The 71,462-nt window shown below is 35.1% G+C and overlaps 8 protein-coding genes and 1 long non-coding RNA gene across 9 annotated transcripts in view; 3 read left to right on the top strand and 6 right to left on the bottom strand.

Moving 5' to 3' along the window:
• LOC149398761 (two-pore potassium channel 1-like) overlaps positions 1-206 on the bottom strand; it is a 4,890-nt gene extending 4,684 nt beyond the window's left edge. Inside the window, exon 1 of the mRNA XM_089616103.1 lies at positions 12-206. The gene's annotated coding sequence lies outside the window, so the exon portion shown is untranslated. The remainder of the gene's footprint in view (positions 1-11) is intronic.
• A 13,947-nt stretch (positions 207-14,153) lies between these two features.
• LOC149398760 (receptor-like protein 54) lies at positions 14,154-16,343 on the bottom strand. Its single transcript, XM_089614670.1, has 3 exons — positions 15,708-16,343; positions 14,485-15,664; positions 14,154-14,393 (listed from the first exon to the last, which is right to left on the bottom strand). Exons 1-2 carry the CDS (start codon positions 16,266-16,268, stop codon positions 14,486-14,488), a joined length of 1,740 nt encoding a protein of 579 aa, XP_089470796.1. The 5' UTR covers positions 16,269-16,343; the 3' UTR covers positions 14,154-14,393; position 14,485.
• Positions 16,344-29,366: 13,023 nt separating this feature from the next.
• LOC149398759 (uncharacterized) lies at positions 29,367-36,600 on the top strand. The gene is made up of 8 exons (XM_089614669.1): positions 29,367-29,567; positions 32,403-32,468; positions 32,561-32,636; positions 32,721-33,112; positions 33,220-34,252; positions 34,496-35,077; positions 35,234-35,776; positions 36,227-36,600. The coding sequence occupies exons 1-8, from the start codon at positions 29,367-29,369 to the stop codon at positions 36,598-36,600; spliced, it is 3,267 nt and encodes a 1,088-aa protein (XP_089470795.1).
• Positions 36,601-41,761: 5,161 nt separating this feature from the next.
• Positions 41,762-45,157, bottom strand: LOC149398758 (two-pore potassium channel 1-like). The gene is made up of 3 exons (XM_089616028.1): positions 44,346-45,157; positions 43,302-43,646; positions 41,762-42,361 (listed from the first exon to the last, which is right to left on the bottom strand). The coding sequence occupies exons 1-3, from the start codon at positions 44,900-44,902 to the stop codon at positions 42,196-42,198; spliced, it is 1,068 nt and encodes a 355-aa protein (XP_089472154.1). The 5' UTR covers positions 44,903-45,157; the 3' UTR covers positions 41,762-42,195.
• A 637-nt stretch (positions 45,158-45,794) lies between these two features.
• LOC149398757 (uncharacterized) lies at positions 45,795-46,865 on the top strand. The gene is made up of 4 exons (XM_089614668.1): positions 45,795-45,831; positions 46,190-46,434; positions 46,558-46,689; positions 46,794-46,865. The coding sequence occupies exons 1-4, from the start codon at positions 45,795-45,797 to the stop codon at positions 46,863-46,865; spliced, it is 486 nt and encodes a 161-aa protein (XP_089470794.1).
• A 1,440-nt stretch (positions 46,866-48,305) lies between these two features.
• Positions 48,306-48,927, top strand: LOC149398756 (uncharacterized). The gene is made up of 3 exons (XR_016297035.1): positions 48,306-48,400; positions 48,468-48,567; positions 48,797-48,927. It is a non-coding gene; the product is annotated as an uncharacterized LOC149398756 (long non-coding RNA).
• Positions 48,928-62,381: 13,454 nt separating this feature from the next.
• LOC149398755 (receptor-like protein 7) lies at positions 62,382-65,199 on the bottom strand. Its single transcript, XM_089614014.1, has 2 exons — positions 62,738-65,199; positions 62,382-62,655 (listed from the first exon to the last, which is right to left on the bottom strand). The coding sequence occupies exon 1, from the start codon at positions 64,959-64,961 to the stop codon at positions 62,739-62,741; it is 2,223 nt and encodes a 740-aa protein (XP_089470140.1). The 5' UTR covers positions 64,962-65,199; the 3' UTR covers positions 62,382-62,655; position 62,738.
• Positions 65,200-65,736: 537 nt separating this feature from the next.
• LOC149398754 (receptor-like protein 7) lies at positions 65,737-69,037 on the bottom strand (the record flags this gene model as incomplete). Its single annotated transcript, XM_089614667.1, has 2 exons — positions 65,737-66,957; positions 67,063-69,037. A coding segment is annotated over one exon (1,974 nt), but the record flags the coding sequence as incomplete, so codon positions are not given.
• Positions 69,038-69,050: 13 nt separating this feature from the next.
• LOC149398753 (receptor-like protein 9DC1) lies at positions 69,051-69,749 on the bottom strand (the record flags this gene model as incomplete). The annotated part of the gene is made up of 1 exon (XM_089614664.1): positions 69,051-69,749. A coding segment is annotated over exon 1 (690 nt), but the record flags the coding sequence as incomplete, so codon positions are not given.
• Between the last annotated feature and the right edge of the window lie 1,713 nt (positions 69,750-71,462).

Here is a 71,462-nt window from a genome sequence, read left to right as displayed (position 1 = left end):
AGAAAACTTACCTCTAAAAGCTTTTCTGTTTGGAGAGAGAGAGAGAGAAATACTTTCCGAGAAAATCCAGAAAGATCTTCGAGTTCTTCTCACAGCGCAAAATTCCAAAATAATAAAGAATTATTTGAAAAATTGAATGCTTGAAGTTGATGACTCTGCGAATACGAATCGATACACGCCATAGATCTTGTGTACTGCTGTGGAAATTAATTTAGTAAATCCTTTAAATAATTAAAGCTAAAAGTCAGAATATCGTTTTATCCAGAACTCGATGTGACAGCCACGTGGCACACACGTTGAGGTAGAGTGTGAAACGACTCGGCGTACGCGTCAATCACGCGAAAGAGGGAGGGATGATAATAAAACGGCGTCGTTGAGTGGTAAAAACGATGTCGTTTGTTTCTATTTTTACGACCGTATATACTATAAAGTGGATCGTTTACGAAATTGGTTGAGCTGGAGGAGAAAAATGGCGGGAAAGTATCGGAGGCGAAACTCGAGCCCTAGCGATTTGCTTAAGAGAATCAGAGGTCAGATTTTGAAGGTTTTTTTTTTTTTTTTGATCGATTCGATTTTCGATTGGTTTTGACTCTCTTTCCATCAGATTTCACTCTAGCTGTGGTGGAAGATCTCGGCAATGGACGATCTCCTGTGCTTTCCATCGATCGGTTCAGCAATTACTGTTCAAAATCCAATGATTCATGGTTTGATTTTTTTTTCCCTTCCGGCTCAATGTTATTTCTGTTTCGCTCGCGCTCTAGTTCGTGTAAATTGTTTTTTTTTTCTTCTCTTGGTCGAGAATTAATAACCGTTTGAGGAAATGGAGATCCTGAATTTAATTTATGCAGTTTCTTTGCTTAGAATTCATGATAATTGAAATTGAACTGATTTACAAGGTGTAATCTGGAATATAGGAACGATAAGCGCAGAGTCGGCCTCCTCTGAGGACAGCCACGGCCGAGTGGGAAGCGAGATTTTCGTGATAGGCTCTTCGGGAGAGCGGTAGCGAAACTGCTCCGAGCCCAAATCGAAAGAAACCATGACAACCTCCATGTTATAAAACTATGTGATGTGAATTCGTCGGAGAAATTCGTCGGAGTTCAAATTAGAGCGGACCGTCTATCGGAAGGTTCGGATATAGACGAAGTTTTCGTGCTCGAAACCTTCGAATTAGGATGGATCGAATGATGCCACGATGAGTTGCGGAATTCCCGTTGATAAATCAGACGAACGCCACAAGAATTTCGAGCACAAATTCTTGATAAGTTCTAGAGCTAAGAGAATACCTCTCAAATCACACAAACACACTCAATGTTATATATATTTCTGGATCCAAAACAAAGACCAATACAACCACTATATATAGTGTCTTCTAAGAAAATAAAACTGACCTCAATTCAAGGGTTTAAGACCAGGAATTGATTACAAAAACATAACTCCTAATTATAACATCCAAAAAAAAAAACAACCAGACTCCACACGTAAAAGACACAAATAAAGACAAAATAAATATGGGAGTTACAACTCTCTATACTCAACAACAAGACTCCAAACGTTTTTTTAAAAAACCCAATAAAGACAAAATAAAAAACACCCCATAAAGATGTCCTCATCATTCCCTCCGGGTTGAGAAGGATTTGCCCTCAAATCAAATTGTCTTTTCCTTTATTTATTTATTTTTGTTATTATTACCTCACTTTCTTGGCACATTTGTTGTTGGTCTTTGAAAATTTCTTTTGGAGAAAGTGGTGACAAAGTGATGTCGCGGTGGTTATGGCGGAAAGTGTACTTGTTGGTGAAGCCGTTGTGAGATACCTTCCGGTCGAATTGCCATGGCCGTCCGAGTAGTAAATGTACGGCCTTCATTGGACCACGTCGCAAAAAACCTTGTCTTCATATATTCCGATTTTAAATGGAACGACAACTTGTTGAACAACTTTCACACCTCCATTATCGTTGAGCCAATGGAGCTTGTATGGTCGTGGGTGGTTGGTCATCGATAAATCAAGCTTGTCGACCAAGGTAGTACTAGCCACGTTGGTACAACTACCACCATCAATGATCAAACTACATACCTTGTCCTTGATGAAGCACCGTGTTTGGAAGATTGTTTTTCGTTGAGCGTCATCATCTTCCTTAGCGAGCACACTTAAGGACCGACGATTCACAAGTGTGAGACTTTTTGGGATGTCATTGGCCGGATCTTCTTCGTTCTCTTCTTGTTCTTCCGTCGACTCTTCATCGGTGGCGTACTCTCCATTTTCCGTCAAGATCATGGTGCGCTTGTTTGGACATTGGCTAGCGATGTGCCCTCGACCTTGGCATTTGAAGCACCTTATGTCACTATTTCTTGACATGTTGATGCCGGTCTTGTCTTGAACATCATGAGTGAGTGGCGTGGGCGATGGTGGAACCACTATTTTGGAGGAGCTTGATCCTTTATCTTCTCGTTGTTGGTAGGGCGTCTTCCAAGGAGTCTTTTCGGCGGTCTTGAAGGATCGATTGCTTCCTCTTCTTAATTGTTTCTCGATGGTATTTGCCATGTGTTTCAAAAAAAACTTTGATATTCGTCCAAATTAGATGTAGTGCTAGAAAACCGATAATCCTTGTGTTTCAAAAAAAAAAAAAAACGGATAATCCTTACCGTAAAAAATAATCCTCGCCGTTGAAGTTTGAAAGTTATATACAATGATGCAATATATAATACAAGATTGAAAATAATAAAAAAAAAATATTACGTGTTTATAATTATAGTCTTAAGAGAATTAATTGGCTATTAGTTCATGTGTAAGCATGCTAGGCAACGCATAGTTAATGCTTCAGTCTTTGGCACAAACTATTGACAAAATTTCGCATGTAATATGGAATACAATGGAGAAATGACGAGGCAAAACTCATGAAGCATTATTTATATGAGAAATTATGTCGTTTACCTAGATTTAATAACGTATCAATTAAAACTAGATTCCATAATGTTTCAGATATAAACATCCGTTTAGTTTAGTAATTCAGATCAAAATGCTATCTATTTTCGATTCTTCTTTTTTGTTCTTTTCATTTTGAAGTTCATTTTCACTTTCTTTCATCTATCACATTGTCTCTTTTTCATTTCTAAAATCTCACACTCACATTTAAAATCTATTTATAAACTAAAAACTAAATTTTTCTTGTGTTTTTGCGTTTTCATATAGATTTCTTTATTTCTTATACGTGTTCAGTATTAGTTGAAGAACTTCATCCGTTTTCATCACAAAAGAGAATGTTGGATATTGAATTTCATTGGTCAATTTTGTTTTTTTTTTTGGTGATGAATTCCAATGATGATATTCAATTTGTTTTTCAAAAAAATTCTATCATAATGAAAAAAAAATTCAACAACAAAAGAAACTTTTTGTTCAAAATGGAGTTTAAATGGTAGTAAGCTTTGAAAGTGAAAATAAAGATAGAAAATGAGTTACATGAAAAATATTTAAAAATAAATAAATATTGGAGCTAACGGTATTTTAGTCTAAAATTAAAATTATGTATATCCTCATAAGAAATTAGTCTAGTTGTAAATTTTGTGCTATTTCATGTAGAAATCTCTCAGCAATATTAGGATTAGTTACACTTTTCCTACTCAATTACGACGCGTGTAACGATATATGTCCCTAAATTCGAAAAATAGCATTCGTGTCCTTGTAATTTTGCATTGATGATATTGTGCCCCTTCTGTCAACTTTTTTTATCACGGACATCCAATAATTGATCACGTTTTGATCATGTGATCCACTTAATTTATGATATTACATAAATACCTTTATAAGTTTAAAAGTAATTAACGAAAAAAAACTCATTATTCATCGTATTCTTCATCACGACTTCTTCCTCTCGTCGCAAAGCATCTGCAAATTCCCTCATCTGAGCTTCAAAAAATTCTTCGCACATCTTCCCTCAAAACTCATCGCTGGAGCTTCAAAAAATTGGTCGAAATCCCCTAGACTCGTGGCAAATTCTTTCGCCAGAGATTCGAGTCCCTGCCTTGTTTGACAAAATCGACCACAAACGGGAAAAATCTGGTTTACAAAAAAATAAACTTTTCGAAGCTCAATCTCAATCAAAGTGGATACAAATCAAAAGAGAATAGATTGTTGGATCCATAGTGGCATAGGTTTTAGGTTGGCAAAATAAATTGTAACAATTGTTCAAGTCAAAGCTACAAGAAGTTGTTCAACCAAGTTCAAAGACCCAGGTTACTTTCGTCAATTTTCTTCAGCACGAACTGAACTAAAAATATTGCGTTTTTAGTTCCGAAAATCATGGAGATACGATCGGATTTGATTTCCAGATCGTTTTGATTTGCGGAGATTTTGTTATTGAAGCTAATAAAACTCGTCTATGGTTTCATTAGGTCAATTTACACTAACCTTAACTTTGAACCAGTCTCTATGCCAATAGATATTCATCGACAACTTGTTCAAGGAACTTGTTGTTGCTATGATTTATTTATACGGAGTTTGTGAGTGCGTGTTTTGTGTTGATACACTGAGAAGATATTTGGGAGAGGATATTTCGAACTTCGGGAGGAAGAGTCGCTTGAAAAAGAGAAGGGGTCTCTGATATGAGGGGAGCTCAGATTGACATCCATTAGAGAAGTCAAAGAAGCTAGGCGTTTGAGAGGGAGTCTGCAAACCGAAGTCTTGTACATTTGATTATTGAGACAATGGATCGCTTTTCATCACCGGACGTAACAGTGCTTTATTATCGAACATAGCTACCAATTCCATATGACCTTTATTATTTTCTGTTTGATTTAGTGTTTACTTGTCGATTTAATTAATCATGCTATAATCAATCAATTGTTCAACAAGTAGTTCCATTAACATATTTGAACAACTTTCTCAGGACAAGTTTAGTAATTTTAGAAAAACACTGAATTACAAAGTGGACTAAAAACTCGTCGCAATAGATTTTTTTTAAGTGGACTAAAAACTTGTTTCCCACTTCGAGCAAATAAAAAAAATAAAATAAAAATTAATGTTTCCCACTACCACTAGGTCTTCAGAATCACAAGCCCAATCTTTGTAAAATTTTCATTTCATTTTATTTATTTCTAACTAATTGATATTGTACCGCTTAAAGCATCTCCAATGCTAACACCAAATTTGGTGTAATTTTGACACCAAATTTAGTGTAATTTTGACACCAAATTTACTTTTTACTCCAATAGTACTACACCAAATATCACACTAAAGAGAATATTCTAAGAATAAGCTTTTTGATTAAGTTCTTAATAAAAAAAATGCTATAAGTTTTATCTAATTAGATATATAAAAATGTAATTGTATTTTATCTATCAATTATGTATAACATATAGTATAAATCTATAATAAAGTATTTTAAAATAAAAAATTAATTAATAAAAGTGAATATTAATAAATTTCATTAAATAGATAATACAATATTTTTTAGGGAATAGATAATACATGATAAAAAAATATAAATGTGTAAATTACATAGTGCTATAATTGAATTAATTCATATTCATATACTCATTCCATAAATGATCTATTAATGCATCACATAGTGCAAAATAAGCATCTCTAACTCTTATCTTCTTATGTCGAGAGAAGAACTCTTGAAATCTAGCGGTTTCATTCGTGGTCATTTCCATACTTGGTTCAGGTGCGTCCATCACATCTTAGATTGATACTGAAATATCACGCTCATCTTCGAATATCATCGCAATCTAAGAGCACCAATAATGAGTCTCTACATCCAGACTATATAAGTTTATCCTAACTTTCACTAAATTTAGATAGTATTGTCGGTTTTTTTCGGAATTATTAATTCTTTGTGACTTACAAAGAATTCCATGTCAAAGTCCAAGCGAAGCGCACTAAGAGGCCCGATCCGAGCCTACAAAGGCTAAAAAGTTCACTCGAGACGAGCCCACGAAGAAAGGCAACATAAAACGAAAAAGGTCAAAAACGACCATGGAGGCCGCGCCTTGTATTTTCCTGCGCGCGCGCCTTGTCTTCGCCGAATTCGAATTTTGGGCTCTTTTCAGCTCCCCAACCACTATACATACCCCTCTCCTCAGAGGAAAAATGGTACACAATTCTCTCTCAACACAATCACTCGATTCCAAAGTCGTGAAACGTTGCCGAGGACCCTTCGCACCTAATTTCACTCTGATCGAGCCTGATTCTCTCAAATATTTTCAAAGAATAACGACACCCCACCTCCCACACATAGCAATCAGACTAATGTTGAGCATCAGAGTACGCGTCAAAGGCACCGCCTCTGCTCTCCTCTAAGCTTATTTTCTTCTTCTTCTCAATCTCATGTCTCCTCGATGAACGAAGAATGTTCTTGAGTTAGGAGAAGAAAGTCGTTACTTTCAAGTTTCTACAACCCGGCTCGGGCGCGGCCACTTGATCCGGCCTTGGGTCAAACCACCCAAAGTCTTCCGCATTGTCTAATTTTCGTCAACAACAGATACCGATAATGATGTTTGTGGTAGTGGGTCTTCATAGCGGCTTATTGGTATTAAAATGGCCAAATTAAAGAAGAAGAATGATGGAAAATTATCCACATTAGTAGATTCAATCACCCAATCAAATGAGCGATTGTAAAAGATGATGGAAGTTGTCCATGGTGAAAGATAGCGCGCGTGCTCTCGAAATTCAGAAGATTCGTGTTCAAAACGAGGCAAGAAAGATTGAAGTTGAAGCCAAAAGAGTTTCCATGATTGAAGTTAAGGAAGAAGACAAAAATAATAAATAAAAGATCTAAACATCGTCCTAATGGTAATGAGGTTAATCCATTCCAACCATATATTAATTATCTTAGTGGTGGCGGATCGTCAGCATTACCGGATTGTTAAAATGTTTCTTGTTAATTTTATTGCTATTGTTTTTTTTATAAGTTTAATTATTTGTATGTTGTTGTTGTTGTTTTTTTTTAATCTTTGCTTTGTATTTTCTTGTAATGTTAAGAATTTTGTGGTAATAGTATTTGTAACAGTATCTTTTAATTACCGGCTTAGTTAAATTTGATACCTTAAAATTATATTGTTATTAGTTATTTGTTTAATTTGATTTGATATTTATATTTTTTTTTAATTATTGGTTTAGTTTAAGTGGTATTGAAGAAATGAATTTGGATTAAAAACAAAACTCCAAGCAATTAAAAACAAAACTCCAAGCAATTAAAAACATATTGATTACGATTGGATTAATTAAAACATGTACTTTTAATTAAGGATTATGAATTAATTAAATTATCATAATGTTTAAATATTTGGTGTAATCTTGACACCAAATAAACATTGTTACACTAAATTTAGTGCAACACTGTTCATTGGGTGTAAAAACTGCATCAAATATAGAATTTCACAAGTTGTAATATGTCGATTACACAAATTAAAATAGACGGAATATAGAAAAAATTTGACGGAAGAACTAAGTTTGTAAGAATATAAAATTTTAAGGGCGACATTGTAAGAAAAATAAAAGTGGGGACCACGTTGTTAAATGGTCAAAAGTTCAGGGGGCATGAGTGTAATTTATCCTTAGGATTAATATCACTTGGACCACATCTTTAACGTGTTGAATACATGCTGATTAAAACTTTCATTCAGAACTAGACGTTCCAATACTAGATTGTGTTGATTTTTTGGCCAGCTCAGCTAAGACGACTTCATGAAAAATTGTATTGTCATGTCAGTTTCACAAGTTGATAGAAGAAAGATGAAAAGGAAAAAGAAAAATCATCGTTATTGTGTAAACATGACTGGGTCTGGGTCCATAAGACTATAACCACAATAAATAAGGAAGTATTTCATATTGTTTATTTTTATATACAAAATAAAGATATTGTGTTTATTAATTTTAATATTATCATTCATACCACAACACAAAAGGTTGCACGCGTCCAATATAATTTAGAACTGAGCCCAGCTCTAAAATCTTTGAGGCTAAAGCAAATTTATTTTTATAAGTATTTTTAAATTTTTTTTAGACTATTTAATATAGAGAAATTTCATTAATTGGGCTTAATAAGCCATTAAATATCAAGATTAGACTCTAATGTTTAAAAATATCTAAATATGGACTTTTGACCCAAAATCGGACAAAAACACCCTTGATTCAAAAAACTCATATATTTTCTCTCATTTTCAAATAATTCTCATCACAAATCTTTTGATCTTCGAATTGGTTGATCACAAAAAACCCATTTTTTTTAGGAATTTGGCTATGTGTTCAGTTTCGATTTTGAGGGTTTCACATTGAATCTCATCGTACGGCATCGTATCGCATCGTACGACATCGTACAGCATCGTACGACATCGTACAGTATCGTACGATATAATGTGTATGAATTTATGTGTTCAGTTTCGATTTTGAGGGTTTCACATTGTATCTCATCGTACGGCATCGTACAACATCGTACAACATCGTACAGCATCGTACGATATCGTACAACATCGTACAGGGTTTCACATTAACTCTCATCGAAAACTCTAATCCTAGCGCAACCAATTCGAAGATCAAAAGATTTGTGATGAAAATTATTTGAAAATGAGAGGTTTTTTGAATCAGGGGTATTTTTGTCCGATTTCGGGTCAAAAGTCCATATTTAGATATTTTTAAACATTAGGGTTTAATCTTGATATTTAATGGCTTATTAAGCCCAATTAATGAAATTTCTCTTAATATATTCGAGCCTAGGTAATATATATTTTAAACATAAAATATATTAAATTTAGATATTTTTCTACATAATTTAAGCCTAAAATATATTAAATTTAGATATAAACGTTTATTTAGAGGAGACTTAAAGCAATTGCTTGACTTCCCTAGAGATCAAGTTGGACTTAAGTAGAGCAAAGACCAACTTTAGATTCCGAGTAAAAACCAAAGACTAACTTTATTAGTTCCTTCATTTCTTATTATTGTTATATTGTAAATAATACCATTTTCGTTTATTTTTTACAAAAAAAAAAAATTTGAATTCACCAAAATACCCTTAATAGAATATATATTTATTTACTATTATATTAAAAAAAATCAAAACTTCCCTTTAAAAAAATCCTTAACTTTTTGTAAAGAAAGTTTTTTATTTAAATTTTTTTATATATGATTAGAAATTAAAGAGTTCTTTCATTAAGGGTATTTTAGAGAGTTCAATTTTTTTTTTTTGTAAAAAATAAACGAAAAAGTGGTATTTACAATACAACATATTTATGGGAAAAATGTATGTCATTTATATTAAGCTGAATGAATATGTCTGAAAAATTGAAAGTATAAATTACGCATTTCGATTCAACACAATATCAATGAAATTTTCCCTATAAATAACAACTGAGTAGAGCAAAGACCAACTTTAGATTCCTAGCAAAACAAAAGGCTAACTTTATTAGTTCCTTCATTTCTTATTATTTCGATAAATAATGTTAATGAATACATGCTGACTTTAAACTATTAATCTTTGATTCATAAGTTAGTACCACTTAGGAAATCTCACATGGAAAAGCGAATGAGACCTATAAAGTATAAGTTAAAAATTGAGTTCACATAGAACCTCTAGATAATAACATAGTATCAAGGCTCATAAACCCCCAAACCAGTGATCGAAGAATTTACCACCCTACCTTCTTTTCAAATTCAATCTACAAATATTTTCGTGAATTGATTGTTTTAATTTTAGAATACTCATTTTTCTATATTTTCCTTATTATTTACAGTTTTATTTGATATTCTTTTGCCTTATACTATGTACGAACAGTTTAATTTAGCTACTATATTTTCCTTATTCGTAGTTTTATTTTAAAACGAGGAAAAAATGGTATGAAAATTTAAAAATGATGTACATATAAAAAGTTTGAAAAATATGAGATATTTTTGAATTATCATCTTTGCACAAGGTATAATTTTATGAAAAATGCTATGTCCCATCAACATCTTTGCCGGAGTGAATCGTCTTGGCTAACGATTTGAAGCTCAACGCCGCCTTAGCATCGTCAAGATCACATCAACCTCAGGAAGAGTTTCCCCCAATTCGCTAAGAAACGTGTCCAATGTTCGAAGCCTTTCCAGAGAACATTCCTTCGACATGAAGTTATGGTTCGGTGCTTTGTCGACTTGTCTTCAAGGAAAACCATGTACATTACATCGCATGTAAAACAGAGCCCCTTGCCAGTGTCAGCCACCAAGATGAATCGCTAGTTTTGAATACAAAATTCCTTAATGAATTTGAATGTTATGTATACGTGATGATTTATTACATAATGATGTTTATAATTAATTTAAGTGTATAGTTTATTCACTTAAATGCACGCATAGGTTAGAGCTAGCCAAGGAGCAGAGGGGTGTATGCCCTTGAACTTTTAAGAATTAATATTAACAAGTTTTACATATTTACCATAATTTTTTTTTAGTCAAAAGTAAATGATTGTTTCATATATACAGCAGCTCATGAAAGATTTGTTTTCTTACAAACCCATTGTAAATATAGAATAACTTATATAATCAAATTTATTCCCCTAACAGCAAGTCCTGGCTAAACCACTAATTAAATGCATGAATATAAAAAAATTATTTACGCATTGGTTTTTTCAAATTGTAAAATAATTCATTTATTGGTATGTGTTAGGGGGGTTTAATCTAGGTGAATTCGTTTCTGTTTGACCTACTATATTCTCTAGCCTAACCAAATCAATTATTCGTGAGGATGACAAAGTGGTGGTGATCGAGGAATGTGTTGTAGGAGAAAGGAAGAAGAGAAAAGAGGAAACACCCACAAAACCGAACCCATTATCGACGAAGGAGAGGACTATGGATGATGAGATGCTTTAAATCCACAATAAATAAATAAAACATTTGGAAATTGTATGTGATCTAGAATTGCTTGTGTTTACTTTAAAATCAAGAAGGAAAAAAAAGGACTTGAAAGACTTTATGGAAAATTGTATTGCGTGGCTAAGTGTTGTAAAATGTTGGGCCACGTCGTTAAGTATGCACAAAGACTTCTATTTTCAACCATATGCATTCGTCAATATTAAATGGTGTGAGTGTGACATCTATAATTAAATCTCTATGTTTGTCTAGATAGATTTATTTTTTTGAGTTTCCAAACCATAGACGACTATAAAGACTTGACGAAAATATTATTCGTTGCCTAGTTATTGTAACTATCAGCAATTGTGTAAAAATGTTGTTTCTGGGTGTCATGTCAGTTTCACAACTTGACTAATGAATAAAAGAATAAGGAAAAGAAAATACAAAACATTAATAGTCCTACGATTACGAATAACATTAATAATTTAGAAATATGCCTTTTTCCGAATTTATTTGATTCGAGTTTAGTTGACCATGTCTATTACCAAAGAAGGATACATGTATGATTTTATATTTATTGGTTGAACTTATATATATAGCTCAGTGAAATCCTCCTGCTTTTGGGAATTGCTAACCAACTCACTCATTAAAATCTCCCGCTAAGCAGTCTAATAAATCCCATCAATTTGATGATCGTAATGTATTTTAACATACTTCATTTTTAGACCACAATGTAATATTTTTAAAAATAAAACTGTAATTGATAAACAGAGTTTTGTGGTAGTGTTTACTTTTCAAATCCAGAACAGAAGACTAAAAGACTTGATGGAAACTTAGTTCTATCAGCAATAATGTAAAAAATATTGGACCACATATCATTCACTAAGTATGCACAAAGACTTTCTATTCAACCGTGAATTTGTCAATATTGTGATATTTATAAGTTTCTATGTCCGTTTAAGACTCTAAATAAGACAATATGAAATACAGTGCAAGAACAGAAAATAACCGGTTGGCAAATCAATGAACACATTTAACGATGAACAATCACATGTCAGATACTCATGGACAAATTTCCTCGTGCACATCCCTACATATAAACAAAAAAGAGTTGGAAGTTGAACTAGCGAAAATCAAACCTTTTTTTTTTATTATTCTTTATAATTTCAACTAAGAGATTTGCATTGTCCCCGTCTAGCGATCCTCTTGATGAGCCAAAGTTCAAATCTTCTGCTGAAGAATACAGTGTATCCATATTCTGAACCCGTCCCATATTCTGAAATCTGAAGTCGAGTACCGATCAACCGTACTATACTCATTAGGAGTCTGAGAACATAGTTGAGCGCCTTCCAAGTAGTCAGAAGAACTGGAAGGATTATTTCTTTTAGGTTGAGGGGGCTTATGGTTTTGACCAATGCCCGATTACTTATACTTAGTCTCAGATACCCTTCAGTTTTGTTTGTTAGTTAATAAACACAAGTCAATCCGTTTATGTTTGTTAAATAATTGGGTTTTTATTTGTTTACAAAAAAAATAATGTTTAATCATTTGTTATACTTTGTATTAAAAAAAAAAAAAAACCTTAGCTTGCGTTATAAACTATCGTATTTTTGTTTTGAAATAATCAGTTTTTGTTTGTGTGTTTAGTGTATATTGTAAAGACTTTAGAGGAAAACGAAAAGTTGCTATTCTCTTCCACATTGAGATATTTTAATGATAAACTGCAATTCTCATCCAATGGAAAAAAATGACTATGGTTGTCTTGTCGATTACAAGGTGACGAAAGATCTGCAGAGACTTAAGCACAAAGACTTTTATTCAGCAATGGAAATTTATATTCTCATGTCCGTTTCACAACTTGATAGGAAAAACAAAAAAGAAAAAGAAAAACATCGATATCGTTATTGTGTTAACTTGACTGGGTCAATAACCGCGAAGAAGTAGTTTCATATTTTTATTGACAATGAAATAAATTTGGCGCTATTAGTTTATAACACAGTCCCACTGGCATATAACACATATAGTCCTCTGATATTTCAATTTGGGCCAGCTTGAAGAAAATTACAGTTCTTATTTAATATTGTCCTAGAACAGTTGGGCCAACTTGATTTATCAATAATTTAAAAATAATCCATAAAAGCTAAATTTTGAATTGGAAAATATATAGAGCAATATGTCAAGATTTTTGTGTTAGTGTGATTTGACTTTAACCTATACAACTTTATGCATTGATAATACGTGTAGCTGTAAATATTATCGCTGAATTTTGAAGAAATTTGAAAAGCCAATTTATTAATTTTGAAGGACATTTTGAAAATTCAATGGAATTTCAAACAAATTGCGAAATTCTGTTTTTCATCGTGATTTTTTTTTCTTAAATTATGTTGAATTTCATAACAATTAATACAAGTGTTTGCTCATCCAAGCTTAGAGTTTTGGTTTACTTGGATTACTATGCAAAGAGTGTATATTTCAGAGGAGATAACATTTTTAAAGAGGTTCCTTCGTAGGATTTGAACATGGTCAAGTCCTTTGTGCGACGATTCAGAGTTTATTATCCTTCACTGTCTCAAAAATCAAGAAAAAAAAATATAATTCTTTTTTTTTCTATTTCTTGAAATATGCTTAATATTAAATATATATATATATATATATATATATATTAAAAAATTGCATTTAAGCCTTAAACGTCACACAATTTTCCGCCACATTTTCTTTCTTTTGTTTTTTGCACAAAGTTTATCAATATGATTTTCCTCTATTTTGCTCAGCCTTTCAGCATTTCCTCTGTTTTTGTTGCGCTCATTCGAATTTGTTTGTCGACCTAGATCTTTTTCTTTTTTTATTTATTTTTTTTAGGAAAAGATTAGAACTTTCACTACTGGAAAATAGCTAGCTCAGCGCAATGAGACTTGGTAGTGTTTACTTTTCGAATCCAAGGAAAATAAGGCTCCGTTTGGAACCCGGAAAATAGGAGGGAAAGGAAAATGGAAATCTCTCCTATTTTACTCAGCGAACTCTTCTCCTCTATTTATAGGGGTCTTTTGGTCAAGTACGTGGAGTGATCAGTCTCACGTTCTCGACGATTTAAAGAGTAACCGTTCCCATGACGTGCGTAATCTTCATTAAGTATTTTGATGTTCCTGCTCATGAGCTTTGTTGTTCTTTGTTTTGTATTCTTATAAAACTGCTTAATCTTCAAAATAATTTTATGAGTTGAAATAGAAACACATTAAGTTGACGTTAAACCATTCAATGGAACGTAGAAACATACATTTGAGACCTGATGATTAACTCAGGAAAAAAAAAAAAAAACTTTGAAGGCTAGAATAAGAAACGGAAAATAATGGCACCGTACATTGGGTGTCATTAATGTTGACACTCTTAGATATAAGACTGATAGTAAGTACTTGAGTATTTATTCCTTACAAAAGATAGCACTTAAATAAAGCTCAGAAAACAAAATAGAGGTGAATCCGATCATATATTACAGGAAAATAACAGAAAAACAAGTACAGAATGATCTCCAAACAAATGCAGAACTCACAACACCACTTCTCGTGCTCTTTCCTATACGTAGATAAAAAAAAAAAAAAAAGAGTTAGGATCTGAAAGTATATATATATATATATATCAAAGAAAAAATTATTGAAAAGCACACCTTATTTCCTCTGCTTTATAATTTCTGCTAGAGATTTGCAGTGCCGTCGTCTAACGGTCCTTTTTCGAAGCCAATAATCGAATCTTCTGCTGAAGAACACGGTGTACCCAACGGATACTCCGATTCCAAGACCCGCCCCGTATCCAATCATTGCAAATAACTTCCACGTTAGCGTTCCATTTACGCTTTGTTCGTCATCGTCACCGTTAACCTTTTGTTTGCCTTCCTCTTCACTGTTGCACGGCTTCGTCAAAGGAAATCCGCACAGCCCCAAGTTTCCGTTGTAGGTATCGTTGCTGAATGTGTCGAATTGTGTTCCTCGAGGAATTTCTCCATTCAAATTGTTGTCAGACAGATTTAGGAACCCCAGCTGATTCAGGTTCGAGGCCAGTTGTTGCGGGATCTCTCCGACGAGCTCGTTGGAAGAGAGGTCTAACCACTCGAGATTGCTCAAATCTCCCAACGAGGGTGGGATCGGACCGACGAGATTGTTGCGAGAGAAATTGAGGCCTTTGAGCGAATCGAGCTTCCCGATCGTTTTCGGAATCGCACCCGTGAATCCATTTCTTGAGAAATCAATCGTTGTCAACAAGGTTTGGATTTTCTCCAGCTCGATGTAGTGTCCTTTCATTGACACCGCCACAGAGTCTTGATAATAGGCATATCTACTATTATTTCCAGATTCCAAGTATTCCAACGTACTTGCATGTGCACCGATCATTGCCTTGAAATTCTCAAAATATTTTGCTGGCAAGACACCCACAAACATGTTGTCGGAGAGATCCATGATTCTCAAATTCTGAAAAGGAAAGCTACTCTTGGGATTCTTTATTGCACCGTGAAATCTGTTAGACCTCAATACAAGAACTCGTAGCTCTGGAAGAGACTCCAAGAACTGAGGAAAAACGCCATTGAGTTCGTTGTTTCCGACATCTAGAACTTCCAAACGCTTGGAGTTAAGCAAAGATTGCGGCAGCGGGCCTTCCAATTTGTTTCCGTTGAGGTTTAGCGTTCTCAAAGAGCTTCCATTTGAAAACGCTGAAGGAATAATGCCATTAAACTTGTTCCTTCTCAAATCCAAAACTGACAAAGAGTTGCTGAAATTTCCAAGGCACGGAAGGATATTGCCGTTGAAGCTGTTGTTTGACAGGTCGACAACTTTGAGAGAATTTATTGTTCCCTAAAAAATGTTCCAATATGACGACACCACTCAATTTATTGTTCCCTAGATCCAAGACCATTAGATTTGGAAGGGAATATAACCAAGTGGGTATTGTCCCATAAAGAAGGTTGTTGTTTAATCTCAAGGTTTGTAAATTCAATGGAAGAGGTCCCAAGAGTTGATGAGTTGAAGAGTCACATAGAAAAGCTTTTTTAGTTGATGAGTTGCTACAAAGATAGGGTAGCTGGCCTTCAAATTTGTTGTATGGAAGATCTAACGAAATGATTTCACTGAAACATGGAAAAGGAGGAGGAGGTGGTAGTCTGACATAACTACAATTTACTACATGAATAATTGTTATTTTTTTTAAAGCTCGAGATAAAAAGGTTATATCTCTTTCTAATCTTATGTTGGAAAGCTCCAAATAGGTGAGTTGACTGGTCCAATTTTGTTTAGGGAATGAAACATTGAGACTTGGGCTATCTACTAAAGAGACCAATGTAAGGTTTGGCAGCCGAAAAATATGTTCTGGAAATCTCCCTTTGAATTGGTTGGAACGAAGATGAAGATATGTAAGAGAAGTTGAGAGGTTCATGAAAGAATTGGGTAAGACGTCAAACATGTTGACATACTCTAAACTCAAGTGTGTGAGAGAAGTTAGGTTCGTCAGGATTCGTTTCAAGCTACTTGTCTCGGCTCTTAACTTGTCAGAATCGATTTCAAGTTTGAGCAAGTTAGACAAGTGAGCAAGTTCTGGAGGAATATGGCCACTGAAATTGGAGTGTAAAAGGGAAAGAAAAAGCAAGCTGGGAAACCTACCAAAGTTGGGTGAGATTGAAGATCCTTTGAAATCATTTTGAGAGAGAGAGAGATATTGGAGATGAGTGAGAGAGAAGAGGCTGCTGTTGGAGTCCATGACACCTTGTAGCCCAAAGAAGGTAGAGACCAACGATTATATTTTACTTAAATATCCTTATATTAAACATGTTATAATTTACAAAAAAAAATGTAAATAATTTAAAATTTTGACAATTAATGACAATTAATGTACCAATAGTGAACTCCGACGGAATTCTACAGTCGTAGACATGATTTTTCATCCAACACAATGGGTCTATTTTTGAAGCTCTTCTCGCTACGAATCCGTAGGATTTTGGAATCACTAAATTTCGAGTTCATATGAGAAAGATATGGATTTTTGAAGTTTTGATGAGAAAAAAAACTTTATGATAGAGAAAGTGACGAATCACTGTAGCAAAAAATAAAAAATAAAAACTGGAAGGACAAAATATGAAATTTGACTGGCTTATTCAAGTGACACCTCATCTGTTTAGCTATTTTCCTAAAGTTTTCAAACGTTGGCTATATACCAAACGTGATGTTTGGAATGGGTTAATAAGTTATAATTTTTTTTTTCTTTTATTGCTATATTGGGCTCATTTGATTTTTTATTTTTACAAAGGCCATTTAGTTGTATAAACATGTAATAGACATGAAAGAGAAGTATGAATAAATCAAACAAATAATAGATACAAAAATATGTTGCTAATGTAGGTCTATTTATTTTACATCTTAATTGTTATATATTTATGATTACTTTTTTTAATTGTATAATCAATTCTTATTTTTTTTATACATAATAAAACTAGTTATCTGACATTATCGAGTTTTTTTTAAATCTATAAAATTATAAATCTATATTAATTTTAGCCCTCCTTGACATAATTCATGACTTGTTCCTGGTTGCTTGTGTTTACTTTTCAAATACATAAAGGAAAAAAAAAACACAAAAAACAAAAAGGCTAGACTTGATGGAAGATTGTATTGCTTGGCTGGTGAGTGTTCTTATCAGCATTGAATAAAAATGTTGGACCACAAAGACTTCTATTCAACCATGTATTGGTTGGCTAGTGAATGTACTATATCGGCAATTATGTAAAAATGTTGTTTCTTGATAATTGGTGTCATACCAGTTTTATAACTTGATAATGCCACCGGCAATATTTTCCGTAAATTACCTATAAGTTTAACTAAATTTATGTTAGTCAAGACATGCTTGCTTGTGTTTACTTTCCACATCCGAAAATGACTAAAAAAAACTTTAATGTGTTGATTACATGGAGATTAAAGACTTTATTCAGAATTAGACGTTTCAATACTTGCCCAGCTAAGACCAACGACTTCATGGAAAATTGTATTGTCATGTCAGTTTCACAAGTTGATAGAAGAAATATAAATACAACATTGTTATGGTGTAAACTTGACTGGGTCTATAACCACAGAAAACGAAAAAGTATTTCCTTTATATTTACAAAATAAAGATATCATGCGTGATTCAATATTGATTTATCATTAATATATCTATTGATCCACATAATGAAATGGACTTGTAGCAGCAATAACCTTGGAAACCTCATGGAAAATTGTTTTGGCTGGTTACTGAACGTTCAAAATTGTATTGTTCCACAATTTGATAGAAGAAGATGAAAAAACATCACTATTGTGCTATCTCGACCGGGTCTATAACCACAATAAACGAAGTAGTATTTCGTATTGTTTTTATTTACAAAATAAAGATATATCATATGTGATTGAATATTGTCATTAATACCACAACACAAAAGGTTGCACACGTCAAATATAATTTACAACTGAGTAGAGCAAAGACCAACTTTAGATTCTGAGCAAAATCAAAAGACTAACTTTATTAGATCGTTTATTTCTTATTATTTCGATAAAGAATGTTAATGAATACAACTGACTTTCAACTATCAATCTTTGATTCATAAGTTAGTGCCCGTTAGGAATTCACCTGAAAATGTGAATGAGATCTATGAAAATATAAGTTACACATCTTATAGAGATTGACTTCACATATATAGAACCTCATGATAATTTTCAGCGGAATGTGATTTGCGTGATAACCATCGAGGTTTCTCTCATGTTCTTTATTATTATTATTATTATTATTATTATTATTATTATTATTATTATTATTATTTGAAGAGGGCATTATTAGCCAATAATACAATAACAGATGTATACAAATATGAGGAGTTATACAAATATGAAAATCTATTATTATACCACATAAACACACTCCAAAATATAAACAGAATTCGATCCCGCGTTCTATCCATCCGTAATTACCACTTGTCCCAAACAAGTTCAGGTCTTTCTCTCATGTTATTGTTATACCATTTTGATAGGACTCGAATATGGTCGAGTCATTAAGCTATAATAAGGAGAAAGAAAATATATTTTTTTGCATGTTCAATTATTAAGGAATTAAAATAAATTGGCATTCGAGTCTTAAACTTCAGAAATTGTTCCTCACAATGTTTCTCATTTGTTTTGCTCCGCCTTTCAGCGTTTCCTCTGTTTATCTTGAGCCCGTTCGATTTTGTTGTCAATTTTGGTGGGTTTTTTTTTTGGAAAAGATCTTAAGTTACATTATTAAGAAAGCTCATACAAGTGCTAGAGGCGAAGATGTCGATAATAGGACAAAATAAAATGGTGATTTGTGCCAAAATAAAATAGTTTCGATAATTAGGATGGAATGATATTTTGACGAGTGGGATCTTGAATTTCCAGATGTTGATCTATAAGGTTGCCTAGGAAGCTTCAGAATTTCGTCTGCTTCAAAGGACAAGAAGATCAAATTTATGTTCAATTGATCAACGGGAATGATTTTTGGCACAACTCACGATCCCCAACGATCCACTCAGAGGTTGACACGTGTCCACCAACTTCCACGTGTCAATGGATAGTTGGGGATCGTGAGTTGTGCCAAATAGCATTACTCATTGATCAATGATAAGACTGGAGTTATGAAGTCAACACAACTGAAGTCAATTCGGTAAATTACATGTGATATGTGTAACTTTTCATGATTGATATATCATACATAAATGTTTATGTGCTGTAAATAAAAAGCAATATCTACATTATTGATGATTCGTACATTCACTAGCTACTAGCCGGCCAGTACAATTTTTCAAGTCTTTGTCTTTTTTTCTGGGTTTGAAAATTCAACACAAGCAAGTCTATCTAGACTAACATGGAGAGATTAAATTGTTGATGTGACACTCTTTCATATTAGCCAAGGTTCAAAATATCGCCGATGTATAACTATATATCGACAATATATCTTTTTTGAAGAGTCTCGGTAAAAAATCGTATATAAACGTTACCGTTTTATATTATATCATTTTTTTATCGGGATATATCGCTGATTTTTCATTTTATTGCGATAAATTGACAAGTTATTTCAGGAAAAATATCGCTAAAATCAGGAGAAGTATCATTCATTCCATACCCATGCAGACCGACTTCCAGAGAGCGAAGCTTATACGATTTTGGCGATATCAAAGGTGAAATCTTCTTCACCATGCGAAATCGCCAGTCATAGGAGAGGTTTATACGCCATCGACGATATTGATTGATATATCGGCGTTGAACGTACGGTAAGTTCCAAAGTTAGGGTTTTGATTATTTTGAATTTGTTTTTACTTATTAGATTGGTTCAACTCGAGTTTGTTGAAATTTTTTACATAGTTGAGATTAGGACTTGATTATTTTTCAGATCCCCAACTTTTGGTGAAGTACCAACAAGGTTTTAATTTTCCAGCCACCCATCACCGGCGGCCGTTCGTTTTTCCGCCAGAGTAAAAAAATTTAAAATCACTTGGATTGAAATTGTGTATTGAAATTGATATAGTTAAATAGTGATTTAGAATATATGATTGTGTACTTGAAATTGTAATATTGAAATTGGGATTGTTTTGTAGTATTTGAGAACTATTTTATGTTTCGTACTCTCTATTTTAAGTTTATTTCTTGTCATGAACTCTGTAGTATTTGATTTTTTATTTTCATAATTTGGATTTGATAACATATATATATTGGGTTGTTTAAAAATATCTATTTTTATAGGATTTTTGTAGATATATCCGTCGGTAGTCGACATATCATCGATATCCGTTGATATATCCGTCGACACTCGTCATATCCGTAAAATCAGACCTCGGTATGAGTATCGGTATCGTTATTTGAAATAATGATAACGGCAAATTAATGCATGGTTGACTAGAAGTCTCTGTGCACACTTAATGATGTGGTCCAACATTTTTACGTAATTGCTGATAGAACTCTTGTATAAATTTCCGATGACTCTTGAGTCTTTTTTTTTTTTGGTCTGAATTTGAAAAGTAGACACAAGCAAGTCTATATCCAGACTAACATATCAATTAAGTTATAGGTCCCGCCTTGTTGAATTAAATTTTGACCATCAGAACAGGAAAGAAAAAAAAAATTGAACATTCAACTTTATTTTAAAAAACGATTATTGAAAACTTAATTAATTGTGTCAAAATTCCATTAAAATTTCAAAACTCAAATTTGTAAATTGGGACTTCCAATTTCTCCAAAATTCAGCTTTATTGTTTAAGAGACACGCGGATTATTATTGCCATAAATATGAATTTGTCCACGCAAAATTTGATCTTATTCTTAACACTCTGTCCTTTATACTTGCCAGTTTATATGTTCAGCTTATGTGGATTATTTCTAGCATATTGAGACATCAAGTTGGCCTAACTTTTCTCAAAATTAAATAGGAATTGTAATTCTTCATGCATTTTGTTGACAGACAAAATTAGTATAACAATTGTCTCACAAAAAGCACTTGGTTTTGAGAACGCATTCTCGAGAAGTTCGAGTCTTTTGGCAGGATTATCTCTAAATATAGACGAATCTGGTAAAAGAGAGATAGTAAACGAGGGTGTTGAACGATAGGTGAAGTTTGTGGCGAGTGCTTGTGCATGCATAATATATATGTCATCATTTCCTGAGCGAACTCCTCCTCTATTTATAGGGGTATTTGGGTCAAGTACGTGGGGTGACCAGTCCCACGTTCTCGACAGTTTAAAGAGTAATCGTTCCCATGACATGCGTAATTTGGGATATTCCTTGTGCACTCGGCATGTAACCGTTGATGTGTGCGTTTTGCGAGCCACGAGACGGACATGAGAGACGCGCTAGGCGAGACGACATGCCATGATACGAACAAGAGAGATGTACTCAACGAGGCAACATGCCACGAGACGTACTCAGTGAGACAATGAGCCACGAGACGGGCAAGTCTCCGACGGACCACTCGACGAGGCGACGAGCCATGAGACGGACAATAGAGACGCACTAGGCGAGATGACATGCCACGAGATGAACATGAGAGACGTACTCGGCGAGGCGACATGCCACAAGATGGACATGAGAGACGTACTCAGCGAGGCGACGAGCCACGAGACGGGAGAGTCTCCGACGGACCACTCAGCGAGGTCACCCGATGGACCGTTCGGCAAGATGGATGTACTTGGCGAGGCGACGAGCCACGAGAGTCTCGGACGGACTACTCGGCAAAGAGACGACGAGTCAATGTCCAGCTAGCCACCTCGAAGCCACGTGCCACTATGAACCAAGGCGAGGTTTACTAGCGTGGTCCCAAGGCCAGCGAGCCTCCACGGGTCTAGGCCGTTGAGCCTCCGCGAAGCATGAAACCGGCGGGTTACCTCGATCCTAAGGCCCGTGAGCCATCATGATACCAAGGCCACCGCGATCGAAACTAGGCCAAATCCTCAAGTAATTTTCTCTTACAAAACACATTTGAGATCAAACAAAGAGAACCAAAACAAGGCTACCAAACTCATATAATATCACACAAAAAAAGAAAACCAAACACAATAGAGGAATAATCTACTTCAATTCTCTCTAGAATGAGAGAAGAAATATTTACTCTCTCTCTCTCTCTCTCTCAAACACTTTCTCTCATAAACAAAGGTTAACCAAGTCAAATTATATTTCCTCTACAAGAGTGTCCAAGAACTTGAGAAATCGATTCTCATGTTCGTCACTTGATAAGAGGAATATTTCGTCACTAATCCCACGAATTCAAAGACACGTGACCAAGTCCGCTCACATCACGTGTCCATAAGTGTTAATCCAAAAAATGGCTTAATAGTACCGATATCGGTATTTTAATCTTTGTGTGTGATAGCTAGGAGTAGCATGTTGGTGTCTCTAAAGATAGGTATTTTAACCTGTTAAAATTAAGTAGTTAGCCGATTTGTATTTTGATCAGTTAAAATTAACCGATCGGTTAATTATAAACAATGTTTACTGTTAAAATTAACTAAACGATTAAATCAACCATTTTTTTCCTGGTTAACCGGTTAAAAGCAAAGAAAATGTATATATAATAAATTGTGAAGTGGTTCTTTCTAGATTTATTTATTTTGATAGTGTTTCATTTATTATTTTTTTTATATTAATTAGTTATTAGTGGCTCTTAAATTTCTGTCATAATCATTTTTTAATTAAATTTATTTAAAATTTCTCCTAAATTTAATTTTAATTGTTCAATAATTTTTTTTTAACTTATTACCAATATAGAATTTAATTTTTTTTCATTTGGACCCCCCTATTCGATTTTTTCTAGCTAGGTTTGCCTCCACCAAAAATTGGTACAAAGATGCTCTGTTTCTTTTTTTTTTTTTGAGTAGAGGCAGTACTATCGGCCAGGATTACATGATATATTAGCAGCGCAAAGCGCAGGTGGCACTATCGGCCAAGATTACATAATATGTGGCACTATTGGCCAATATTACATACTTATTAGAATAAATCCTAGGGGGCATGCATTTCTGCATTCCATGGGGGCTTGAACCCATGACCTCTCCGTCGATGTGTGTGTGGGATTACCGCTAGACCAAGCTAGCTACCACGGGTTTTAAACCCGAAGGTCTTGTTAAGACAAGATAGCCTCCGCTTCGAATGGTAAGAAGGAATTCCGGACCTGCTCTTCATCAAACTTCTCTGAAGAAGACTCCCAAGAGTGCCAATGCTATTTATCCTTCCCATTATCTGAGCCCCACCAAAAATCAGCACAAGCTTTCTCAATTTCCTCGCAATTCCCAACCGGAGTTTTGAAAGTACTCACTACACTGAAAAATGAGCTAGAGTCTAGAATTGCAAATTGGACCCGTGACGGTTTTGGAATAAAGATTATATGAAATTTCGAATGTCACTAAATCTAGGGACCGGAACTGGAACTGAAGCGAAATTCCAGTTCCTTCCGTCATTGTGCACTTCCACGTAGCTTCCAGTTCCTCGGTGATGACTGAAAGTGAAAGTTCTGATCATGTGTGGAGTGCAAAAATACCCAATAAGACTTGGAAGGAATTTCTTCCCATACTAGTTCTAATTTTTTTTTCTACGTATATGTGGGCCGTTGGATTGATATCCAACTACCAGATTAATCTCCAGTGGAAGTGAACTTTTCCTCTGCCAGAACGGAAATATTTTTCACATACACGAAATTTCAGGTCATCAGCAGGGGCGGACCCAGGTAGTGGGGTCAGGCTTAAATTTTTTTTTTTTTTTTTTTTTTTTTTTCTGTTTTTTTATCAGCCTAAACTGAATTTTGGCCCCCCCTCTTTCCAAGTTCTGGATCCGCCACTGGTCATCAGTGACCGAAAATATTTCTTTTAGTCCCGACCGGAAGAAGCCGAGGAACGGGTTCTGTTCTTCCAAATCTCCAGATTTATGTCACCATGAACACCAAATTTTAATACATAAAATAATTAAATTTTTCTCGGAAGTCAAACAACCTATAGTTCACTCCTAGACTCAAACGTGCTTTACTCTCAGGTTTTTGCAATGTCTTGAGCCCCTTCTATTTGGGGGTTTCCTGTTCAAGTTATTTTCTAGTTTTCAGTTTGATCTGTTTTTCTGTTTCTATTTTGTCACTTGTGTGTTCTTCTTCAAACAATTTATACTTATCTCACATACTTGGATTCAAAGCCAACAACAAAACAGATACGAATTCAGACCCGAAAAAACTCGTAGACCTATTAAAACGTGATACTCAATAACTAAACACATCAAAGTTCTATCTAAGATTTACAATAGCATAAAACTCCTTAAGCATGAGTTACAAACAGGGAAAGTCAAAGTCAAACAAACTATTTCAGTTGTCCTTCACAAACTGTTTTAACCAATATGCTAACGGATACAAGCAAAAAAAAAAAGAAAAAAAAAAGAAATGTAGTAAATGAATTTTAAATGTTCTTTTTGTGGAGAAATGAAACCATCTTCTAAAACTGAAATATGAAAGACACACCAACTTCAAGCAAATTAATGGCAAAATAACGACATGTACGAAAATTAAAAATAACGGCTAAACCTTCTTAAAATAAAAATAAAATGAGATATCCTTGCCTACTTCCATGTTACCCGGCCTAAAAAAAAACTAGTACTTCCATGGAATTTCATAAAATAAAATAAAAAATTCCATACCTCAGAATGAACATTGAGTACCTCCGCATTAGAGTGTAAGCAATGATTTGAATGTCGGGCCGCCTCGACTTGGGTCATAGTAAACGAGCTCATTCCTCGGAAAGGTCGTGCTTGATTCACCAACACATCGATTTTCGTGATAGGCTCTTCGGGAGAGCGGTAGCGAAACTGCTCCGAGCCCAAATCGAAAGAAACCAATCCGTACATGTTGATGCTTTCGTCTTCCAAATAGAGAGCTCCGTCGAAGAAAGCCTGACCGCTCTCAAATCCGGCAGAGAGTACAACATCACAACCTTGTAACGACCCGTGTTTCAGAGTTGCAAACCGCGATCGGCGAGTCGAAATCTGACATTATATTATCTTCAGCACATGACAATAAAATTAGCTTCACATTACTTTTCTCCTATTATTTTTATTCCGTCTCTCTCTTTCTCTCTACCCTTTTATAAATATTTCCAGTCCATATAACTCAATATTCCATATTTGGAATCAGTTTGATATGAAATCACACCATTTTCGTGGATTTTGACAACCAGAATTCTTTTATTTTTATACTCAAATCACGATGCAAAATTTCACACTAAAAATTCCTTCAAAAAACAAAAATTCACACTATAAAAATATTATTCTCTATCATTATATTATTAAAATTAAACCATATATTTATTAATCTATGTTTTAATAAATCATTATAATTCTTAAATATCAATTTATTGGTTAGAAATTCTATATTTATTGTATGATAATATTTAACAAAATTAAAATGCGCAAAATTGAAAAATCATACAATCCACTGTGAAATCAGCAACGGTGACGCGAAAACAAGCAGAGCAAGCCTGAAATGAATTTCTTTATTCCCTCTCATCGTTTCCATAGCGATTTCGCTCCATGGCAGAGACCTTTTCCGTAGCAGAGATCGCTCCATGGCAGATTTGAACTTCTTTATTCCCTCTCATCGTTTCCATAGCGATTTCGCATCTGTATATCGATTACAATGCGTAATATCAATATGAAATGAATTTAAACTGTAAATTGTGTCATCAAAGAAGTATAATAGTCAAATAAAGCCATTGAAGACAATGCAATGGATATCATTGATACTCAGCTGAAGAAGTGGGCTTAGTCAAAAGGCCCAAATTGAAGAACTTTTAGAGCTCATGATCAGATTTGGGCTAAAGCCCATTCAATGTTAATTTGGTTGGATCATCAGAATGTTATAACCTCTATAGGAGAAATTCCACAAATATCTTATTTGAAGATGTTAATGCTTAAAACATTTTTTTATTTAACTATGGTAGTTTTTTTAAAATATTAGTATTTTCAAAGCCTTTGATAAATACTTCATTTTTTGAATGAAATTGTATAAGCGAAAAAAAAATTATAAGTCAAATGAAATTACCCGGCCTCACAATATCCTTGAGCGAGAAGAAGCTTAGAGTGTAAGCAATGATTTGAATCTCGGGCCGCCTCGACTTGGGTCATAGTAAACGAGCTCATTCCTTGGTGATAGGCTCGTGTGTGATTCACCAACACATCGATTTTCGTGATAGGCTCTTCGGGAGAGCGGTAGCGAAACTGCTCCGAGCCCAAATCGAAAGATTCCAATCCGTACGTGTTGATGCTTTCGTGTTTGTAGACCCAATAGAGAGCTCCGTCGAAGAAAGCCTGACCGCTCTCAAATCCGGCAGAGAGTACAACATGACGGGATTGCAAACCGCGATCGGCGAGTCGAAATCTGACATTATATTATTTTTATCACATGAAAATAAAATTAGCTTCACATTACGTGTCTCCTATTATTTTTATTCCGTCTCTCTCTCTCTGTCCTTTTATAAATATTTCCAGTCCATATAACTCCATATTTGGAATCAGTTTGATATGAAATCACACCATTTTCGTGGATTTTGACAACCAGAATTCTTTTATTTTTATACTCAAATCACGATACAAAATTTCACACTAAAAAAATCCTTCAAAAAACAAAAATTCACACTATAAAAATATTATTCTCTATCATTATATTATTAAAATTAAACCATATATTTATTAATCTATGTTTTAATAAATCATTATAATTCCTAAATATCAATTTATTGGTTAGAAATTCTATATTTCTTGTATGATAATATTTAACAAAATTAAAATGTGCAAAATTGAAAAATCATACAATCCACTGTGAAATCAGCAACGGTGACGCGAAAACAAGCAGAGCAAGCCTGAAAATCTTTAAACTGAAAACTGAAAATCGGACAAACCATTTACAAGTGAAAACCCAAGAGCTAGCACGTAAAAGAAGGGCCTAACTTTTTTATAATAAAATAAAAACTAACTTCAGACATGTAAGTGTACTAATATATAGAGACCAACAGTTCAATATTCAACTTTGTCCACCCAAAAAACATGATATTTAGGATTTGTAAATAATCAGCTTAGCTATTGAGACCTAACAGAGACTTAAAATAAACAATGTATATTGTGTCATCAAAGAAGTATAATAGTCAAATAAAGCCATTGAAGACAATGCAATGGATATCATTGATACTCAGCTGAAGAAGTGGGCTTAGTCAAAAGGCCCAAATTTAAGAACTTTTAGAGCTCATGATCAGATTTGGGCTAAAGCCCATTCAATGTTAATTTGGTTGGATCATCAGAATGTTATAACCTCTATAGGAGAAATTCCACAAATATCTTATTTGAAGATGTTAATGCTTAAAACATTTTTTTATTTAACTATGGTTTTTTTTTTTAATATTAGTATTTTCAAAGCCTTTGATAAATACTTCATTTTTTGAATGAAATTGTATAAGCGAAAAAAAAAATTATAAGTCAAATGTAACAGGTAAACAAGAAAAAATACTATAATTTTTGTAATAAAAGATAAAAAAAAAATACAGTAACTCGATATTTTTTTTTTACCAAATTTTGAAAACAATGGGTGTTTTAACATCTATATCACTTCAACCACATCTATAATGGGTGTTTAGTGAATTTTAAAACTGGTAACAAAATGATAATTTAAGACTAACTGATAGGAGAAGATTAAAAAAAGAAAAACTATATAGTCAGCTAGTCTCTTCGAGTTCTAAGTCCGATTAGAGAAAAAGGATTATGATGTTTTTTTTTTTTTTTTGTATGTTTAATTTTAATTTTTGTAGTTTGTAATTTTTAAGTTAACAAAGCTACTTTGCGTTTTTTTTTTTTTCTGCTGTATATGATCTTTGAGCAGAAGAATAATGAATGGTATTTTATGACATTTCTAGACGTTTTATTTTTCTTCGTTAGATAATAGAATAATGATGATATGATATTCATATTTTATGACACATTCGAATTCTATTTATGAACAATTGATGTAAAATTAATTTTTTATAATTAATCAATACAAATATTAAAAAAAATTAATCAATAAATATATATGTATATATTGACAGTTGAAAGTTTTTTTTTCTTTTTTTTGAAAAAGAAAGTTGAATCTGAATTATTTTTTACGGGTTATAAAATTCGTATATATTAAATGATACACGTGGCATTTCCATTATAATGGAATCACCTGTCTAAGCCACATAGAGTGGTACGTGTAATGTAATGCCATGTCGTCTTAATTAGCCTTGCAAAAAAAAAAATTGAACTTTTAGCATAATAAATAAAATTATTCATATTAATTTTAAGAAAATTAGACGAATTAGCCAAAATCAAACGTTGAGATTGCATATTAGCCAACGTTTAAATTTTTTTTAAAAAATAGCCAAAATTGATGATGTGGCATCTTAGCCCATTTTTTTTGTCGAAAATGACCTTGCTGAGAATATAACGTGTTATTTTTATAATTATACAAAAATAGAAAGTCAAATGTGTTTGATTTCGTGATTAATAGCAATAAATTTATTCTCAATTACAATTTGAATTTGATTACGTGATCTCTCTCTTTCTCAACCCTATCACTGGTCTTCTTGTTCGCGTTGGAGATCCAAGCTCGACGGTCATCTCTTTCCGACGATGCCCAACAGCCCAGCTTAGCCCAACTCTCAGCTCTCTTCCAAGAGCTAGTCTCGCGATCATCCGATTCAAAATTCTTAATAACCAGCGAAGGTGACGAAGAAGAAGAACACACCGCCATCTCCGGCGTGTTCCAGTGCAGAGAATACATCTTTGCCGAGCGGTGTCGAAGCTGCGTGACTAAGCTCGCGGAGCGGAGTCCGCTCGGATCTAGATCCGGTGATGCTACCTACGATACGAGCCGGGCGACGGAGGGATCTTCTCCGGTGAGAAGTTCTCCTCCTCCTCTACTTCGGGCGAGATTCTCTACACGACTTGCAGAGAGAGCGCCGCGGCGGCCGGATTAGGGTTAGGGTTCGGATTGGAGCTGATGAGAGAAGCGACGTTGGCGGCGGTGGAGGAGGAGATCTCCGGCGGCGGAGGGTTCAAGAAGACAGTGTATGAGTCGGTGACGGCGGCGGCGCAGTGCGAGTGCGGGGAATGCGTGAGTGAGGCAGCGCGGATCGCGGAGGAACATGTCCTCTTGATACGTGTAAGTATCCTCAAGGCGTTCCCACCAACTTGTATCCATGTAAGTATTTCTCTTGTTGGTTTGTGTTAATTTTGTGTTGATTTCTGTTAATTTGTGTTGATACGTGTTGATTTCTGTTAATATGTGTTGATACGTGTTGATTTCTCTTGTACGAATTCGTCGACCAAGCTCAGTTTACCTATTTAATTTGATTGCAACCTAAATTAGATGTTAAATTAGAGCTTTGATTGAAGATTTTTCACTCATTGATTCATGTATGGAACGATTTCAATCCTGTTAATTAACGTTAATATTTGTTAATTGCTGTTATGTAGGTTTTTGAACGATTTCAATCTTGTTAATTAACGTTAATATCTGTTAATTAACGTCAATATCTGTTAATTGCTGTTAATTGACTTTGTTTATGAATCTTTTCTCGTGCGGTGTAGGTTTGGTTGCGTGTTGAAAGATAAGCATTTATCACGGTGGGATTTGTTAGATATGCATTTATCACGGTGGATCTGTTTTAGTTGGCATTTATTCACGCGATTCCAATTTTATTTCTTTCTTTTTTGGACGCGGGAATCTTCCAAATATTTTGATTTGATATTATTTAAATGAAGGGAAAATTTGTATTTTTTTACTGTTAATGTGGTATATTGGCTACACATTAAAAATAAACCAAAAGTTGGCTATTTTGACAATTACAACGTTTGACTTTGCTATTCTGCTCGGGCTCCCTTAATTTTATTATATTATCAGTTAATCAAAGCTTTCTAAACTAGTTACTAGTAGTCTAGTACTACTACCACGTGAGACCTATAAGATTTAAGCATCGGTAGACATTGCAATTTTTTATTCATCAGGAATTTCTCTTATTATTATTTTTTTATGCTAAGATAATATTTAGGGATGGCAAAATTTCGTGTTCGTGTCGTAATCGTGTCGTGTTAATCGTGTTTGCATAAATAATTGCTAGAACCAAATCCGATCATTTATTAATCGTGTTTGATATCTAGATCCAAATCCGACCGTTTATTTTTTTTTACAGATCCATAACCGTTTAAATTAAACCGTTTAATAGTCGTGTTAAATGGGTATTTAATCGTGTTTTAACCGTGTTTAGACATTCGGACTCAATTAGTTGCGATATAATTATAAAAAACATAACAGTCATAAGATCATAATTGTCCTCTTTCTTTTTGTACTAACTTCCGATACATCGACATTGTTTGTTCAACTGATTTAGAATCACAATCCTTTATAGCCTTTAAAAAAATAAAAATTAAAACACTTACACAAAAAACAAACACACTTTAAACTCAAGCCAAAATTAGAAGTCCAACAATGCCCAAGACCAGAAGTTCAACAATACCGAAAATCAAAGTTCAACAAGTACATAATCAATACCCAAATTCACATTTACATATTCAACAAATACACTACGAGTGACTCTCTAACCAATACTCATACGATTTAAAGAAATTGAATATGATACGTTATAATGAGACTATAGTTATTGTGATTGTTAATTATAAATTTATGATTTTTCAATATGAATTTAATTGAATTGAAATCAAACAAAATTGAATATGATACGTTATTATGAGACAATAGTTATTGTGATTGTGAATTGAATTGAATTAAAATCACATAAAATTGAATATGATACGTTATTATGAGATGATAGTTATTATGATTGTAAATTGTAATTGTTCGATATGAATTGAATTGAATTGAAATAAAATAAAATTGAATATGATACGGCATTATGAGACTACATTTATTGTGACTGTCAATTTCAAATTGTTATTTTTCAATATGAATTTAATTGAAATCCAATAAAATTGAATATGATACGTTATTATGAGATGATATTTATTATGATTGTGAATGAAAATTGTTTGATATGTGTTGTTACGTTATATGTTGGCTTTATTTTTTAGTGCAAGTTGGTTGGAAAGATGTCGGTCTTCATGCTTCAGCTTCTGGTACGACATCCTTCCTCCTGTGTACAGACAGTATTTCGGGCAAGTTTCCAGTTTTCCAGATTGCCTCGCTGGTGTCTTTACTGCGTGATATTCTTGCGAGAATGGGTAAGGAAACCCTAGATACACTTCCAGGTATTGTACAGCCTTGCCAGATTGCCTCGCTGCTGTATTCATTGCAAGATATTTGCCTCGCTGGTGTCTTTACTATGTGATATTCGTTTGTGCCGGGTAAGGAAACCCGAGATTCACTTCCAGCATTGTACAGCTGCTATAAAAGCCCTGCGCTCCCCCCTTAGCAGCTTTGACGCTTTATCAAAATACCTAGAGCTCCTAGACGTGCAAGACCGGCGGATTGGGAGGCTTTGTGTTTTGATAAGAGCGGTGTAATTCCTCAAACACTATTCCAGAAAGATTGAGTGTTTGTGAGATTTGGGTTTTGTGTTCTCGTGATTGAAGGTTCACGAACTGTTGAAGACTGAAGGTCATCCGAGCCAGGCGGTTGCTCGAAGGGTGGAATTGAGACGGAGCTCAAATTCAGGGTGAGTCCCTGACTAGGTGATCACTGGTGGTAATAGTCTCTAGGTTTTATTGATTTGTTGATTGTAATCAGATATAAACCTTGTGTGTACTATTGACTACAAGATAGTGAAATCCTTTCCACTGGCAGAGTGCCCCCAGACGTAGGTGATGTTGCACCGAACTGGGTAACCATATTGTGTGTCGTTTATTTATTGCACTGTTTGTTGTTTATCCATAATCTGTGTTCAAGCAAGTTGTCGGACACATTGTCAACACATTTTGTGCGACATCTTGTCTTTGCGACTAATCAGAATTTCAATTGGTATCAGAGCAGGCACCTAGATCTTTTGGTGGTTTCCTGGATTTTTTTTCTTCTGATTACCAGATATGGATAGTTCCAAAGAGGGAGGTTCGATCACTCGCCCTCCAGTACTCGACGGAACCAACTATGGTTATTGGAAGGCACGAATGACCGCCTTCATGAAGTCCCTTGATAACAGAACCTAGAAAGCAGTGATTCACGGGTGGGAAGCTCCTATTCAGGCTGATGACAAAGGAGCCCCTATTGGTGCAAAACCCGAAAAAGACTGGACCCTTGCTGAAGATGATTCGGCCCTTGGTAACTCACGTGCTCTAAATGCTATATTTAACGGGGTCGATACAAATGTTTTCAGGTTGATAAATACATGCACTAGTGCCAAAGAGGCCTGGAAAATCCTTGCTGTTGCGTATGAGGGTACCACAAAGGTCCGTGAACAGAAGCTTCAATACCTCACAACCAATTTTGAAGCCCTTGCTATGTTTGAGGATGAATCAGTTGCTGAATTCAACGTTCGAATCCGAGACCTTGCCAATGAATCATACTCCCTTGGGAAACCCATGACCGACGAAGATCTTGTCCGAAAAACTCCGAGAGCCCTGAGTCCCATATTCAAAATGAAGATCACGGCCATTGAAGAAGTCCATGACCTGAAAACGCTGAAGTTTGATGAACTTATGAGATCTCTCATGACATTTGAGCTCTCCCTGCCCAAGATAGAGAAGAAACACAAAGGGGTGGCCCTAACAGGCTCTGTTCATAAACAAAAGGAGCAGGTATTCTTAGATTTTGACAATGATATTGACAATACCATAGCTTTGCTGGCCAAGAATTATAGCAGGGTCATAATTCAATCAGATTCCAGAAAATGAGATTCAATCAGATGCCTGAGAATAATGTCTCCCAAGACGTCAAGGATAACTTTCAACAAAGATTCCAGAAAAATGTTGACTCTCACAGGAACGAAAAAGGTGGTGAACGCTCTGGAAAAGGCAAAGGAATTCAGTGCCATGAATGTGAAGGGTTCGGACATATTCAGAAGGAATGTCCCAACTTCCTCAAAAGGCGGAACAAGGGATACAACGCCACTTTGTCGGATGAAGAAGATAGCGACTCCGACCAGATAAGTAACTTTGTGGCCTTCACTGCCTCTATTCCCACTCATGACCTTGAATCTATTAATGAATCTGCTGAATCCTCACAGAAATTTGTTATAGATGAGGAATTGTCTGATGATGCCTTGAATAATGCGTATAATGTTTTACACACTAAATGGATTGAAGAGTCTCATGTTCTTGACAAGCAGTGTGCTCTTATTCTCTCTTTGACTGAAGACAAGACAAGGCTACTAGAAACCATTGTTGATCTGAAACGGGAAGTCAGCCGCCTAAATGGAGAGCTGGACCAGATGACCAAATCAGTCAGGATGTTGAACTCCGGCACCGACAGTCTTGATAAAATTCTCACAGTTGGAAAGCCTGCAAAGAACTTGAAGGGGCTTGGGTATACCCACGGTGCTTCCACGTCTCAGACTACTTTTGTCCCTCAAAAGTCTGCTGCCCAGATGCCGCGAAATATGTCTCAGACATCTGGCCGTGTCAAGTTCCAGAGTCAGCATCAGCACCAGCAGCATCCTTATAGACCAACCAGGTCTCTTGTCAACAGACCTCGTTGGGTCTGTCATCACTGTGGACGTAAGGGTCATATTCGGCCATTTTGCTATCGTCTATATGGGAGGAATCTTCATCGGCATCAATCCTCCCATAGGCAAGCTCAACCAAGTCGTTCCCCCTCATCTCGCATGGAATGGAGAGTGAAGAATGAGTCCTACCGTGCCAACATCGCATACACATCTCTGAGTGCTTCCACAGGTAGCGACTGGTACTTTGATAGTGGTTGCTCTCGCCACATGACAGGTGATCATGCTTTCCTGACCAACGTAAAACCTTACTCTAATTGTCATGTTACCTTCGGCGATGGAGTGAAAGCCAAGATTATTGGTAAAGGTCAGCTAAATTATCCTGGTATGTCTTGCTTGACTGAGGCTTTATTGGTGGAAGGTCTGACTGCTAATCTTATCAGTATCAGTCAACTCTGTGACTTGAATTTGCGCGTCAATTTTACTCGTGATGAGTGTGTTGTGATAAATGAGGAACAAGATGAGCTTATGAAAGGAACCAGGACTTCAGACGATTGTTACATGTGGTCCCCGGTCAAAGACTCTCAAGTCAGCAAGTGTCTCCTGTCCAAGGCAGATGAAGCTAAGATAGGAAAACAGGTTCAGAAGTTGCACAAGATGGTGCAACATCTTACCACTTCACGTGTTCTCGAGCTCCCACACATGGAATTGATGGGTCCTATGCAAATTGAAAGTCTCGGTGGAAAGAGGCAAGTGCAAAGAGAAAAAAGAGAGAGCATAGAAGGAATAGCTCCTGAATTTTCTGCCTCCATCATCCCACAACAAAATGAGGTTGTTGAAATGAAGAATCGGACTCTTCAGGAAATGGCTCGAGTGATGATGCTTGCCAAAGACATTCCACTTCTCTTGAGGGCTGAAGCGCTCAACACAGCATGCCATATTCATAACAGAGTTATCATTCGTCCGGGTGCTACTGTAACTCATTATGAGATATGGAGGGGGAAAGAGACATACGTCGAGTACTTCCATGTCTTTGGCTCTGTGTGCTACATCCTTGCTGATCGGGATCCTCGTCGTAAGCTTTATCCCAAAAGTGATGAAGGTATCTTTTTTTGGTATTCCAGAAATAGTCGTACTTATCGTGTCTTTAACAAACGCACCAAGTCTATGATGGAGTCTATAAAAGTGGTTGCTAATAACACTTATGATGATTCTGAAAGTACTGATGATGAGGATGAAGTTTTATCTAGTAGCACAGATGTCAGGACAGATGTTGGTGACAAAGTGGTCGACATTGTGTCTGAAGATGATGCTCCTCGTGATAAGTCGTTCCCTGACAAGGGGGCTGAAGCTTTGCTTCTAAGATGTGCTCATTCTTCAAGAATTCAGAAAAATTACCCTGTTGTAGAGGTCATTGGTTATATTGAAGATGGGATACGTATTATTGGAAGCCTTTCATATCTCACCGCCAACCGTCTAGATATTGCTTACTTTGTTGGTGTGTGTGCTCTGTATCAAGTTAATCCCAAAGTTAGCCATCTTTCTCAGGCTAAGCGCACTGTAAGGTACTTTTCTGGAACTGCTGATTTTGGGCTCTTATATTCCTGTGATACTACTTCTACTCTTGTGGGATACTGTGACACTGACTGGGCAGGAAGTGCAGTTGATAGAAAAAGCATTTCAGAGTCTGAATATATTGCAGCTGGTAGCAGCAACACTCTTCTCTTGTGGTTGAAACAAATGAGTACTGAGTATGGTGTCGGGCAAGATGTCAAGACATTGCTCTGTAACAACATCAGTGGTATGATTATCTCTAAAAATCAACTAGCTGACATTTTTGCTAAGGTTTTGGATGCTGATAGTTTTGAAGATCTTCGGTCCTCACTTCAGCTGTGTGTTATTGTTCAATAGCAATTACTGGGTCTAGGCCAGTATTGTCTTTTGAGGGCCTTTGATTATGATATGGTGCTTTATGTGGATGATTGTTATTGGAATTTCTTCACTTTTTATTCATGGGCCCATTTATCTGGTTGGCTCATTCGACGCGCGTACAGGGCTCTTATGCCATTTTGGTTCATAGTTTGGGCTTCGTTCTTGCTCTGGCCCAGTTTCTCTCCTTTGGTTGTTCGGGAAAACTCTGTCACTCTCTGTCTTGATGTCATGTTGTATATGTAGCCATATTTTTTGAGCTTGACTAATCTCTTGGCTCGGTTTATCTCACGACGATGTTTTGGATTTCTCTGGTTCTCAGCTCTTGCTATTGACGATTTTCTGGTTAGTGTAACCACTCTTTGCTTCATGTTATTTTGTGGAAGTTATCTTGCAAATTTTGTCAGAGTGGTTGGAACAAGAAGCGGGAAGAGAACTTCTACCATGGTGAAAAAGAAAGTTGTCGTGAAGGAAGCCATAGAGTTTCAGATCACCCAACGTGGTGTTCGTGTTAAGGGGATGTCCTCTAGGAAGAGTGCTGATGGTCAGGCCGGAGGTGCTCAACCTAAGAAGACTCTCCCTACAAGAGAAAATATTATTGCCAAGAAGAAGGGTGTGATGATTGCTCCAAGGAAGGCTGTTTTTTGTCAATCCAAGATGTCATTGGGTCTGTCTCTTCCAGGCATCGTCTGTTGATCTCTACAATGAACAACGTTCAGTTTCTCCAAGTGAAGCTCCTCTTGTGTGGATTCAAGGTATTTCTGGTTCTGTCCCTTCTCCTCGTGTTGTTTGAGAAAGAAAAGGAAGTTAGGGATGTCGATGTGATTGATGAGAACCCAGAACCTAGTGCTATGTATGAAGATGTTGTGGAGAGTGATTATGATAGCTTGGGATCTCCTCTTGTTTTCTCTGATCCCCACTTGATGTTGGTATCATTGGATTTTTTGGTGCTTGCAATCCGGTCGGTGAGAAGGATGTCGCACAAGATGTCCTTGCATCTTTCGTGAAACTGAGGTAGTAAGTGTGCCTCCTTGTGATTCTTCTATGGAGATAGCAGAAGAAGTTGTTAGAACTGGTTCCTCTCTGTTATATGTTCGCATATGCTTCATGATAATTTTCTCATGGGCCCATTTTTCTGGTTGGCCCATTCGACTGTATTGCCGGGCTAAAATGCCACTTGTTTTTCTCTTGGGCCTGAGACGGACCATGGCCCATTCCTTGCTACAACGTCGTATTTCTCCTTGTCATGCTCTATTACATGCGGACGGCTTCATTTTCGAGAAAAGCAGGGAAGTTACCTCTTGTTCAAACTTTGAAATTTCCTGCATTTCTTCTCTGTTTTTGTGGTTTATTTCCCTTATTTGCGCTTTCACCCCTCTCGACGGTTATTTGTGTGACAGTTTTGTTCAAATTCCTTTCAAAATGGTTGGAACTAGAAGTGGGATCAGCACTACCATTCCTCCCAAGAAAGAGAAGACCGCGATGAAGGCGAAAGATGTTAAATCAAAGGGGCCTGGGCTGGAGAGTTATAGACACGGTGTCCGGGTTCGAGGTTTGCGATCTAATAAACGCGCCGATGGTCAGGCCGGAGGTGCGATTACTGGGTCAATTCCTCCTGAGAATCCCTCACTCTCCGCCGCAAGAAGTGTAATGCTCAAGAAAGCCTCTCTCTCGATCATTGACATTACTGGAGAAGTAAGATCCAGCAAGTCTTCTGAAGATGAAGAAGAAGTAGAAGAAGAGAAGCAAGCCTGTGAAGAAGGGTTTTGAACTAGAAGAAGCTGGGACAGAGGAATGTTGAGAAAGAAGTCTCTGTCATCATGGACGACATTTAGGAAGTGGAGGTCTTCTGTCGCTACTATTGTCGCCGCCGGTGAATCTTTGAAGGTTGCTGTTTTTCCGAGATTGTGCAGAGTGACATCCTCTAGGCTCTTTTTCAGGAAGTCTCTGCTCTCAAAGAGATCTCTAAGACTTCTTCTCCTCAGAAAGCTGCTTGTGAGGACCCTGTTAAGGTGATGACCTCTCGTTCTTGTAATGGTGCTTCTACCTCACAGCTGGCACAGTCTGCTCAGCCTGCTCCAAAAGATGAAGATAATAAAGTTGAAGATGAGGATGATGAAGAAGATGTGGTCGATAGTGGTGAAGAGGAAGATGAAGATGACGATTATGAAGGTTCTGGTGGGACTCCTTCTTTCTAGAGTCTCTCTGTTTTTGGTCTCTTTTAGTTGTTGATGCTCTGGTTGATACACTCATTGGCGTCTCTTGGTGATCAGCCTCTGCTCTCATCTTCGGTATGTGTATTCCGACTATGTTGATTGTGGTTTCTTCCTCCTGGGTGATTTAGTTCTCATCTCCTTAATCATGCTGTTATGTTCCTCCCTCTGTTTTGGTCGTTCCTTGCCTTTGGTATTCTTTTGAGGCAATCAGGGGGAGAGGCGTCATGAGGTCATTTATTTTGACTCTCTCCATCTGGTCATGACGCTTGTATGAGAACTGTTCCTGGAAGTGCTTGCCTAAAAAATAGCCAAAGGGGGAGATTGTTGTTACGTTATATGTTGGCTTTATTTTTTAGTGCAAGTTGGTTGGAAAGATGTCGGTCTTCATGCTTCAGCTTCTGGTACGACATCCTTCCTCCTGTGTACAGACAGTATTTCGGGCAAGTTTCCAGTTTTTCCAGATTGCCTCGCTGGTGTCTTTACTGCGTGATATTCTTGCGAGAATGGGTAAGGAAACCCTAGATACACTTCCAGGTATTGTACAGCCTTGCCAGATTGCCTCGCTGCTGTATTCATTGCAAGATATTTGCCTCGCTGGTGTCTTTACTATGTGATATTCGTTTGTGCCGGGTAAGGAAACCCGAGATTCACTTCCAGCATTGTACAGCTGCTATAAAAGCCCTGCGCTCCCCCCTTAGCAGCTTTGACGCTTTATCAAAATACCTAGAGCTCCTAGACGTGCAAGACCGGCGGATTGGGAGGCTTTGTGTTTTGATAAGAGCGGTGTAATTCCTCAAACACTATTCCAGAAAGATTGAGTGTTTGTGAGATTTGGGTTTTGTATTCTCGTGATTGAAGGTTCACGAACTGTTGAAGACTGAAGGTCATCCGAGCCAGGCGGTTGCTCGAAGGGTGGAATTGAGACGGAGCTCAAATTCAGGGGGAGTCCCTGACTAGGTGATCACTGGTGGTAATAGTCTTTAGGTTTTATTGATTTGTTGATTGTAATCAGATATAAACCTTGTGTGTACTATTGACTACAAGATAGTGAAATCCTTTCCACTGGCAGAGTGCCCCCAGACGTAGGTGATGTTGCACCGAACTGGGTAACCATATTGTGTGTCGTTTATTTACTGCACTGTTTGTTGTTTATCCATAATCTGTGTTCAAGCAAGTTGTCGGACACATTGTCAACACATTGTGTGCGACATCTTGTCTTTGCGACTAATCAGAATTTCAATATGAATTGAAAAATTGAATATGATACGTTATTATGAGACTATAGTAATTGTGATTGTTCAAAATGAATTGAGATTCTTATTGCTCCCGTTAAGTCAATTGGTATACTATTGACTATATGTTATCATACGTTAATTGATATTTATACGAATATACTTTATTTATTACATCATGTTTTCTAATATCAATTTTATGTTTATAATTATAATTTTATGTTTATATTTATAATTTTACTTATATAATATCAATCGTGTTTAAATGGATCGTAATCGTGTTAATTGGATCATATTCGTTCAATGAATATAACCACACACACTACACAACCAGTTTCTCAATCCGCCAATCTTGCACGTCAAAGAACCCTAATGGTGTGAATGAATGCGTCAAAGACTACCAAAGGATAAAAGGTTTCTTTTATAGTGGTCAACAACTATGGTAGTCAAAATAAGGTTTCCATACCCATTAACGCAGAGCAAATATTTGTAGGTCTTACGCCTTTACCAAATATATAGATTTTGCGCACAGTGACCATTCCAGAGTATATTGCAAGATATTTTGTCACGACAAACTTGCCACTCTCCAGGAACACCTAACAAGTCGAATATTATCTACTCTAATAATTATAATGTTCACCTTTATGATTGCAAAACAATTTTCTCCTTTTTTTTTTCTTTCCAATACATCATCTCTCACATTGAACACTTACCAATACACCATCATTTACATTGAAAATTTAAGCGCACTGAATAATCTTCAAATGCTTTCTATGTTCACCTCACATGCACGAGACCTTACTGGCTAGAATATGCCAATGAGGTACTACCACACAACCGATTTTAAATTACTTTTGTAATTTTGATTATTAGTATATCACACAATAGGCACATAACAGTTTCGTGTTCGTGTCGTAATCGTGTCGTGTTAATCGTGTGTGCATAAATAATTGCTAGAACCAAATCCGATCATTTATTAATCGTGTTTGATATCTAGATCCAAATCCGACCGTTTATTTTTTTACAGATCCATAACCGTTTAATAGTCGTGTTAAATGGGTATTTAATCGTGTTTTAACCGTGTTTAGACATTCGGACTCAATTAGTTGCGATATAATTATAAAAAACATAACAGTCATAAGATCAGAATTGTCCTCTTTCTTTTTGTACTAACTTCCGATACATCGACATTGTTTGTTCAACTGATTTAGAATCACAATCCTTTATAGCCTTTAAAAAAATAAAAATTAAAACACTTACACAAAAAACAAACACACTTTAAACTCAAGCCAAAATTAGAAGTCCAACAATGCCCAAGACCAGAAGTTCAACAATACCGAAAATCAAAGTTCAACAAGTACATAATCAATACCCAAATTCACATTCACATATTCAACAAATACACTACGAGTGACTCTCTAACCAATACTCATACGATTTAAAGAAATTGAATATGATACGTTATAATGAGACTATAGTTATTGTGATTGTTAATTATAAATTTATGATTTTTCAATATGAATTTAATTGAATTGAAATCAAACAAAACTGAATATGATACGTTATTATGAGACAATAGTTATTGTGATTGTGAATTGAATTGAATTAAAATCACATAAAATTGAATATGATACGTTATTATGAGATGATAGTTATTATGATTGTAAATTGTAATTGTTCGATATGAATTGAAATAAAATAAAATTGAATGTGATACGGCATTATGAGACTACATTTATTGTGACTGTCAATTTCAAATTGTTATTTTTCAATATGAATTTAATTGAAATTCAATAAAATTGAATATGATACGTTATTATGAGATGATATTTATTATGATTGTGAATGAAAATTGTTTGATATGAATTGAAAAATTGAATATGATACGTTATTATGAGACTATAGTAATTGTGATTGTTCAAAATGAATTGAGATTCTTATTGCTCCTTTAAGTCAATTGGTATACTATTGACTATATGTTATCATACGTGAATTGATATTTATACGACTATACTTTATTTATTACATCATGTTTTCTAATATCAATTTTATGTTTATAATTATAATTTTATGTTTATATTTATAATTTTACATATATAATATTAATCGTGTTTAAATGGATCGTAATCGTGTTATTACTCGTAATTGTGTTAATTGGATCATATTCGTTCAATGAATATAACCACACACACTACACAACCAGTTTCTCAATCCGCCAATCTTGCACGTCAAAGAACCCTAATGGTGTGAATGAATGCGTCAAAGACTACCAAAGGATAAAAGGTTTCTTTTATAGTGGTCAACAACTATGGTAGTCAAAATAAGGTTTCCATACCCATTAACGCAGAGCAAATATTCGTAGGTCTTACGCCTTTACCAAATATATAGATTTTGCGCACAGTGACCATTCCAGAGTATATTGCAAGATATTTTGTCACGACAAACTTGCCACTCTCCAGGAACACCTAACAAGTCGAATATTTTCTACTCTAATTCTAAATTATAATGTTCACCTTTATGATTGCAAAACAATTTTCTCCTTTTTTTTTTCTTTCCAATACATCATCTCTCACATTGAACACTTACCAATACACCATCATTTACATTGAAAATTTAAGCACCTTCAAATGCTTTCTATGTTCACCTCACATGCACGAGACCTTACTGGCTAGAATATGCCAATGAGGTACTACCACACAACCGATTTTAAATTACTTTTGTAATTTTGATTATTAGTATATCACACAATAGGCACATAACAGTTTTCTCTTACAAAACCAATACCCTGTACACAGTGATACAAAGATCGATCGTAACAAGCGCTCAAAAAAAAAAAAAAAAAATCATGTTGGATCATTTTGAGTCGATTGTGCAAGGAAAATATCAGACGGTGATAAAGTCCCTGACTGATCAACATCAAGATCTTCAAACTCTTCCATTACAAGGGTTATATCTTCTTGTGTAATCTTTCCCATTTCTTTCATTTTGTACAAGACAAACTCGGCAGCACTGTAATGGCAAAAAAATCAAGTGAATAAAACGACACTCCAACCACGGAAGAAAAAATAAAAATAAAGAGACCATAATTTTTTTTTTTTTAATTTTTTTATTGTTGATGGTAGCAATTGGAATGAGTAAGAGATACTTTAACAGATTCTAACATCTACACTGCTTTATATTTCTTCAAAACAAGAAAAAAAAAAAGACTGCTTTAGATATAATAAAACCTTGTAACTATTTAATTAAACCAACTAAATACAGACACGGGCAATCCGGAGACATCCGAGATCCAAGTGAAATGAAATTTATTGGGACACCATGAATCGAATGGGACATGAATACATGTTTTTTTTTAAGGCAAAAGATAAAATATGCAAAATTTTAAAAAACAACAGTTCTAGAAGTATTTTAGCCAATTGTAAGAGTTCCTGTGCAAAAAATTACATGTGCAAATGCAGTCACTAAATAACAAGATACGATTTCTTTTTTAAGATTACATTTTTTTGTTCTTTTGGACTCAGATTCAACCCCGACACCATAACTACAATAAAATTCCACTAAAACTACTACACAAAAATGAAAAAAAAAAACATTATTTTGGAAAATGAGTCCTTCTATTCGGGGATTAGGGTTTTCTTGCGCTGCCCTCGGATCAGCTTTCGTTACGGAGAAAAAAAAAACTAAAATAAAATCTAGCCATAATATTTGTATACTACGTTAACCTCGTATTTTAAATAACAATTTATGTTAAACCTCGTATTCTTCTAAATAACAATTAGTTTTTGTTTACTATTCAGATTTTAAGATATTTCTTAGGTACGAAAAAAACTACAAAACTAAATTAGTCCAGAGACCATAACTAGAAAATACTTTGTACGTACACTATTTGCGCAACTTTAATAATGAATAAATATACAAATAAAAATAAAAAATGAAATTGAGCACTTACCCAACTTTCCCATCATCATCGAGATCGGCGGCTTCCAAGTCCATATTGGTGACTCTCCGTGTCAGAACCCACTGCACGAGTCTGCGCTGGCGATTCTCCGTGCTGAGCTCCACGGCGTAGAGGAAGACCTGCGCGAGAGTGGTGGTGCCGAGAAGAATCCAGGCCACGGCGAAAACCCGGCCCCACTTCGTCGAGAAGCTCTTGTCGCCGTAGCCCAGCGTCGTTATGGTGGAGCACACGCAGTAAATCGCGTCCACGACGCTCATCTCCTCGACGGCGCACAAGAAGACCGTCCCCACCACCACGATCAAGAGGAGCGCCGCGCATGCCAGCACGCACTTGTACCTGCGGGGCGGAGCCAGAAACTAAATTTACGGGGGGGCTAAATGCAAAAAAAAAAAAAAAAAAAAAATGAAAAAACAGATTCAAAATAAGCTTTTGAGATAATTTTGTAATCGTGGTTCCAAGCATAGTCTGGTTGGTAATTCCACACTACCTCTAAAGTGGAGGTCGTGGGTTCAATCACTACTGATTAACTAAATTAATGCATAAAGAATTAAAAAAATAATTACTAATTTATTATAGAAAAAAAGAGAATTGGACATAAATATTAGTATTTTGGATATTATTTTAATTTTTTTTAAGGCCTAAATAAATAAAATTGTTTTTTTTTTTCACATGTTACCAAATTAGTAAACTTGTCACAAAATCTCGTAAGCTTGTCACAACGCAAAATCCCCTTTTTTCTTTTGAAAATCCAGTATTTTAAGAAAAATTTAGTGATAAATATGTCAAATATATATATATTTTTTTTTTTGTTTCGGTAAAATACTCCGAAATGGTGAAAGACTCGTAAACTTGTCACAAAATCCCGTTTTTTTGTGAGAGGTTTAGACGTTTCAAAAAACAATCTTTCATTTTTTTGTTCTTTTGGTAAAAATCATCACAAATGCTGATATATCCATGTCTAATTCCCAAAAATAAAATAGAAAAACTTAAAAAAAAAAAAAAAACAGAGGTAGGTTTTCCCGCCCCTGCTCGTACCTCGCCCGGTTGATCTCAGCCTCTCGGAGTATCTCAGCCTGGCCGACTCGCTGCCCCATGTGGAGCGCCCGGACGAGGAAGATCTCTTGCTTCTCGACCAAGTAATCCGCGGCGCCGCTCAACGCGAACCCCACGACGGTCATCCCGACGAAAACGAACGCGCACGCCAACAGCTTCGCGACGGTCGTGCTCGGGACGAGGTCTCCGTACCCGACGGTGGTCATCGTCACGACGCAGAAGTAGACCGCGTCGAGGGCCCCGCCGGTCGACTTTCCGGCGAGCTGGTCTCGGGCCGCGTAGAAGCATATCGTCCCCGCCCCGAGGTAGAGCGCGAGGAGCGCCGAGGCCTTGCACAGGTTCGGGTGGATTGTCCCGAACAGCGCTCCGTCGGGGCGGGTCGGCTGGGTCGGGTCGGGTTTTAGGGTCGCGAAGTTCTCGATCGGGACGCTCTTGCACCGACGGAACGCTTTCCTCTTCTTCACCGTGTCTATTCTCTCCGGCGGGGCGTTTAGGGATAGTAACGGTTGTTTCTCTCCTCTCTCTTCGTCGCTCGCCATTTCTTTTAATAAACGGAAATTGCCAAAAGTAGGACTAAATTAAGGCCTATTTCCAATTTCCTACTTTTTCCAAAAATTTAGCAAACTAGGACTAGTAAAAATAAAAAATTAGGGTGAGCTCGATGAGTTGAGCGGAAAAAAGAGAAAGAAAGAGAAAAAAGAAAGAGATTTTATAGGGGGAGATGGTAGGTTGGTAATTAGTATGATGGTATAATAGAAGTTAATTTTGTTATCTCTTATTTGACTAGTCCTAATTTGGTAAACTTTTAAACATAGTAGGAAATTGAAAATGTCCGTCATTTCTCTCGTACTTTCCTACGGTGAACAAACTACGAGTATCTCACATTCTCTTTCCGAATGGGCCTTAATTTAATCCTACATAAGGCAATGTCCCTATAATAAACCATAGAGCAATGTATAGTCATAAATTTAAGGATCCACTTGCTATCTAGCCATATGAAACGTTAGAAATTTTGAAATAGCCAACATTTCGTTAATTTTTTTGTAAATAGTCACGTCAATCTATTTACGCTACCAAAATAACAAAAAACGCTGAGCAGATTTCTAATAAATATGACTATTTACTAAATATTTACAATTTTTTTTGGCTATTTACGAAAAATTTACAAAACGTTGGCTAAAATGCAAACGCTTATGTTTATGTGGCTTATATCGCTAAATTTTTGTAAATTTAAGTCACAAAAAAAAAAAATCAAATTATCTAGGGAAATTTAAGGTATCAACAAAATTACATTCCATTAAATTGGTGATTCTTTGGGTTCATTAATTTTGAGTATAATCTTATTATTATGTTAAGAGCGTATTTAGATCTAATATTATGTTGAGCATATATTGGCCGCTCTCGCATCGCCGGAAAGCTTTCCTCTTTACTATGTCTCTTTTCTCCGGAGCGTTTAGGGCTAGCAATGGTTGTTTCTCTCCTTACTATTCATCGCGCGCCATTTTTTTTTTTTTTATAAAATTTTAATGGGCCCTAGACAAGGTCACAATGTGTGACTAAATTTATGTCACTAAAAAAAAAAATCAGGTTATCCGGGAAATTTAAGGGTCTGTTTGGTTGTCATCTTGAAAACTGTTTTCTACTTTTGCAGTTCAAATAGTAAAGTCAAATAAAATAAAAAGTTGTTTGTTTTATAACTCACATTTTTTCATTTGAAAATTTTTCAAGTTGTTTTTACTTGTCGTGAACAAAATTAGAAAACTACTTTTTGGTGTTTTCTCTTTTATAAACTCTGTCTCTCTGTTGACGGAAACCCTCGATCCGAGAGAGAGAGAGAGAAGCCTCCCGTTTTCATGGCGAACCATCGAAACGCCCGGTCTCGTCCGACGACGGGGTTTCCGAGAGCTCGAGTCAGTCCGCATCGGAGGAGGAACAGATCAACGATCAGATCGGACCGGAAGACGAGGAGGAGCTCGAGGCCGTCGCTCGCTCCGGCGATGACGATAACTCGCCGGGTTCCGACGAAGAAGACGGTATCGCCGCCGCGGAAGAGGACGACGACGAAGATGAGGTTAGTATTGTCTCGGATTCTGGCGGCGTAGGGTTAGGCATTTTGAAAAATAAAAAAAAAACAGTTCTTCTCGAATTGTTGATTTCTGACTAGTTATTATATGATGGCCACAATCATTCACAGGAAACAGAGAACGTTAGCGGGGAAGTTAGCAAGCGTGAAAGAGCACGGCTTAAAGAAATGCAGATATTAAAGAAACAGAAGATTCAAGAGATTAAATTGGATTCCCAAAATGCTGCTATAGACGCTGATATGGTCTGTTGGGTTTGGGTGTGATGTTTTCATTTTCTACATATACCCATTGATCACTTGAAATAAGCTCTTTTTGCTTTTGGTGTTTTTGTTTGTATTTTTCACAGAACAATAGAGGAAAAGGGCGATTGAACTACCTCCTGCAACAAACCGTTTTAATTTTTATTTTTTTTATGTGAAAAATGAAAACAAAATACCAAACAGTTTTTCCAGTTTTTTCAATTTCTCAAAAATAAAAATGAAAACAGTACCAAACAGCTTTTTGAAAACAACTACAAAACAGTTTTTCAATACAACTACCAAACACAACCTAAGGTATCACAAAATTTAGGGCTAGTAATGGTTGTTTCTCTCCCTTATCGTCGTTGCTCGCCATTAAAAAAAAAAAAAGGCCCTAGAGCAATTTTAAGTCAACTCAAATTCAATTGGAAAACTACAATGGTGATGTTTCATAACAATGTATAGTCATAAATTTTAAGTCACAAAAAAAAAAAAAAATTATCCAAGGAAATTTAAGGTAACACAGACTTCCATTCCTTTAAAATGGCGATTTTTGGGGTTCATTGATTTTAATTATAATCTTATTATCTTAAAATGGGCGTTCGTTTGAGCATATTTAGCTCTAATATTACGTTTTTCACTCAAAACCAAACGAAGTGGCAAGCAGAAGAGTGAATTACAAGATTCATTGATCTTAGTCAGAGTTCAAGTCAAATTTGAGGGTTAAGTGACAAAATCGACTTGTAAGTTAATCTAATTTTTTGTTAATAGATTTCATGATCAAAGATCCTAATCACCACGGAAATGTTTTAAAACTTATGTCACTTATACAGATAATTTTTATCAATAACAATTAATAAAATATTGAGTTAACAACAAAAAAATATGGATGTTTTATATGAGAAAAAAGCAAATTAGTGTCACTGTCACGAAATACCAGTTTCATTATTCAAATCAATTTTTCTAATTCATTTTTCTATATTCAACAAGAAAAAAAAAATCAAAATAAGAAGCTAACTAAACTAATTGGATCTAATTCATATATTCAACAAGATTAGATGTACGAAAAAAAAAACGCTTGCATTAGAAATCGAAGCTCTCATTCATAGCTACAAATCTATTAAAATTTGATTCAAGAGTGAGAAATTTGACTAGCCTGAGATAGAAAGAGGGGATAGGAGAGAAAACTTACCTCTAAAAGCTTTTCTGTTTGGAGAGAGAGAGAGAGAAATACTTTCCGAGAAAATCCAGAAAGATCTTCGAGTTCTTCTCTCAGCGCAAAATTCCAAAATAATAAAGAATTATTTGAAAAATTGAATGCTTGAAGTTGATGACTCTGCGAATACGAATCGATACACGCCATAGATCTTGTGTACTGCTGTGGAAATTAATTTAGTAAATCCTTTAAATAATTAAAGCTAAAAGTCAGAATATCGTTTTATCCAGAACTCGATGTGACAGCCACGTGGCACACACGTTGAGGTAGAGTGTGAAACGACTCGGCGTACGCGTCAATCACGCGAAAGAGGGAGGGATGATAATAAAACGGCGTCGTTGAGTGGTAAAAACGATGTCGTTTGTTTCTATTTTTACGACCGTATATACTATAAAGTGGATCGTTTACGAAATTGGTTGAGCTGGAGGAGGAGAAAAATGGCGGGAAAGTATCGGAGGCGAAACTCGAGCCCTAGCGATTTGCTTAAGAGAATCAGAGGTCAGATTTTGAAGTTTTTTTTTTTATCGATTCGATTTTCGACTGGTTTTGACTCTCTTTCCATCAGATTTCACTCTAGCTGTGGTGGAAGATCTCGGCAATGGACGATCTCCTGTGCTTTCCATCGATCGGTTCAGCAATTACTGTTCAAAATCCAATGATTCATGGTTTGATTTTTTTTCCCTTCCGGCTCAATGTTATTTCTGTTTCGCTCGCGCTCTAGTTCTTGTAAATTGTTTTTTTTTTCTTCTCTTGGTCGAGAATTAATAACCGTTTGAGGAAATGGAGATCCTGAATTTAATTTATGCAGTTTCTTTGCTTATAATTCATGATAATTGAAATTGAACTGATTTACACGGTGTAATCACCAACACATCGATTTTCCCGGGAATATAGGAACGATAAGCGCAGAGTCAGCCTCCTCTGAGGACAGCCACGGCCGAGTGGGAAGCGAGATTTTCGTGATAGGCTCTTCGGGGGAAAGATTCCAATCCGTACGTGTTGATGCTTTCGTGTTTGTAGACCCAATAGAGAGCTCCGTCGAAGAAAGCCGGACCGCTCTCAAATCCGGCAGAGAGTACAACATGACAACCTCCATGTTATAAAACTATGTGATGTGAATTCGTCGGAGAAATTCGTCGGAGTTCAAATTAGAGCGGACCGTCTATCGGAAGGTTCGGATATAGACGAAGTTTTCGTGCTCGAAACCTTCGAATTAGGATGGATCGAATGATGCCACGATGGGTTGCGGAATTCCCGTCGATAAATCAGACGAACGCCACAAGAATTTCGAGCACAAATTCTTGATAAGTTCTAGAGCTAAGAGAATACCTCTCAAATCACACAAACACACTCAATGTTATATATATTTCTGGATCCAAAACAAAGACCAATACAACCACTATATATAGTGTCTTCTAAGAAAATAAAACTGACCTCAATTCAAGGGTATAAGACCAGGAATTGATTACAAAAACATAACTCCTAATTATAACATCCAAAAAAAAAACAACCAGACTCCACACGTAAAAGACACAAATAAAGACAAAATAAATATGGGAGTTACAACTCTCTATACTCAACAACAAGACTCCAAACGTTTTTTTAAAAAACCCAATAAAGACAAAATAAAAAACACCCCATAAAGATGTCCTCATCATTCCCTCCGGGTTGAGAAGGATTTGCCCTCAAATCAAATTGTCTTTTCCTTTATTTATTTATTTTTGTTATTATTACCTCACTTTCTTGGCACATTTGTTGTTGGTCTTTGAAAATTTCTTTTGGAGAAAGTGGTGACAAAGTGATGTCGCGGTGGTTATGGCGGAAAGTGTACTTGTTGGTGAAGCCGTTGTGAGATACCTTCCGGTCGAATTGCCATGGCCGTCCGAGTAGTAAATGTACGGCCTTCATTGGAACCACGTCGCAAAGAACCTTGTCTTCATATATTCCGAATTTAAATGGAACGACAACTTGTTGAACAACTTTCACACCTCCATTATCGTTGAGCCAATGGAGCTTGTATGGTCGTGGGTGGTTGGTCATCGATAAATCAAGCTTGTCGACCAAGGTAGTACTAGCCACGTTGGTACAACTACCACCATCAATGATCAAACTACATACCTTGTCCTTGATGAAGCACCGTGTTTGGAAGATTGTTTTTCGTTGAGCGTCGTCATCTTCCTTAGCGAGCACACTTAAGGACCGACGATTCACAAGTGTGAGACTTTTTGGGATGTCATTGGCCGGATCTTCTTCGTTCTCTTCTTGTTCTTCCGTCGACTCTTCATCGGTGGCGTACTCTCCATTTTCCGTCAAGATCATGGTGCGCTTGTTTGGACATTGGCTAGCGATGTGCCATCGACCTTGGCATTTGAAGCACCTTATGTCACTATTTCTTGACATGTTGATGCCGGTCTTGTCTTGAACATCATGAGTGAGTGGCGTGGGCGATGGTGGAACCACTATTTTGGAGGAGCTTGATCCTTTATCTTCTCGTTGTTGGTAGGGCGTCTTCCAAGGAGTCTTTTCGGCGGTCTTGAAGGATCGATTGCTTCCTCTTCTTAATTGTTTCTCGATGGTATTTGCCATGTGTTTCAAAAAAAACTTTGATATTCGTCCAAATTAGATGTAGTGCTAGAAAACCGATAATCCTTGTGTTTAAAAAAAAAAAAAAACCGATAATCCTTACCGTAAAAAATAATCCTCGCCGTTGAAGTTTGAAAGTTATATACAATGATGCAATATATAATACAAGATTGAAAATAATCAAAAAAAATATTACGTGTTTATAATTATAGTCTTAAGAGAATTAATTGGCTATTAGTTCATGTGTAAGCATGCTAGGCAACGCATAGTTAATGCTTCAGTCTTTGGCACAAACTATTGACAAAATTTCGCATGTAATATGGAATACAATGGAGAAATGACGAGGCAAAACTCATGAAGCATTATTTATATGAGAAATTATGTCGTTTACCTAGATTTAATAACGTATCAATTAAAACTAGATTCCATAATGTTTCAGATATAAACATCCGTTTAGTTTAGTAATTCAGATCAAAATGCTATCTATTTTCGATTCTTCTTTTTTGTTCTTTTCATTTTGAAGTTCATTTTCACTTTCTTTCATCTATCACATTGTCTCTTTTTCATTTCTAAAATCTCACACTCACATTTAAAATCTATTTATAAACTAAAAACTAAATTTTTCTTGTGTTTTTGCGTTTTCATATAGATTTCTTTATTTCTTATACGTGTTCAGTATTAGTTGAAGAACTTCATCCGTTTTCATCACAAAAGAGAATGTTGGATATTGAATTTCATTGGTCAATTTTGTTTTTTTTTTGGTGATGAATTCCAATGATGATATTCAATTTGTTTTTCAAAAAAATTCTATCATACATGAAAAAAAAATTCAACAACAAAAGAAACTTTTTGTTCAAAATGGAGTTTAAATGGTAGTAAGCTTTGAAAGTGAAAATAAAGATAGAAAATGAGTTACATGAAAAATATTTAAAAATAAATAAATATTGGAGCTAACGGTATTTTAGTCTAAAATTAAAATTATGTATATCCTCATAAGAAATTAGTCTAGTTGTAAATTTTGTGCTATTTCATATAGAAATCTCTCGGCAATATTAGGATTAGTTACACTTTTCCTACTCAATTACGACGCGTGTAACGATATATGTCCCTAAATTCAAAAAATAGCATTCGTGTCCTTGTAATTTTGCATTGATGATATTGTGCCCCTTCTGTCAACTTTTTTATCACGGACATCCAATAATTGATCACGTTTTGATCATGTGATCCACTTAATTTATGATATTACATAAATACCTTTATAAGTTTAAAAGTAATTAACGAAAAAAAACTCATTATTCATCGTATTCTTCATCACGACTTCTTCCTCTCGTCGCAAAGCATCTGCAAATTCCCTCATCTGAGCTTCAAAAAATTCTTCGCACATCTTCCCTCAAAACTCATCGCTGGAGCTTCAAAAAATTGGTCGAAATCCCCTAGACTCGTCGCAAATTCTTTCGCCAGAGATTCGAGTCCCTGCCTTGTTTGACAAAATCGACCACAAACGGGAAAAATCTGGTTTACAAAAAAATAAACTTTTCGAAGCTCAATCTCAATCAAAGTGGATACAAATCAAAAGAGAATAGATTGTTGGATCCATAGTGGCATAGGTTTTAGGTTGGCAAAATAAATTGTAACAATTGTTCAAGTCAAAGCTACAAGAAGTTGTTCAACCAAGTTCAAAGACCCAGGTTACTTTCGTCAATTTTCTTCAGCACGAACTGAACTAAAAATATTGCGTTTTTAGTTCCGAAAATCATGGAGATACGATCGGATTTGATTTCCAGATCGTTTTGATTTGCGGAGATTTTGTTATTGAAGCTAATAAAACTCGTCTATGGTTTCATTAGGTCAATTTACACTAACCTTAACTTTGAACCAGTCTCTATGCCAATAGATATTCATCGACAACTTGTTCAAGGAACTTGTTGCTACTATGATTTATTTATACGGAGTTTGTGAGTGCGTGTTTTGTGTTGATACACTGAGAAGATATTTGGGAGAGGATATTTCGAACTTCGGGAGGAAGAGTCGCTTGAAAAAGAGAAGGGGTCTCTGATATGAGGGGAGCTCAGATTGACATCCATTAGAGAAGTCAAAGAAGCTAGGCGTTTGAGAGGGAGTCTGCAAACCGAAGTCTTGTACATTTGATTATTGAGACAATGGATCGCTTTTCATCGCTAGACGTAACAGTGCTTTATTATCGAACATAGCTACCAATTCCATATGACCTTTATTATTTTCTGTTTGATTTAGTGTTTACTTGTCGATTTAATTAATCATGCTATAATCAATCAATTGTTCAACAAGTAGTTCCATTAACATATTTGAACAACTTTCTCAGGACAAGTTTAGTAATTTTAGAAAAACACTGAATTACAAAGTGGACTAAAAACTCGTCGCAATAGATTTTTTTTAAGTGGACTAAAAACTTGTTTCCCACTTCGAGCAAATAAAAAAAATAAAATAAAAATTAATGTTTCCCACTACCACTTGGTCTTCAGAATCACAAGCCCAATCTTTGTAAAATTTTCATTTCATTTTATTTATTTCTAACTAATTGATATTGTACCGCTTAAAGCATCTCCAATGCTAACACCAAATTTGGTGTAATTTTGACACCAAATTTAGTGTAATTTTGACACCAAATTTACTTTTTACTCCAATAGTACTACACCAAATATCACACTAAAGAGAATATTCTAAGAATAAGCTTTTTTATTAAGTTCTTAATAAAAAAAATGCTATAAGTTTTATCTAATTAGATATATAAAAATGTAATTGTATTTTATCTATCAATTATGTATAACATATAGTATAAATCTATAATAAAGTATTTTAAAATAAAAAAATTAATTAATAAAAGTGAATATTAATAAATTTCATTAAATAGATAATACAATATTTTTTAGGGAATAGATAATACATGATAAAAAATATAAATGTGTAAATTACATAGTGCTATAATTGAATTAATTCATATTCATATACTCATTCCATAAATGATCTATTAATGCATCACATAGTGCAAAATAAGCATCTCTAACTCTTATCTTCTTATGTCGAGAGAAGAACTCTTGAAATCTAGCGGTTTCATTCGTGGTCATTTCCATACTTGGTTCAGGTGCGTCCATCACATCTTAGATTGGTACTGAAATATCACGCTCATCTTCGAATATCATCGCAATCTAAGAGCACCAATAATGAGTCTCTACATCCAGACTATATAAGTTTATCCTAACTTTCACTAAATTTAGATAGTATTGTCGGTTTTTTTCGGAATTATTAATTCTTTGTGACTTACAAAGAATTCCATGTCAAGGTCCAAGCGAAGCGCACTAAGAGGCCCGATCCGAGCCTACAAAGGCTAAAAAGTTCACTCGAGACGAGCCCACGAAGAAAGGCAACATAAAACGAAAAAGGTCAAAAACGACCATGGAGGCCGCGCCTTGTATTTTCCTGCGCGCGCGCCTTGTCTTCGCCGAATTCGAATTTTGGGCTCTTTTCAGCTCCCCAACCACTATACATACCCCTCTCCTCAGAGGAAAAATGGTACACAATTCTCTCTCAACACAATCACTCGATTCCAAAGTCGTGAAACGTTGCCGAGGACCCTTCGCACCTAATTTCACTCTGATCGAGCCTGATTCTCTCAAATATTTTCAAAGAATAACGACACCCCACCTCCCACACATAGCAATCAGACTAATGTTGAGCATCAGAGTACGCGTCAAAGGCACCGCCTCTGCTCTCCTCTAAGCTTATTTTCTTCTTCTTCTCAATCTCATGTCTCCTCGATGAACGAAGAATGTTCTTGAGTTAGGAGAAGAAAGTCGTTACTTTCAAGTTTCTACAACCCGGCTCGGGCGCGGCCACTTGATCCGGCCTTGGGTCAAACCACCCAAAGTCTTCCGCATTGTCTAATTTTCGTCAACAACAGATACCGATAATGATGTTTGTGGTAGTGGGTCTTCATAGCGGCCTATTGGTATTAAAATGGCCAAATTAAAGAAGAAGAATGATGGAAAATTATCCACATTAGTAGATTCAATCACCCAATCAAATGAGCAATTGTAAAAGATGATGGAAGTTGTCCATGGTGAAAGATAGCGCGCGTGCTCTCGAAATTCAGAAGATTCGTGTTCAAAACGAGGCAAGAAAGATTGAAGTTGAAGCCAAAAGAGTTTCCATGATTGAAGTTAAGGAAGAAGACAAAAATAATAAATAAAAGATCTAAACATCGTCCTAATGGCAATGAGGTTAATCCATTCCAACCATATATTAATTATCTTAGTGGTGGCGGATCGTCAGGATTACCGGATTGTTAAAATGTTTCTTGTTAATTTTATTGCTATTGTTTTTTTTTATAAGTTTAATTATTTGTATGTTGTTGTTGTTTTTTTTTAATCTTTGCTTTGTATTTTCTTGTAATGTTAAGAATTTTGTGGTAATAGTATTTGTAATAGTATCTTTTAATTACCGGCTTAGTTAAATTTGATACCTTAAAATTATATTGTTATTAGTTATTTGTTTAATTTGATTTGATATTTATATTTTTTTTTAATTATTGGTTTAGTTTAAGTGGTATTGAAGAAATGAATTTGGATTAAAAACAAAACTCCAAGCAATTAAAAACAAAACTCCAAGCAATTAAAAACATATTGATTACGATTGGATTAATTAAAACATGTACTTTTAATTAAGGATTATGAATTAATTAAATTATCATAATGTTTAAATATTTGGTGTAATCTTGACACCAAATAAACATTGTTACACTAAATTTAGTGCAACACTGTTCATTGGGTGTAAAAACTGCATCAAATATAGAATTTCACAAGTTGTAATATGTCGATTACACAAATTAAAATAGACGGAATATAGAAAAAATTTGACGGAAGGACTAAGTTTGTAAGAATATAAAATTTTAAGGGCGACACTGTAAGAAAAATAAAAGTAGGGACCACGTTGTTAAATGGTCAAAAGTTCAGGGGGCATGAGTGTAATTTATCCTTAGGATTAATATCACTTGGACCACATCTTTAACGTGTTGAATACATGCTGATTAAAACTTTCATTCAGAACTAGACGTTCCAATACTTGATTGTGTTGATTTTTTGGCCAGCTCAGCTAAGACGACTTCATGAAAAATTGTATTGTCATGTCAGTTTCACAAGTTGATAGAAGAAAGATGAAAAGGAAAAAGAAAAATCATCGTTATTGTGTAAACATGACTGGGTCTGGGTCCATAAGACTATAACCACAATAAATAAGGAAGTATTTCATATTGTTTATTTTTATATACAAAATAAATATATTATGTTTGTTAATTTTAATATTATCATTCAGACCACAACACAAAAGGTTGCACGTGTCCAATATAATTTAGAACTGAGCCCAGCTCTAAAATCTTTGAGGCTAAAGCAAATTTATTTTTATAAGTATTTTTAAATTTTTTTAGACTATTTAATATAGAGAAATTTCATTAATTGGGCTTAATAAGCCATTAAATATCAAGATTAGACTCTAATGTTTAAAAATATCTAAATATGGACTTTTGACCCAAAATCGGACAAAAACACCCTTGATTCAAAAAACTCATATATTTTCTCTCATTTTCAAATAATTCTCATCACAAATCTTTTGATCTTCGAATTGGTTGATCACAAAAAACCCATTTTTTTTTAGGAATTTGGCTATGTGTTCAGTTTCGATTTTGAGGGTTTCACATTGAATCTCATCGTACGGCATCGTACGATATCGTACAGCATCGTACGACATCGTACAGTATCGTACGATATAATGTGTATGAATTTATGTGTTCAGTTTCGATTTTGAGGGTTTCACATTGTATCTCATCGTACGGCATCGTACAACATCGTACGACATCGTACAGCATCGTACAATATCGTACAGCATCGTACAGGGTTTCACATTAACTCTCATCGAAAACTCTAATCCTAGCGCAACCAATTCGAAGATCAAAAGATTTGTGATGAAAATTATTTGAAAATGAGAGGTTTTTTGAATCAGGGGTATTTTTGTCCGATTTCGGGTCAAAAGTCCATATTTAGATATTTTTAAACATTAGGGTTTAATCTTGATATTTAATGGCTTATTAAGCCCAATTAATGAAATTTCTCTTATTATATTCGAGCCTAGGTAATATATATTTTAAACATAAAATATATTAAATTTAGATATTTTTCTACATAATTTAAGCCTAAAATATATTAAATTTAGATATAAACGTTTATTTAGAGGAGACTTAAAGCAATTGCTTGACTTCCCTAGAGATCAAGTTGGACTTAAGTAGAGCAAAGACCAACTTTAGATTCCGAGTAAAAACCAAAGACTGACTTTATTAGTTCCTTCATTTCTTATTATTGTTATATTGTAAATAATACCATTTTCGTTTATTTTTTACAAAAAAAAAAAAATTTGAATTCACCAAAATACCCTTAATAGAATATATATTTATTTACTATTATATTAAAAAAAATCAAAACTTCCCTTTAAAAAAAATCCTTAACTTTTTGTAAAGAAAGTTTTTTATTTAAATTTTTTTATATATGATTAGAAATTAAAGAGTTCTTTCATTAAGGGTATTTTAGAGAGTTCAATTTTTTTTTTTTTTTTTTTTGTAAAAAATAAACGAAAAAGTGGTATTTACAATACAACATATCTATGGGAAAAATGTATGTCATTTATATTAAGCTGAATGAATATGTCTGAAAAATTGAAAGTATAAATTACGCATTTCGATTCAACACAATATCAATGAAATTTTCCCTATAAATAACAACTGAGTAGAGCAAAGACCAACTTTAGATTCCTAGCAAAACAAAAGACTAACTTTATTAGTTCCTTCATTTCTTATTATTTCGATAAATAATGTTAATGAATACATGCTGACTTTAAACTATTAATCTTTGATTCATAAGTTAGTACCACTTAGGAAATCTCACATGGAAAAGCGAATGAGACCTATAAAGTATAAGTTAAAAATTGAGTTCACATAGAACCTCTAGATAATAACATAGTATCAAGGCTCATAAACCCCAAACCAGTGATCGAAGAATTTACCACCCTACCTTCTTTTCAAATTCAATCTACAAATATTTTCGTGAATTGATTGTTTTAATTTTAGAATACTCATTTTTCTATATTTTCCTTATTATTTACAGTTTTATTTGATATTTTTTTGCCTTATACTATGTACGAACAGTTTAATTTAGCTACTATATTTTCCTTATTCGTAGTTTTATTTTAAAACGAGGAAAAAATGGTATGAAAATTTAAAAATGATGTACATATAAAAAGTTTGAAAAATATGAGATATTTTTTAATTATCATCTTTGCACAAGGTATAATTTTATGAAAAATGCTATGTCCCATCAACATCTTTGCCGGAGTGAATCGTCTTGGCTAATGATTTGAAGCTCAACGCCGCCTTAGCACCGTCAAGATCTAATTTCCACACATGAATAGTCCAATGTTCGAAGCCATTCCAGAGAACATTCCTTCGACATGAAGTTATGGTTCGGTGCTTTGTCGACTTGTCTTCAAGGAAAACCATGTACATTACATCGCATGTAAAACAGAGCCCCTTGCCAGTGTCAGCCACCAAGATGAATCGCTAGTTTTGAATACAAAATTCCTTAATGAATTTGAATGTTATGTATACGTGATGATTTATTACATAATGATGTTTATAATTAATTTAAGTGTATAGTTTATTCACTTAAATGCACGCATAGGTTAGAGCTAGCCAAGGAGCAGAGGGGTGTATGCCCTTGAACTTTTAAGAATTAATATTAACAAGTTTTACATATTTACCATAATTTTTTTTAGTCAAAAGTAAATGATTGTTTCATATATACAGCTCATGAAAGATTTGTTTTCTTACAAACCCATTGTAAATATAGAATAACTTATATAATCAAATTTATTCCCCTAACAGCAAGTCCTGGCTAAACCACTAATTAAATGCATGAATATAAAAATATTATTTACGCATTGGTTTTTTCAAATTGTAAAATAATTCATTTATTGGTATGTGTTAGGGGGGTTTAATCTAGGTGAATTCGTTTCTGTTTGACCTACTATATTCTCTAGCCTAACCAAATCAACAATTCGTGAGGATGACAAAGTGGTGGTGATCGAGGAATGTGTTGTAGGAGAAAGGAAGAAGAGAAAATGAGGAAACACCCACAAAACCGAACCCATTATCGACGAAGGAGAGGACTATGGATGATGAGATGCTTTAAATCCACAATAAATAAATAAAACATTTGGAAATTGTATGTGATCTAGAATTGCTTGTGTTTACTTTAAAATCAAGAAGGAAAAAAAAGGACTTGAAAGACTTTATGGAAAATTGTATTGCGTGGCTAAGTGTTGTAAAATGTTGGGCCACGTCGTTAAGTATGCACAAAGACTTCTATTTTCAACCATATGCATTCGTCAATATTAAATGGTGTGAGTGTGACATCTATAATTAAATCTCTATGTTTGTCTAGATAGATTTATTTTGTTGAGTTTCCAAACCATAGACGACTATAAAGACTTGACGAAAATATTATTCGTTGCCTAGTTATTGTAACTATCAGCAATTGTGTAAAAATGTTGTTTCTGGGTGTCATGTCAGTTTCACAACTTGACTAATGAATAAAAGAATAAGGAAAAGAAAATACAAAACATTAATAGTCCTACGATTACGAATAACATTAATAATTTAGAAATATGCCTTTTTCCGAATTTATTTGATTCGAGTTTAGTTGACCATGTCTATTACCAAAGAAGCAAATGAATATCTCATAATAAATGTTTTTTTTTTTTTTACAACAAGGATACATGTATGATTTTATATTTATTGGTTGAACTTATATATATAGCTCAGTGAAATCCTCCTGCTTTTGGGAATTGCTAACCAACTCACTCATTAAAATCTCCCGCTAAGCAGTCTAATAAATCCCATCAATTTGATGATCGTAATCTATTTTAACATACTTCATTTTTAGACCACAATGTAATATTTTTAAAAATAAAACTGTAATTGATAAACAGAGTTTTGTGGTAGTGTTTACTTTTCAAATCCAGAACAGAAGACTAAAAGACTTGATGGAAACTTAGTTCTATCAGCAATAATGTAAAAAATATTGGACCACATATCATTCACTAAGTATGCACAAAGACTTCTATTCAACCGTGAATTTGTCAATATTGTGATATCTATAAGTTTCTATGTCCGTTTAAGACTCTAAATAAGACAATATGAAATACAGTGCAAGAACAGAAAAGAAAAAATAAATAACCGGTTGGCAAATCAATGAACACATTTAACGATGAACAATCACATGTCAGATACTCATGGACAAATTTCCTCGTGCACATCCCTACATATAAACAAAAAAGAGTTGGAAGTTGAACTAGCGAAAATCAAACCTTTTTTTTTATTATTCTTTATAATTTCAACTAAGAGATTTGCATTGTCGCCGGCGACTAGCGATCCTCTTGATGAGCCAAAGTTCAAATCTTCTGCTGAAGAATAAAGTGTATCCAATAGATACTCCGATTCCTAAACCCGTCCCATATTCTGAAGTCTGAAGTCGAGTACCGATCAACCGTACTATACTCATTAGGAGTCTGAGAAAATAGTTGAGCGCCTTCCAAGTAGTCAGAAGAACCAGAAGGATGATTTCTTTTGGGTTGAGGGGGCTTATGGTTTTGACCAATGTCCGATTGCTTATACTTAGTCTCAGATATCTCTGAGATCCTTGACTTGTCTAAAGAAGAGCGTTCTCTACCTTTACATTGTCGGACTCTGACTTTCTCGACGACTACTACCGCTACCTCTATTCAAGTAAGTGTTATGCTCATTGATCTATTAGCATTGTCAGCCCTAATGTGGTTTTCATGGTTTTCAGACATAAACGCACTAACTACAAAATAAGAAACTTAATGAATTCTCAATTTGGCACTCAAAAGCTTCATTCAATCCTGTTCCGTAGGATTTTTTGTTACAAACGATTTAGAACATATTTGATATAAATATTGTTCAAGTTTTGTTTGTTAGTTAATAAACACAAGTCAATCCGTTTATGTTTGTTAAATAATTGGGTTTTTATTTGTTTACAAAAAAAATAATGGTTAATCATTTGTTATACTTTGTATTAAAAAAAAAAAAAAACCTTAGCTTGCGTTATAAACTATCGTATTTTTGTTTTGAAATAATCAGTTTTTGTTGTGTGTTTAGTGTATATTGTAAACACTTTAGAGGAAAACGAAAAGTTGCTATTCTCTTCCACATTGAGATTTTTTAATGATAAACTGCAATTCTCATCCAATGGAAAAAAATGACTATGGTTGTCTTGTCGATTACAAGGTGACGAAAGATCTGCAGAGACTTAAGCACAAAGACTTTTATTCAGCAATGGAAATTTATATTCTCATGTCCGTTTCACAACTTGATAGGAAAAACAAAAAAGAAAAAGAAAAACATCGATATCGTTATTGTGTTAACTTGACTGGGTCAATTATCGCGAAGAAGTAGTTTCATATTTTTATTGACAATGAAATAAATTTGGCGCTATTAGTTTATAACACAGTCCCACTGGCATATAACACATATAGTCCTCTGATATTTCAATTTGGGCCAGCTTGAAGAAAATTACAGTTCTTATTTAATATTGTCCTAGAACAGTTGGGCCAACTTGATTTATCAATAATTTAAAAATAATCCATAAAAGCTAAATTTTGAATTGGAAAATATATAGAGCAATATGTCAAGATTTTTGTGTTAGTGTGATTTGACTTTAACCTATACAACTTTATGCATTGATAATACGTGTAGCTGTAAATATTATCGCTGAATTTTGAAGAAATTTGAAAAGCCAATTTATTAATTTTGAAGGACATTTTGAAAATTCAATGGAATTTCAAACAAATTGCGAAATTCTGTTTTTCATTGTGATTTGTTTTTTCTTAAATTATGTTGAATTTCATAACAATTAATACAAGTGTTTGCTCATCCAAGCTTAGGGTTTTGGTTTACTTGGATTACTATGCAAAGAGTGTATATTTCAGAGGAGATAACATTTTTAAAGAGGTTCCTTCGTAGGATTTGAACATGGTCAAGTCCTTTGTGCGACGATTCAGAGTTTATTATCCTTCACTGTCTCAAAAATCAAGAAAAAAAAATATAATTCTTTTTTTTTTTCTATTTCTTGAAATATGCTTAATATTAAATATATATATATATATTAAAAAATTGCATTTAAGCCTTAAACGTCACACAATTTTCCGCCACATTTTCTTTCTTTTGTTTTTTGCACAAAGTTTATCAATATGATTTTCCTCTATTTTGCTCAGCCTTTCAGCATTTCCTCTGTTTTTGTTGCGCTCATTCGAATTTGTTTGTCGACCTAGATCTTTTTCTTTTTTTATTTATTTTTTTTTAGGAAAAGATTAGAACTTTCACTACTGGAAAATAGCTAGCTCAGCGCAATGAGACTTGGTAGTGTTTACTTTTCGAATCCAAGGAAAATAAGGCTCCGTTTGGAACCCGGAAAATAGGAGGGAAAGGAAAATGGAAATCTCTCCTATTTTACTCAGCGAACTCTTCTCCTCTATTTATAGGGGTCTTTTGGTCAAGTACTTGGATTCAAGCGTCACACATTTAATTTTGTTAATAAGTCTTTCTACTATTTGTTGTTTTTCTTCATTAAGTATTTTGATGTTCCTGCTCATGAACTTTGCTGTTCTTTGTTTTGTGTTCTTATAAAACTGCTTAATCTTCAAAATAATTATATGAGCTGAAATAGAAACACATTAAGTTGACGTTAAACCATTCAATGGAACGGAGAAACATACATTTGAGACCTGATGATTAACTAAGGAAGAAAAAAAAATCCTTGAAGGCTAGAATAAGAAACGGAAAATAATGGCACCGTACATTGGGTCATAATGTCATTAATGTTGACACTCTTAGATATAAGACTGATGGTAAGTACTAGAGTATTTATTCCTTACAAAAGATAGCACTTAAATAAAGCTCAGAGAACAAAATAGAGGTGAATCCGATCATATATTACAGGAAAATAACAGAAAACAAGTACAGAATGATCTCCAGACAAATGCAGAACTCACAACACCACTTCTCGTGCTCTTTCCTATACGTAGATAAAAAAAAAGAGTTAGGATCTGAAAGTATATATATATATATATCAAAGAAAAAATTATTGAAAAGCACACCTTATTTCCTCTGCTTTATAATTTCTGCTAGAGATTTGCAGTGCCGTCGTCTAACGATCCTTTTTCGAAGCCAATAATCGAATCTTCTGCTGAAGAACACGGTGTACCCAACGGATACTCCGATTCCAAGACCCGCCCCGTATCCAATCATTGCAAATAACTTCCACGTTAGCGTTCCATTTACGCTTTGTTCGTCATCGTCACCGTTAACCTTTTGTTTGCCTTCCTCTTCACTGTTGCACGGCTTCGTCAAAGGAAATCCGCACAGCCCCAAGTTTCCGTTGTAGGTATCGTTGCTGAATGTGTCGAATTGTGTTCCTCGAGGTATTTTTCCGTCAAACTTGTTGTCGGATAGATTTAGAAAACTGAGCTGATTTAGATTCGAGGCCAATTGCTGCGGGATTTCTCCGACGAGCTCGTTGGAAGAGAGGTCTAACCACTCGAGATTACTCAAATCTCCCAACGAGTGTGGGATCGGACCGACGAGATTGTTGTGAGAGAAATTGAGACCTTTGAGCGAATCAAGCTTCCCGATCGTTTTCGGAATCGCACCCGTGAATTCATTTCTTGAGAAATCAATCGTTGTGAACAAGGTTTGGATTTTCTCCAGCTCGATGTAGTTTCCTTTAAGTGACACCGCCACAGAGTCTTGATAATAGGAAAAGCTACTTTGGAAAGACACCCCCAAGTACTCCAATCCATTTGCATGCGCACCGATCATTGCCTTGAAATTCTCAAAATATTTTGCTGGCAAGACACCCGCAAACATGTTGTCGGAGAGATCCATGATTCTCAAATTCGGAAATGGAAAGCTACTCTTGGGATTCTTTATTGCACCATGAAATCTGTTAGACCTCAATACAAGAACTCGTAGCTCTGGAAGAGACTCCAAGAACTGAGGAAAAACGCCATTTAGTTCATTGTTTCCGACATCTAGAACTTCCAAAAGCTTGGAGTTAAGCAAAGATCGCGGCAGCGGGCCTTTCAATTTGTTTCCATTGAGATTTAGCGTTCTCAAAGAGCTTCCATTTGAAAAAGCTGAAGGAATAATGCCATCAAACTTGTTCATTCTCAAATCCAAAACTGACAAAGAGTTGCTGAAATTTCCAAGGCGCGGAAGGATATTGCCGTTGAAGCTGTTGTTTGACAGGTCGAGAACTTCGAGAAAATTGAGGTTGCAAATCAGAGATGATATTCGTCCACTCAATTGATTGTTGGATGCAAAAAATGCAAGTGTAGACTGAGGCAGAATCGGAAGATGGCCTTGAAGCCGATTAGATCGGAGGTCAATGGATGCGAAGCTATGATTCAGTGGAGGAACTGGGCTTATGTGTGTCAATGAGTTGTAAGAAAGATTCAGACTAATACCATATGAATCTTTGGAGAGATTCCACAACCATGCGGGAATACTACCTTCAATTTTGTTTTGGGAAAGATCTAAATTTTGTAATCGTTCTAAGCTTTTCAGACTGTTTGGGAACTGAGAAATATTGCAAGAAGACAAACTCAAAGCCAAAAAAGTGTTTGACTTCAAGACACTAGTGTAGTTAGAATGGGGGATGGAAATAACAGATAATAAGCTATTAAAAGAAAGGTCTAGATAATCAAGTGTTCTAAGCTCTAAAAAATGTTCCAATATGACGACACCACTCAATTTATTGTTCCCTAGATCCAAGACCATTAGATTTGGAAGGGAATATAACCAAGTGGGTATTGTCCCATAAAGAAGGTTGTTGTTTAATCTCAAGGTTTGTAAATTCAATGGAAGAGGTCCCAAGAGTTGATGAGTTGAAGAGTCACATAGAAAAGCTTTTTTAGTTGATGAGTTGCTACAAAGATAGGGTAGCTGGCCTTCAAATTTGTTGTATGGAAGATCTAACGAAATGATTTCACTGAAACATGGAAAAGGAGGAGGAGGTGGTAGTCTGACATAACTACAATTTACTACATGAATAATTGTTATTTTTTTTAAAGCTCGAGATAAAAAGGTTATATCTCTTTCTAATCTTATGTTGGAAAGCTCCAAATAGGTGAGTTGACTGGTCCAATTTTGTTTAGGGAATGAAACATTGAGACTTGGGCTATCTACTAAAGAGACCAATGTAAGGTTTGGCAGCCGAAAAATATGTTCTGGAAATCTCCCTTTGAATTGGTTGGAACGAAGATGAAGATATGTAAGAGAAGTTGAGAGGTTCATGAAAGAATTGGGTAAGACGTCAAACATGTTGACATACTCTAAACTCAAGTGTGTGAGAGAAGTTAGGTTCGTCAGGATTCGTTTCAAGCTACTTGTCTCGGCTCTTAACTTGTCAGAATCGATTTCAAGTTTGAGCAAGTTAGACAAGTGAGCAAGTTCTGGAGGAATATGGCCACTGAAATTGGAGTGTAAAAGGGAAAGAAAAAGCAAGCTGGGAAACCTACCAAAGTTGGGTGAGATTGAAGATCCTTTGAAATCATTTTGAGAGAAGCAGAGTCGGGGGTTAATTATTTGACACTGAAATTACAAGCACAAAAAGTTAATTTTGACCAAACTCGGGAATATATTTGTTAGATTCCTCGAAATAAATAAAAGATCCAATTCAAGGTGGATACATTTTTTTAAGGGCCGACTAAACAACTAGTCAAAACAACACCCCTACTTTAAAATTATAGCTCAACTATTAACATATTTAGGAAAATAACCAATTTATTATGACAGCATTCTAATATTCCAATAGTACCCTTAGATTAATATTATTAACTATCATAATAAATAATATCATCCATAACAAAAAAAATTAGTAAATCTAATTAACAATAACAAAAACTACAGCAAATAATATTTGTTGTAACAAGAACGACAGTAAATCTTATTTACCGTAACAAGAACAATAGTAAATATTATTTACCATAACAAGAACAAAAGTAAATCTTTTTTACCGTAACAAGAACAAAAGTAAATCTTATTTATCATAACAAGAACAACAGTAAATCTTATTTACCATAATCGGAAAAGTATCAGAGTTGAGAATTAGTTAATCTAACAGTAAATACGATTTACTTATTATTTCTGTGAACAATCGAGGACAATAAATCTAACAGTAAAAGTATCAGAGATGAGGATTAGTTAATCTAACAGTAAATACGATTTACTTATTAGTTAATCTAACAGTAAATACGACAGTAAATCTTATTTCCAAGATCAGTTCATCAAGAAAAATGGACGACTTCGATCAACTCCTTGACCCGGTGGTTCTCCTGATCTTCAACTCCGTCTCCGACATCAAAACCCTCCTCCAACAGTAAATACGACAGTAAATCTTATTTCCAAAATCAGTTCATCAAGAAAAATGGACGGCTTCGATCAACTCCCTGGCCCGATGGTTCTCTTGATCTTCAACTCCGTCTCCGACATCAAAACCCTTCTCCGATGCCGGGCCGTCTCTCGGCGCTTCAACGCCCTCGTGGACTGAGTGAGAGAGAGAGATGATGAGGTGGAGTCGGCGTGGCCGCGCGATTGGACTGAGTGAACTCTCGGACGAGCTTCGCGGCGATCAGAGAAGGCTTGAAAGGCTCGTGAGTGACTGATGGTTTGATTGGATAGACTCGTGAATGACTGATGGTTTGATTCGATATAGCCACGATCAAAGATTGAGGCCGCGAAGGGAAGTGAAAGATGTATCGGAGATTTGCTCGGCGTAGAGGCCGTACGGACACACAAGAGGGCTGTTCTGACCCTCCGGCAGAGCTCCGGCGATAGCTTCGAAGGTGAACGTGGTTCTGTGGCCGGACTGGTATGAGAGATCGTCGAAATCGGAGGAAGCCATGAAAATTTTGGAATCTTCTTCTCTGAAGAAATGAAAAATGGTTTTGGATTTGGTTTTGGGGAATTTGAGTTTGGGATTGAAACGTGTGAGAGAGAGAGAGAGATAGGGTATTTTGAGGCAAAGGGTAATTCTGGAAACTTTATATAATTTAGGCTAGTTACCTAATAAACTAATAATTGGGCTATTATTTTAAAACCTCTCTCTTCAAGTGGCTAGTTCTTTATCAATCTCTTTTTGTAATCAAAATTTAAGGTAGATAATTACTTTCAACTTGATTACACTTAAAAAGAACAGAGAAGAATCGGCAAATCCTCTGGTCCATTCAGATCATATTACATGAAAATAGAAAGAAGAAAAAAAAAGTGCCTCTTCAAACAAATGTAGAACTCGCAACACCACTTCTCGTGCTCATTCCTGAGTAGAAAAAATGAAAAAAAAAAGAAAAGAAAAGAAAAAACAGAGTTAAAATATGAACAGCCAGATATAAAATATCAAAGAGGAAATTACCGAAAAGCACACCTTATTTAATATGCTTTATTATGTCCGCTAGACATTTGCAGTATGGTTGTCTAGCAATCCTTTTTTGAAGCCAAAAATCGAATCTTCTGGTGAAGAACAGAGCGTACCCAATGGATACTCCGATTCCGAGACCTGCACCGTATCCAATAGTTGCAAACAGCTTCCACGTCAGTGTTTCATCGTCGCCATCGTCGACCTCTTCATTGTCATCCTCTTCGTCGCTACACGGCTTCGTCAATGGAAATCCACACAACCCCGGATTTTCACCATATGAATTGTTGTTGAACGTATTGAATTGTGTTCCTCGAGGTATTTCACCATCCAAGTTGTTGTGGGTGAGATTTAGAAAATTGAGTTGTTTCAGGTTCGAGGCCAGTTGTTGCGGGATCTCTCCGGCGAGCTCGTTGAATGAGAGGTCTAACCATTCGAGATTACTCAAATCTCCCAACGACGGTGGGATCGGACCGACGAGATTGTTGTGAGAGAAATTGAGGCCTTTGAGCGAATCGAGCTTCCCGATCGTTTTCGGAATCGCACCCGTGAATCCATTTCTTGAGAAATCAATCGTTGTGAACAAGGTTTGGATTTTCTCCAGCTCGATGTAGTTTCCTTTCATTGACACCGCCACAGAGTCTTGATAATAGGAAAAGTATTTTTTGTTATCCAAGTATTCCAATGTATTTGCATGCGCACCGATCATTGCCTTGAAATTCTCAAAATATTTTGCTGGCAAGACACCCACAAACATGTTGTCGGAGAGATCCATGATTCTCAAATTCTGAAAAGGAAAGCTAATCTTGGGATTCTTTATTGCACCGTGAAATCTGTTAGACCTCAATACAAGAACTCGTAGCTCTGGAAGAGACTCCAAGAACTGAGGAAAAACGCCATTGAGTTCGTTGTTTCCGACATCTAGAACTTCCAAAATCTCGGAGTTAAGCAAAGATCGCGGCAGCGGGCCTTCCAATTTGTTTCCGTTGAGGTTTAGCGTTCTCAAAGAGCATCCATTTGAAAAAGCTGAAGGAATTTTGCCATCAAACTTGTTCATTCTCAAATCCAAAACTGACAAAGAGTTGCTGAAATTTCCAAGGCACGGAAGGATACTGCCGTTGAAGCTGTTGTTTGACAGGTCGACAACTTCGAGAATATTGTGGTTGCAAAGCAGAGATGATATTCCTCCACTCAATTGATTGTTGGATGCAAAAAATGCAACTGTAGACTGAGGCAGAATCGGAAGATGGCCTTGAAGCCGATTAGATCGGAGGTCAATGTATTTGAAGCTATGATTCAGCGGAGGAACTGGGCTTATGTGTGACAATGAGTTGTAAGAAAGATTCAGACGACTAAAACTATATGAATCATCGGAGAGATTCCACAACCATGAGGGAATACTCCCTTCAATTTTGTTTTGGGAAAGGTCTAAATGGTATAATCGCTCTAAGCTTTTCAGACCGTTTGGGAACTGAGAAATATTGCAAGAAGACAAGATCAAATATGAAAAAGTATTTGACTTCAAGACAGTGTAGTTAGAATGGGGGATGGAAATAACAGATAATAAGCTATTAAAAGAAAGGTCCAGAGCCTCAAGTGTTCTAAGCTCTAAAAAATGTTCCAATATCACGACACCACTCAAGTTATTGTTCCCTAGAAACAAGTAATGTAGATTTGGAAGGGAATATAACCAAGTGGGTATTGTCCCATAAAGAAGGTTGTTGTTTAATCTCAAGGATCGTAAATTCAATGGAAGAGGTCCCAAGAGTTGATGAGTTGAAGAGTCACATAGAAAAGCTTTTTTAGTTGATGAGTTGCTACAAAGATAGGGTAGCTGGCCTTCAAATTTGTTGTATGAAAGATCTAAATCAGTGATTTCACTGCCGAAACATGTTGGAAAGGTTATATCTCTTTCTAATCCTATGTTGGAAAGCCTCAAATCGGTGAGTTGACTGGTCCAATTTTGTTTAGGGAATGAAACAGTGTGTAAGGTTTGGCAGCCGAAAAATATGTTCTGGAAATTTCCCTTTGAGTTTGTTGGAATAAAGACCCAGAAATGTAAGAGAAGTTGAGAGGTTCATGAAAGAATTGGGTAAGACGTCAAACATGTTGACACCATCTAAACTCAACTGTTTGAGAGAAGTTAGGTTCGTCAGGATTCGTTTCAAGCTACTTGTCTCGGCTCTTAACTCATAATATTGACTGGAATCAAATATGTCAAGTGTGTAAGAACCGATTTCAAGTGTGAGCAAGTTAGACAAGTAAGCAAGTTCTGGAGGAATATGGCCACTGAAATTGGATTCTATAAGGTAAAGAGAAAGCAAGCTGGGAAACCTACCAAAGTTGGGTGAGATTGAAGATCCTTTGAAATCATTGTCTAAGAGAAAGAGAGATCGGAGATGAGTGAGAGAGAAAAGGCTGCTGTTGGAGTCCATGACACCTTGTAGCCCTCTGAGGGAGAGACCAACGACGTGACCGGTCACATCGTCGCACGTGACTCCACTCCATTCGCAACAATCCTCGTAAATGTTCCAACTGATATAATCATCTGTGATAATATGAAAAGAGTTTATGAAAGTGAGCAAAGAAGATCTTTCATGAGGATGGCAGGGTATTGGTGAAGAATTTGTTGAAAAAGGATTAAGGAAGAAGAGAAACAGAGGAATCACACACAAAACCCAACCCATTATCTGATCTGAGTATGTATTAGATGTTATTTTATCACATTCGAAGATACAGCTTATATATAAGTTCGCCCAATAAATATCATTTTTTTTTTGGCATATTCGTAGTTCTAAGATACACTCGCAACGGATTACATCCACAATAAATTAGATAAATCGGGACCAGCGATAAAAATAACTTTCGTCTGGTCCGAGACTATAAAAAAAAGTGTTATAATTGCAATCAATCCAGAGCATTACATACAACACTGGTGCTAATGGTGGTAAATGCATGAAGAATTACAGTTCGTATTTAACATCGAGAACAGTTGGGCAAACTTAATTTATCAATAATTTTGATACAATCCATAAAAGCTGAAATATTAGATTGGATGATTTTTTTTTCAAATTTTGTGTGGAAAGATTCATATTTGCCATTAAATGTTAGCATCGATGGGTATCATGACTTAAGTTAACCAATGCAGTATGAACTCTACCGAAAAACAGGTTTTAATGAAACCTGATCTTTCACTTTATGCAATAATAATACGCGTGTCTGTTACGTTATGACTTAATTTTGGATAAATTTAAAATGCTGACATACAATTTTAGATGCATTTTTAAATTTTAATGGAAATTAGACACAACTTGAGAATTTTTTCTATTCTAATTATTTTCTAAAATTAGGTTGAATGAAATTTTTCTCCGATGATCATAATTTAATCTAACATATTGAAACATATAATTAAATTAATCATCTAGTTTTTTTTTTTTTAAAATAAATATGTTATTACTAAGTAAATTTTAATATTTGTATATGTGTTTCTGAAATAAAATCATAGTAAAATAATACTTTTAAAGACCTTAATTATATGCGTCATTTTGAATCTCCATATATATACTATTGATAAAACTCCTCACAATCTACATTTTTTTTTTTGCGTTGTAGATTTGTAACCAAAACTAAACTATAAAATTTGAATATAGCCAATGTTTGTAAACTTTTAGAAAAATAGTCAATGACAATTATATTTTACTTAAATATCCTTATATTAAACATGTTATAATTTACAAAAAAAAATGTAAATAATTTAAAATTTTGACAATTAATGACAATTAATGTACCAATAGTGAACTCCGACGGAATTCTACAGTCGTAGACATGATTTTTCATCCAACACAATGGGTCTATTTTTGAAGCTCTTCTCGCTACGAATCCGTAGGATTTTGGAATCACTAAATTTCGAGTTCATATGAGAAAAATATGGATTTTTGAAGTTTTGATGAGAAAAAAAACTTTATGATAGAGAAAATGACGAATCACTGTAGCAAAAAATAAAAACTGGAAGGACAAAATATGAAATTTGACTGGCTTATTCAAGTGACACCTCATCTGTTTAGCTATTTTTCTAAAGTTTTCAAACGTTGGCTATATACCAAACATGATGTTTGGAATGGGTTAATAAGTTATAATTTTTTTTTCTTTTATTGCTATATTGGGCTCATTTGATTTTTTATTTTTACAAAGGCCATTTAGTTGTATAAACATGTAATAGACATGAAAGAGAAGTATGAATAAATCAAACAAATAATAGATACAAAAATATGTTGCTAATGTAGGTCTATTTATTTTACATCTTAATTGTTATATATTTATGATTACTTTTTTTAATTGTATAATCAATTCTTATTTTTTTTTATACATAATAAAACTAGTTATCTGACATTATCGAGTTTTTTTTAAAT

Source organism: Urtica dioica, chromosome 5, assembly GCF_054948205.1.
Source record: "Urtica dioica subsp. dioica isolate 48M chromosome 5, U.dioica_male_clone48M_v1_H2, whole genome shotgun sequence".
Classification (NCBI taxonomy): Eukaryota; Viridiplantae; Streptophyta; class Magnoliopsida; order Rosales; family Urticaceae; genus Urtica; species Urtica dioica.
Note: the sequence above shows the minus strand (reverse complement) of the source record. Positions and strands in the feature narration are given on the sequence as shown.

Excerpts from the sequence above, each read along its gene's own strand:
- LOC149398760 (XM_089614670.1), bottom strand. The coding sequence starts at position 16,268 with ATGTTTGACGTCTTACCCAATTCTTTCATGAACCTCTCAACTTCTCTT. Across the intron at positions 15,665-15,707 it reads TAATGGTCTTGGATCTAGGG|GGAACAATAAATTCTCTCAA; the intron begins AACAATAAATTG and ends AACATTTTTTAG.
- LOC149398759 (XM_089614669.1), top strand. The coding sequence starts at position 29,367 with ATGAGAGAAGCGACGTTGGCGGCGGTGGAGGAGGAGATCTCCGGCGGC. Across the intron at positions 33,113-33,219 it reads TTCATAAACAAAAGGAGCAG|ATGCCTGAGAATAATGTCTC; the intron begins GTATTCTTAGAT and ends AGATTCAATCAG. Across the intron at positions 35,777-36,226 it reads GCTCTGTAACAACATCAGTG|CTCTTGCTATTGACGATTTT; the intron begins GTATGATTATCT and ends TCTGGTTCTCAG.
- LOC149398758 (XM_089616028.1), bottom strand. The coding sequence starts at position 44,902 with ATGGCGAGCGACGAAGAGAGAGGAGAGAAACAACCGTTACTATCCCTA. Across the intron at positions 43,647-44,345 it reads GCTGAGATCAACCGGGCGAG|GTACAAGTGCGTGCTGGCAT; the intron begins GTACGAGCAGGG and ends TCCGCCCCGCAG. Across the intron at positions 42,362-43,301 it reads GATGATGATGGGAAAGTTGG|TGCTGCCGAGTTTGTCTTGT; the intron begins GTAAGTGCTCAA and ends TTGCCATTACAG.
- LOC149398757 (XM_089614668.1), top strand. The coding sequence starts at position 45,795 with ATGTCTCTTTTCTCCGGAGCGTTTAGGGCTAGCAATG. Across the intron at positions 46,435-46,557 it reads AGGACGACGACGAAGATGAG|GAAACAGAGAACGTTAGCGG; the intron begins GTTAGTATTGTC and ends AATCATTCACAG. Across the intron at positions 46,690-46,793 it reads CTGCTATAGACGCTGATATG|AACAATAGAGGAAAAGGGCG; the intron begins GTCTGTTGGGTT and ends TATTTTTCACAG.
- LOC149398755 (XM_089614014.1), bottom strand. The coding sequence starts at position 64,961 with ATGTTTGACGTCTTACCCAATTCTTTCATGAACCTCTCAACTTCTCTT.